Raw genomic sequence first — 72089 nt, 5'->3', positions numbered from 1 at the left:
CCTTGAGTGCCAAAGTTGTTTTTTTCTTAATGAAATCATAAGAAACAGTTGACCCTAAAATTCAGGACTCAAAATTCCACAAACTACTGTTTAATAACTTTCTAAGGTTCTACTAGAATTATTGGGAAGGTTCAGACAGCACTCTGGGATTTATATTATGAAGCCCCCAATTTAGCATCTACCCATAATTTGCCCTGTACCTTTCATTATTATTTTACGAAAGGCAATGTGGTACATTAAAAAGAATTCTGGAATATCATGCAGATATTAAACAATAAGAAGTTACATGCATATCTTTTGACCAAGAAGGACATCCATGATATGGAATTATCTACAGATAAAACGAAAAATTTTTAAAACCTAAATAAAATGGATGTAGATACATTTCCCAATATAAATAATAATATATAAATTGATATGATGCTTAATGACTCTTGCACATAAGCAAAACAAAAACCCAGGTGAATTCTACCAAATTTTCAAGAACACCCTTAATTCCTTCCCATCTTGTACACTTGTTTCCAGAGTACAGAAAAAGAGCAAAAGCTGCCCAGTTAGTTCATTTTGTAAATCTCTTATACCCTTGTTTCCAAAATTAGAGGAGACTGATTCAAGAAAAGTTCAAGTTCATTTCATTTATGAATGTAGTTGTAAAATTCATCGATAAAATACTAGTTAACTAAATCCAATAGTGCATTAAGAAAATACATCATGATGATCAAGTAGGGCTTTTCCCAGGATTGCAAGGATGGTTCAGCATTAGAAAATCTATCCCAAAAGATGTCCTGGGGTGAGGCCACTGGGAGCCCACTTCCTTACTGTTCTTTCTTGACTGATAAGGAGCAGTAGTGTGCAGAATGATGACCCTGACGTTTTATCATTTTAAAAAACACAGATCACATCTAGATTCTACCAGGGAAAGACAGTACAATCAGTCATTTAAAAAAATGTACTCCAAGGCTTAAAATCTTCAGGTTAATAGAGGGTTCCAGTGTAACCTAAGAACTATCAAGGATAAGTTAGGAGATGGAAGTTCTAGCTTTGCCACTATCTGTGTGACCTTGGACAACTTAATTGACCTTTCTGACCCCATAAAATAAGGGGGTTGGAGGTATGATCCTGGACATCCTTCTGGCGTGTGTCTGAACCAGTCCTTCCTGATACCAACTTCTTTCCTAACCCGGAGGCAGATTCTTATAAACCCTGTGGCAGGAAGCCTACACTCAAGGCCATCGTTGGGTTCTTTCACACTTGTTGACCCATCATTGTCATGTCCTCGTCTCTGAAGGAAACCATTAAACTTTCCATGGGGCTGGGAGCTGCCCGTGGGGCTCCTCCCACCAGCTCCCCACCCGCCCCGCATGGAACTTACCTGTGCAGTTTCTCTGCTGCACCAACATCTGTTTGAGCTCGCTGAACTCTCCAGAGCCTTCTGTGGACTCCTCCAATGTATTTTCCTGCTCCTGCATGTCCAGGTCAGGCTGTTCTCCACAGGGGTCGCCCGGCTCCGAGTCCTGAAAGCCATGTTCTTCCACTTGCCCCATCAGAGGTTCAGGTGCCTCCAAACTTTCTGAGCCCTCGTCATTGGTCTGCACCTCGATCTTAATCACGATCCCGTCGTGTGCTGGGAGAGGTGAGGAGAGGTGGGGGGGGGGAGGAAAAAGAATCCAGAACACTTTCATTCCACCTGCCCAGGTTTCCACAGTCCTAGAACCCAAATTTCAAAAACTCCTATTTTAGAGACCCTGAAGAAATATGACTTTGAGGTAGCAGAAAGGAGAAATATAAAATTTTCTGGATATTTTATAGCCTTGAAGACCAATAAAAACTGTAGTAAAGTTAAAATAGATGGAGAGTTTGTTTTCCATGATACCCTCCCTTCCCCCTTTTTAAAATATTTGGCAACTTCAGGGTTGTTAATGGACCCTAATTTCTTTTCCCAGGTTAGACCTTGCCCAAATCAACAGATACAGTTTCTTGCTCTTGCTCTCTTTCTCTTACAATCAAGGTGTATAAAGAAAAAGCTAATCATCTCTCACCAACTCACACCCTTTCAGCCCCACTCTAACAGACTTGAGATACCTATTTTTCCATGCCTTTGCCTTGTCCACATTTACAAACATTTATATATGTATAATAGGAACTTTTTTTGGTTTGTTTTTAGTTAAACACCACATTACACATGGTGCCCTGCAACTTGTTTTTTTACTTGCCTACAGGTCTGTAAATTAATTTCAAATGTATCATTACACACAGAAATAATTTTACATAAATGAGATTATAACATACGTTTTTGTTTCTTAGTGGGTTTTTTTCCTTTTTATTTGCCTTCCCCTTGTTTCCCATTTCATCATTTTGCCCTTCCCCAGTAACTCTTGTAATTAACCTATTATTTTTATGCAATCATGTACAACATCATATATACATTTATTTAAAAATTGTTTGCTCATTATTGGTTTTAAAAAATAAAATCACAGTATACAAACTCCTCTATATCTTCCCTTCCTCAAACATCTTGTAGAAATCCCTTCAAATAAATTTCTCTAGCACTAATGCATTCTTTTTCAAAGCTGCACATATTCCATGGTAAAAATATTAATGTAATTTATTCAATCATTTCCTTTTGAAGAACATTCACTTTTTGTTCCCAGTCTTTTGTTATGGTGAACAATACTGCAATAACCATTTGTTTATTTATATCTCTACAAAATAGTGATTTATTTCATTGTGTATCCATATCTTTTGTCTCTTTTCCAATTAGGTTGTTTCTTATCAATTTGTAAGAATTCTTTGATTCCTATATTATAGAAAACCTGTTTTCTTTTATCAGCACTGCAAATATCTTTTTCCAAATCTGTCATTTGTCTGTTGATTTTGTGTAGTACCTTTTACCATACAACTTTTTACAAGTTTTTACACTGTCAAATGTGTCCATCTTTTATGCTTCTGGGTTTCCTGTGTTACTTAAGAAGGTATCCTGTGGTCCTAGATGGCACATCTGCTCTCCTAGATTTTATCCCAAATATTTTATTTTATTGTTTATATTTAGGTCTTTAATCCATCAGAAATTTATTTGTATTTTATATATGGTGTAAGGTAGGGGTTCAACTTTATTTTCTTCCATATTTCAACTTTCTTTCTTCTACATAGTTGTGCCAGCATAAATCCCCTTACAGTTTGAAAAATCACTGTTAGGCAAGGAAATTATAAATGTGAAATGTTATAAGCATTCATTCATTCAATATTTATTCAACAGATATTTATTGAGTGCCAACTCATAAGTGCCATGCAGTGTACTAATGGATTGGGATACATCAGTGAGCAAACAGACATTCTTGCCCTCATACATCTTACATTCTAGCAGGATGAGAAAAGCAATAAACAATAAATATAATAAATAAATTATACTGTTATGTTAGAAAGTGGTAAATACTATGGCAAAAAAAAAAAAAAAAAGAAAAAAAAAAAAAGAAACCACTGAACAAAACAGACACAATCCTTGCCTTCATGAAACTTCCCCTTGCTCTTCTGCCATATCCACTTGTCATGCCTCCCTAAAGTGGAACACATCACTGAGAAAGTGGACCAACTAATGCAGTATGAGCGAAAACTAGGCTCTTGCTAATGCTTGGCAATCCTTTAATTCTTCTCTAATTAGCCAACTGAAATCTTCTGGAAGTAGATAGAATATAAAGTAGCTCTAATGCTTCTACATTGTATTCCCCACAGCCTTAAATGCAGACCTTTTCTACTTTTCCTAAGAACTGAGTCTCACACTCCCACTCTCACTCTCCAAAGATGTCTTTATCCCGTCTCTATTAAAAAAAAAAAAAGTCACCCCCATTAAAATCCTTGATTTCCTCCTGTTCTATCTTTTGCAAAACTACTATCTTTACCCTCCTTTTCTCTCCCATCTTAAGAAAAAGTGTCCTTCCTCTCTCCTCTTCTATTCTAAATCCTATGCTTATTTCCTTGACCCCACCCAGTTTTTCTCCCTGGAATTCTGCTCCATCAGTTGTCCCCCTAAACTCTTCTTTCTTAAATTATGCTCCCTCCAGAAACATGATTGTGACTCTTGCTACAGAAAAAATATCTTCCCTAATTTCACAAATTTCTTAAAATATTTTGCTTGCCCACTCCCAAAGATAATTTTTAAAAACTATGTAGCTTTTTGCACCTTTTTGAATAAATGTATAAAATGCATCGATAACTGCCAAATGTAATTTCTGGAGTATTGTAAATATTGATATTTTATAATAAAACTGTCCCACCACCCTTTTAATGTAGCCAATGGAATCTAAAAACCCAAGTAATTTTAAACCCAATTAGTCACTTAAAAATACACGAGCAAGTTCTTCTTTGACAGCTGAAATGTTTATATCACTCTTTTATCACCTTGAACTTCTATTTTCATTCCACTTTTCCCACAGAATTTTATCCTACTAGAAGATATTTTTATACTTGGAAGTCCTTTACTGATCACCTCATCTACCTCTCTGCTACAAAAATAAGTATGTAAATTGAAGTTTTAATTTTGCTTTTAATTTCTAATGAACAGGGTTCTAAATGTCAATTCTTTTCCTGACTGAAGTTGTCCTCAGTTATTATTACTATAAAACGATAATTATTCAAGAGAGAACACAAAAATCTTGTTGGAAATGTAACTCTTACAAGGATAGATAGAGATTTTTTCCCCCAATTAGTTCACTTATCAGAGAATGAGTATTCTTATTGCTAGAGTAAGAGTTCAGAATTAATTCTATTCCTCTATTTCATTTTTATAAACGCAAGCACTGGGAAATCTCATTTACATAAATATGTAGATGGTATAGGAGCTTTGCTATCGAACTGTCACTTGATGCTTTGAACTTCTGAATTATATGCCACAAAATCAGATGGTTAACATATCATCACAAATTGTTTTTAAAGATCTGTTAGCTGACAACTTGATTAGGTACTTATTCAATTTTGTTGAAAGCAAAATATTGCAAACTATCTAACTTGCAAAAGAATTTGTCATCCAGACTCGAGTGATACATTTCTGGATATGTGTCCCCAAATTCTGGATTGCTTCTTTGTTTGGTGACCCAGAGGGTTTTATACGTCAGAGAAATGTTCCACAGTAAGATAGGGTTTAGGTGGGAGCCTCCCACCCCCTTTTTTTGAGTAGTGAGAGATGTAGGAGAGGAACACCAGAATTTCAGAGACCGTATGTGTTGTGTACCATCAGCTGATGAGTGTTATGAGTAAGAATAGGTAGACTAAGGACTTGGATATTGAGCCCTTAAAACCATCCATGTTGAGTACCTCATAGAAAGTCTTTTTGTAACCTCAAGGGTATGGGTACCCCAGGTTGAAGACCACTGCCTTACATACCTACCCCAACTTCAAGACCTCACTCAAATGTCTCCTACTCCACAAGACATGTAACAATGCCCTCACACTCCTCTCTAAACCCCAAACACTTTTCTGCTCCTCCTTTAAGACAAGTAACTCTTTTTGCCTCAAAATGTGCAGTATTTACACACTTTCATGCACCCCCATTTGTCAGACAATGGGTAAGCCAGTTGTTTCCCACATCTTTGCCACCAGGAAGATCCTTCCACTGCAAACAACTTTTGAAATGTATTGACAACTAAACTGCATTTATTAAGCAGTCACTTGTTCTCCCATTTTAAAATAGTAATCAAAGCAGTGTGGGAATACAGTTTATGATCAACATGAGCATTTCAAATATATTACAAAAAGGAGTGCAGACAACTGGCTTACTGACTAGAAGAAAAAGAAGCAGCTACTTTCACATCTTACATAAAAATAAATTCATGATGAATCACAAAAATTTAGACATACAAAATGAAATCATACTAGAAAAAAAAAGCATGGTGCAAAAAGTTTTACAATTTTGAGTTGAAGAACAACAGGCTATTCATAGATTCTGGGACCTTAGATAATCCTTCTAGAGGCTGTCCAGTCAGTGATAACAAACATATTAAATGTACCCAACTCATATCAGCTCTAATTTTTGATGTACAATTTTTTGAAAGAATTTTTGCAGCTCTGCTTTGACATCATGTGGCCATAAGAAACTTATATAATTTGTGATTGGTTTTTAACCTCTGTAATCATATTTGTTCATAAGAACTCTTGTGAGATGGGAAAAACCTATTCTACAAATTGTTTTCAAATGAATTAAATGTTTGTAAGCACTAAATTTAATAATTAATGAAACTGACATAATGTCACATTTGTAGATGTTTATTTAAACATTTAATAACTTACACTTTGCAAATTTCTTTTTTTTTTAGAGCAAAGAATATTTTATTTCAGATTTCAAATATTTTCATAGGTTTTCGCAAAGCTGATCAGTCTTAGGCCTGTAATCACAGTGTTCACTGAATAAAATCATGCACGTATTTTTACACATGAAATATTTCTACCCAGACACCATAAAGTAGCTGATAAATTTGAATGCATTAAAACTTAAAATTGGTAGATTTGAACATATAAAAATTTAAAACTGCTATACCACCAAAAAACACCCCACTATTTACAAATGTAAATCACAAACTAGGAAAAATATTTGCATACATGTAACAGACAAGTGCTAATATCCTTAATATTTAAAATGCCTTTACAAATCAATAATCAAAAGATGAATAATCCAATAGAATAATGGACAAAAGATAATACGAGGAATTAAGAAGTGCCAATGATTAATAAAGGTATGAAAATATGCTCAAAATCAACATTAAAGAGATTAGAATGAAAATATAAAAATTTTTTTTGCCCATCAGTTTGGCAGATATTACAAGGATAAATAATACTTGGCATGGGTGGGGAAATAGGTATTCTGAGATATAGATGAAGGAATATAAATTGGCACAACTGTTTGAAGGACACGTGCCAATATCTTTTAAAATTTTTAATGGGTATATCCTTTCACCCAGCAAATCTACTTCTAGAATTCTAGTTTCTGACAAATGCACAAAGATTTATTTATAAGGATCTTTATTGAATCACTGAAACTTATAAACACCCTAAATGTACATCAGTGGGAGATAATTTAAATAAATCATGAAATTATTACCCAGGAAACTACATAGTCTGCTATTAAAAAGAACATTCACAGGTTCTGATGTAAAAAGATGTCAAAGATATAGTATGGAAAAAGGCACGTTGCCAGACAATATCCTTCTATATTGGGTTTTAATAATAAGAATGTATTTATGGATTGTTTAATTAAGACCATATGTATGTGTGTATATTATTCTATGCACAAAAAAAAGGAAGAAATAAACTTTTGACTCTTGAGAGAGAGTTACTGGGAACTTTTACTCTATTTTTTTTTTCTGAATTGTTTAGAAATACAAATGGCAAAAGACATATACATATGTTAATGAAACATTAAGAGTTTTATTGGAAAGTAAAAGCAGTGCTGCTGCATTAACTTTCTCTACTAGCTCAAAGCAAAGAAATGATGGCTGACATGAATTTTGCAACCTTCTCATAGGTACACTTTGTTAGACTTTTTAAAATGTTGGTATATTTATTTTTTTAATCTTTTAAAAAATAATAATACAGGCACATAGCCCTGAGGACTAAATAGTTCTTCAAGACCTGTTAAAAGCAGATTCTACTCCACCCCAAACCCCCATTCAGAACTCTAAGTAACATACTTAGATTGCTGCTCCTTGATTTTTCAACTGTAAGCATTATCTAACGACTGCTAACAGGTGGAGGAGATGAGGTCCATCTCCTCCACCTCCTTACCCACTTTTTCCAAGTCCCTGATCCTGCCAGTACAGTTTCATTGTAATTTTGATAGTATCAACATTGGGTGTTTACATTATTAGATTATATGAATATTACTCATAATTGAACAATGTAGTATACTATAAATACTTTTCTATGCCTATAAACCTTTTTGTTTCCCCTGGAGCTAAGAAGTTTCTCTTTTGCTTAGTTCACTATTAATTACCATTAATTCAACTCCAATGTTCCCCCTTCGATCACTGTGTAACTCTCCTCTCAAAACATTCAAACATATTGACTATGTCATCAATTTCATCTTCTTAATGAAAACTTCTCTGAAACCTTCTGATCTGCTCTGATATGACTGGTTGCCTTTGGTACACAGCTGTCTTCTAGGGATTCCTCTCCACCATCGCCCAGGGGTCCCTCCACCTATCGTGTTGGAGTTCCTAACCCCTGGGTCTCCCGTATTTCCTCTTTCTTGGTTTACTTTCTCATTTGGCAAAGCATCTCCTCTGGCTTGAGAAACAGTGTGTGGGAGACCATGAACACTTCAAAATGTCTCCATTTCACTCTCATATTTAATTAAAATAGTTTGGCTAGCTATCAAATTCTAGGTTGGAAAATGTCTTCCCTCAGAATTTTAAAGGCATTGTTCTACTATCTTCTAGTTTCCAATATTGTTTAAAAGTCTGAGGCCATTTGGATTCTTGTTCCTTTGTCTGAACCTTTTTTCCCTCCCTCTCTCTGGAAGCTTGCAGAATCATCTCTTTGTCCTCAGATGCTCTGAAATTTCTTGCTGAGGTGCCTAGGGTGTGTGTCTATTTTCACCAATCTCTTTCAACCTGGAAAACCATGTCTTCCAGTGCTGGGAATTTTTCTTGAATTATTTTGTTGAAAATTCCCTCTCCTCTGTTTTTGCCCATCTTTTTCTCTGATACTCCTATTATCTGGATGTTGGACTTCCATTCTTTTCCTATTCTTTCTCTATTTCTTTTTGTCTTTTTGCTTTATTTTCTGGGAGATGCGCTCAACTTTATCTTCCAATACTGCTACTTAGTTTTTAATTTGTATTAAGATATTTTTAATTTTCAAGAGTTCCTTTATATTTCTTTTAAAAATAGACATTATGCTTTTGTGTCATGGATGCACTCATTTCTTTAACCACTCTAGGGATTTTATATATATATTTTATATATTTATATTTTATAAATATATATTTTATAAATATATATTTATATATAAAATCCCTAAAGTGGTTATATATATATTAAAATATATATTAAAAATATAAATATTTTATAAATATATATTTATATACATTTATATATATATATAATCCCTAGAGTGGTTAAAGAAGTGAGTGCATATATATATGTATGTATGTATGTATGTATGTATGTATGTATTTATACTTACCCCCTCATATGATCTGCTTCCTCTAAATTTATTTTTCTGTCTGATTTGATCTCTGTACATTAAAGGCTTTTCCCAAATGTTTCGTGGTTCTTGGTTGTCCATTTTATTTAAAAGTGGAACACTCAAAAGACAAGTAAAGTTCTGTGCATTTGGATGGGACTTGCTAACTGGGGCCTCCAAGTGAGATGATTTGATTAGGTCATTTCATTAAGAAAACTCTTGGGCTAGTTTCCACAGTCTCAGATAAGTCTCTTCCAATATCCTGCCCTGAGGGTTTAAACAATCCTGGCTGCCAGCATTTTGGGAGTCAGGTTGGGGAAGAAGGCTGGAGATCTCAAGATTCAGTACATCAAGTTTCACTTACTCCCCGGTTTTCAGTATGGTACCCCACCCCATGGTGTCCCCTGTCCAGAACAGTCTTTTTCACCCTCTCCAGAGAATAAGCCTTCAGTCATCTGCCAGGGCAGGGTAGAAGCAGATGCCGACTGTAGGAGTTGAAGAAGATAATGGAAGGAGAGGTTAAATGCCTCTTTAAAAGATGTTCAACCAGTCTTCCATTTTTATCCACCAACTTTACCCATCTCTAGATATACCTGGTTCTGCTAATCCCTGAGCCTTCAGTGATGGCAGGAGTAACGGGTAAGGAATGCAAATTGGGTTTCTTCTCAGCTTTCCTAAATACCAATTTCAGATTCAGCTTTCTAAATCAGTAATCATCCATTCATCTGCTTTCAGGCTCCAAAATTTTGTTGTCTCCTTGTCCGTTCTTTTCAAAAATCCCTTCACTTTGGAGGAATGGGGATAAAAACTAAAGGACAAACGGGGTGGGATGGGGGGATGATTTGGGTGTTCTTTTTTCACTTTTATTTTTTATTCTTGTTCTGGTTCTTTCTGATGTAAGGAAAATGTTCAGAGATAGATTGTGGTGATGAACGCATAACTATGTTATCATACTGTGGACAGTGGATTGTATATCATGGATGATTGTATGGTGTGTGAATGTATTTCAATAAAAGTGAATTTAATAAAAAAAAAAAAAATCCCTTCACTTGAATGCACAACTACATGATGATACTGTGAGTCACTGATTGCATACTTTGGATGGATTATGTGGTATATGAATATATCAATAAAATTGCACTAAAAAAATCCCTTCACTGTTTTAGAAGGATTTGAAAGGTAGGAGTAAACACACGTTCAATCTGCCATCTTTAAATGGAAAGTCTTCATGCATTGTTTTTTTAAAAATATTTTTATTGAATAAGAAGTAATATATGCTCACTTTAGAAAATTTGAGAAAGCATAAGGAAATATGATTTTGGTATGTTTCCATCCAATTTTCTTCTATCTTTTGTTTACATCACTGACTTCATATTATATTTACATCTTCTACTTCTACATCATTAACCTCTCCTATCAACAGGATTGTTAACCATCAACATTTCCAAAAGGCTTTAGCAATCCCCATCCTAAACAAATAGGAAACCCCCATCCAGCCCCACCTTTCCACTACCAACCAACTCACAGCTAAGCATCTTGAAACAACTGTCAATATGTGCTGTCTCTACTTCCTTGCCCCCCACCCCCAATTCATTCCTCACCCTACTCTAATCAGGCTTTCTCTGTTTTGCCACCAAGATTTCTCTTGCTTCGTTACTGATAATTTCCAATTTGCAAATGCAATGGACACTTTTCAGTCTCTGTCTTCCTCAATCATATAGCAAAATTCAATATTTTTCACCACACTCCCTCTTTCTGGAAACATTCTTCTTTTGAAATACCCAATGATGCACTATCCTAATTTTTCTGATACCTTCTGGCCATCCTCTGTTCTTTCTTCTGATTCCTTCTTCTCTTTTTAGATTCTGCACAACAGTGGTTTTCAGTCTTGGTTGCATACGAGAATCACCTTGCAAGCTGGTGCCACCCAGACCAATATATTAAAAATCCCCAAATCTGGAGTGGTTGCTTAGTATGAGCAGAATGTTCAACTAGGATGAACTTAAATGTTTGGAAATGAACAAGAGGTGTCAGTAGCAAGATGTGAGAATAACTAACATTGCCGAATGGTGCGTGAATGAGGTGGAAAGGGGAAGCTCAGAGTCATATATGTCACCAGAAGGAAAGTTGGAGGTCAAAAGATGGGACTGTATAAAACTGAATCCTATGGTGGGCAATGTCCATGATTAACTGTACAAATATTAGAAAACTCTTCCATGAACCAGAACAAATGTATGACAGTACAACTAGAAGTTAATAATAGAGGGGCATATAGGGAAGAAATATATACCTATTGCAAACTATATACTACAGTTAGTAGTATTTCAACATTTTTTCATAAACAGTAACAATGTACTATACCAACACTACAAGTCAACAATTGAGGGGGGTTGGTTAGGGATATGGGAGGATTCGAGTTTCTTTTCTTTTTTTTTCTTTTTACATCTTTCACTTTATATCTTATCTGGAGTAATGAAAAGGTTCTAAAAATGGAACAAAAATTAAGTGCGGTAATGGATGCACAGCTGTATGAGGGTACCAGGGGCAACTGATTGTACACTTTGGATCTTTGGATAATTGGTATCTGAACAATCCCAATAAAAATTAAAAAAAAAAGTCCCCAAATCTGCTCTAAATATCATGGTGTGTGACCTGTACTCTCTTCTTTCTCCCTCTAGAGTCTCTCCCTGAGTAAGTAATCCAGGCTATGTAACCAACACCAAATGTCTGTTTCTAGCTCAGCCCCTGGTTTTGAACTCCAGACTCCTTTATTCAGCTGCTTCCTTGATATTTCCTCCTTGACATCTCCCAGGCCCTCAAATGTAAAGTGTTCAAATTGAATTCTTGATCATTTTTCCAAATCTGAACCTCATGTTGTCATCCATCTACCACCCTGTTACTCAAGCCAGAGACCTGGGAGCCATCCTTGGCACCTCACCTCCCTTTTCCCCACGTTCAGCCTCCCCCCTCTACTGAGTCCTTTCTATTCTACTGCAATAGTATATCTTACAAATACCCACTTCTCTCTCTAGGCTAAGCCAAGGTCTCCTGCCTAGACTATTAAAAGAGCTTCCAACTGGTCTCCTAGCTTCTAATCTTTCCTCCCTCCAGTAGTTCTCAGAGCAACCAGAATTCCTACTTGTTCCTTAATTTCCACCAGAAATTCCAGTTGCTCAAAGGGGCCTTTTCTAACTTTCCAATGTAAATGACATCTATCATGTTGTATGTCTCGTAGTCCTGGATCCTCTTCTTCATAGCTCTATCACAATTAGTAATTGCATTTTTACATATGTGGGGTGCTTTGGTTGTTAACTTAAGTTCTTTCTACTAGAGTGTATGTCTGAGGGCAAAGGATCTCTGGGGTACACAGTTCTTAACATAGTAACTGGTACAAAAAATATTTGATGAATTAAATAATAAATAACAAAACATAATATAAGCACTCTTCATAAATATTATTTTAATGACTATATAACAGTCTATCATATGTGATGAAATATATGTGTATATATCTTAACCAGTATTTTGGATTCTATAGAATCCCAGAAAGGAAATCATAAGGTCAAATGTATGACTATTTTATTTAAAACAAATTTTAAGAATAGAAAGCATCCAATTGTTCTCTAAAAAGACCAAAACTAGGTCCATTCTCAGCAGCAACATATAAGGTTAGGGATTTCAGCCATCCTTCTTGTTTGTTTTACTCTTTGCTAATTGGTTAGGTGAAAATGGTACCTGGTTTCTCCAGGCCTCCAGTCCCACCTTCACGGGCCCATGAATGGGAGCCCCTGCTCTGAGTATTTTAAAAGCAGGGTTGATATCAGAGTCATCTTTGTATCTCCTTGACATTAGGGATCCAAGAATCCCTATGATTTATAAATAGTTTGTTAGATGAATTTAACCAGTTCATAAAATTGTCATGTTTGGTGTATTTGGAACTGTGAAAATTCTCAATCTTCTAGACTTTTCCCTCTTGATACCACTTTTGGGTTTGGCCCAGCACTTGTTTAAAGGCTCTGATAATTGCAGTGTCAAAGAACAATCCTGCTATCTGTAGAGGTTTAGCCTTTGGTTTAGCACAGAGGTGCAAATTGAAGGCCAGCTCTGTGGAGCGGTGGTAGTTCCTTCCTTCTCTCTTGTCCTCCCTCCCATCCCAGGCTCCAAGGGTCTGGAGATGGCCAGAGGAACACATGGCACATTTCAGCCATATAAGGAAACCTCTGTGAGGCTGCCACTTCCCAACAGAAGCTCAAGCTCAGGCTGCATAAGTGCGTGTGCCAGAGCAAACCTAGCCTGGGGCAGAGTGGGCAGGGGTATTTGCTCTTTGATTCTGGCCCCATTCTGCGGGAGGCACATCTGTGAAGAGGGTGTGAACCAGGACACGGAGAAAGGGAACCACGCTCTCTGATCCCAGCACTTCTAAGAAAATGCCAGAAGAGCAGCACCTGAACCACAAAACCCCAACTGGGACATCAGGCTGTATTTTAGGATTTTTACCACAATTTATGTTTCTCGTATTCGCATTCTTTGCCTCTCATTCTTCTTTCTTATTTTTCTATCTCATATCTCTCTATTCCAAATACAACCTTATTTTTGGATGTGACCACTCAAATCTTTAAGATTTAGACTATTTTCCTCCAAACAAAACATCATTCTGACATGTGCCAACTTGCCCCCATTCTCCCAACCTCATCTCCTTTTAAATTCATCGTTTTTGTCTGTCAAGATGATCAGCCTCTCCCCTCAATTTAAATTTCTAGGTGAATTTCTAGCAAGATCTCTCTTAACAAACAAGCCAGCACTTATATTTTCACAGGAGTTCTGTCTCTCTCATAAGTCATCTTTACTCTTAATACATGTGGTTGGCATTACTTAATATATTTCTCAAACTCCTCCTTGGGGCCAATTTATAGATCCCCAAACCAACAGCATTACTTCAGAGTAAAATCTAGCTACTCTGAAGTAATTCCCCAGCTAGATTATCCTCCTTTTATAATAGACACAGTGACAGATGATGTTAGGCTATTTCCAAATGTTACAGTTGCCCACAAAGGACAAAGGTTTGCTTCCACTGAACATCTTCAAATGAAGTGATGCAAATCCAAAGGCAATTCCAAAACAGGGGTTCCAAAAACTCACTACACACCATGAAAGTACCAGCAGTGGAAGGGCTACACATATGGATACTGTGAAAGAGACCCCATGCATAATGACAATAGCTGGCTTTTACTGAGCCATCGTGACATGCCAGCCCCTTGGGTTAGTTATTAGTACTGATCCCATTTTAGAAAGATCAAGTAACTAAGATCATACCACTAGTAAGCAGAGAAGCTGGGATTCAAATTCAGGCAGCCTGATCTCAGAGCCTGCATCTTAGCTACAAGCCCCTGTAGTTGGTAATACCTGATGCCTACCTGCTGACTCTGTATGTCCACCTCATCTAGACACTGTCCTGCCTGGAGTCATGCATTTTAGGATCTGTCTCTTTATGTTCCACCAACCAGCTACACTACTAAGGGATGTGGCCCTTTTATGGGAAGGGCCAGCATGTGTGAGCACTAATACCCCGATTAGTTACTCCCTTTCTTTGAGTTTCTTATTTTATTCTCTGCAAAGAGCAAGGTGATGCTTGGTCACATCAAAAAATCCCTAAGACAATGAAACCAATGGCATTCTTATTTATCTAATAATGGGCTGCCGGCAATCGTGGAGGCCCCACGCAGGACTTCTTGCACATAGCTTGCTAACATATGTCTTCAGGGTCTACCTTGGCTTGTAAAGCCCCATGCTAGAGCTTCCTGAGGACTGAAATATCTAGAATCCAGAATCCACCCCCAGCCACTCACCAGCACTAGGATCTGTGGGCGTCTCACCCTCTTCAGAGTCTTCCTGTTCCTGCATGGTCGGCCTCTCCCCTCGCTCCATCTGCGACATAAGGTCTGGTTTGGAAATTGCATAGTCTGGGCAGAAGAAAGGAAAGGAAATACATTATGGGAGAAGGTCACTCTGGATGCTAAGGTGTCACTTATGTGAGTGTGAGACCAGGAGCAGGCTCCTCTACCAGGAAGACAGTGTTTGAAAAGAAATGGGCCAAGTTTCTAATCCTTTTTCTTAGGGCCCACTCTGCATGTGTATATGTGTGTGTGCGAGTGAGTGTGCATGTTGTGTGTGTGTGTTTGTATCAACCACATACCATGTCCTCCCATGTAGGGATCTACCTAGGTCCCTGTACCTGGGTACAGCCTACCTACCAATGAAAATTGGCCCATCTGTCATCTGTGGCTCGAGTTGTTCACAGGTGGCCGATGCCTGCTCAGGATTTTTATGACAAAGGCACAAAATATTTGAAATTTAATAAAGTAAAAATTACTCTTGATAGAAAACCTAGAAACCATAAAACAAAATCGGATAGATTTCATTACATAAAAAGTTTAAAGTTCTTTGGAAATAAAGTTAAAAGATAGCGAGACTTGAAAGAAATATTACATATATATATTTAATATCCATAATTATACATAAGGATCCCCTATAATTAAGAAAACAAACAAACAAAAAAAGAAAGCAAAGATATGAAGAGATAATTCAAAGGAGAAATACAAATGGTCAGTAAACATAAGAAAGGATGCACGAGTTCACTTATCATCAAAGAAATATAATTTAAAATCACGAGGAGTCGTTTTTCACCTATCCAAAGGAAGAGATTTAAAATAGAAGAACATCAGTGTAGACCTGGGTACAGAGAAATGGGCATTTTCACACACAGCTGTGTAAACATAAAGTGGTTCAGCCTTTTGGAGGGCAGAAGCTATAAAATTGTAAAGGTGTGTCCTTTTGACTCAGCAATTCCATTTCTTGGAATCTAGAATACTGAAATACTCAAGACAGTGCACAAATATACAGAGATGTGTATCGCAACACTCTGATAGTGAGAGAAGAGAATCAGCCTGCTGTTCAACTGTGGAAAGGTTAAATGCCTGATGGTTCATCTGAAATACTGTGCAGTCTGTAGAAGTAGGTCCACATGTCCTGATGTGGAAAGCTGTCTGTGACACACCATTTGGTAAAAAAAAGTGAATGATCCCATTTTTGCAAACCATGAACTGAATGTACATGAGTGCTTGCACCACGTTTATGTTTGCATACGCATTAAAAAAAAGATGCGAAAGAATAGAAGCCAAAGGTTCATGCATGATGGTTGCCTCTGGGGAATGGTATAGAGGGGTTATTTGTCATTATATAGTTCTAAATTGCTGAATATTCAGAGTAAGTATGTATTTTTAAAATTATTAACAAAGAAAAACCAAATTTTAAAAGAAGGAATGGAGTTATTCTATGGGGAGTTATATGTGTGTAAAATTAACACAATTCTAGCAGGAATCAAAGTTTCTATACAATAACATATTTAATGTCTTTTAACTTTTTTTGCATGTACCCAAAGAGTTCCCCATATAGAGAAATGGATACATATAAAACTAAGGTATATTTTTCCAGATTATCATCCTTAAATACTCTTTTAACAAAAGCAAGTTATAATGAAAAAAAAAAAAATTCCACAGACTTTGGGGTAAGTCAGATCTCAGTGAAACGGTGACTTCCTGGGAGTGAGACCTAAGGCAAGTACTTAACCCCCGTGGATCATTTCTCATCTGCACAGTGGGGACGAGAACCTGGGAAACATAAGTCCACAATAAATGACAGTGTTCAGTCAACTGGATAATGAAACAGGAGTGATAATACCTATCCTAGCTTCCTTATGGGAGAGTTGCAAGGATTAAATAATGTGATGCTTGTAAAGTACTTAGCATATGGCCTGGTACCTAGTAGGTACTTAGAACATCTGTTTTCTTCCATTCTTTTTCCTTTCCTTAATATAAAACAATTTGCTGGGAAAACTAAATTTAAAAAAAAATAGGGTCCACAGAGAAAATAATACAAAGGTGAGAAACAGTGATATCTAGGTCTGTCCTTTCCCCCCATCCCGGCGGCTTCTCCATAGAATGGTGTCTTGGTTTGCAAGCTGTTCTGATCTGTGCTGTACTGATGCATGTGGATACATGAGTGCATCTTTTTTGATGCTCTCTAAAGATAATGCCCTTGACAAGTGAAGCCTTCTCCTTACCCATGGAAACCAGAGACTCATAGTTGCCCCTCATCACGTTCTTGTAGAGCTCCTTCTGCCACTCGGACAGGTTTCCCCATTCCTGCTCCGAGAAATGGACAGCAACATCATCGAAGGTTACAGGAACCTGAAATCACACACACAAGCTCGGCTCTGATCACCTGGAAGCCAGACACAGGTCCCACAGCTGTCAAATTCCAAGGCAAAAAAATGGCTCAAGCATCTCTTCCTTACTTTTGGCATGGGCAATTCACCTAGGAACTCTCTAGAGATCCAGGTCACTGTCCTGGTTCCAGAGAATGACAGACTCACCTTGCCTGATCCTTTTCCTCTATAACAGTATATTCCTTGTTACTCTAAAGTGTGGACTGAGGATCAGCAGCAAAGGTACCACCAGGGGACTTCCTAGAAATGCAGAATCTTGTGCCCTTCTCTACACCTACTAAATCAATTTCTGCATTTAGTAGGCTCTCTGGGTGATTCATATGCACAATACAGTTTGAGAAGTGGCTGGCATAGAGAATACAGCCTAAGTCTTCTCCCCATATGAGGCCGTGAAAGGGGGCAGCAGCCCAGAAGAAAGAAATCCAGTCCACATTCAAGTTCCTTCAGAATCTTCTGCAAAATAATATTAAAACCTGTTTTCTAGTTTTTTTTAGGATACACCTGGAGGTCACAATTTTACTGTCATTAACACAATTTATAAGTCAAATGATAAAAACATTGAGCAGGACAAAGTCCTGTAACATTTCACCTGAGAACTCCTTTCACCCTGATAACAAATCATGAATTATAATTAACTCCTCGTTGATGATTCACTAATTAACACTCATCAGTAGCTGACTGTAAAGCCACTGAACAGTGCTTATCATCTGGCCTTGTCCATCATACAGACATCATGGAGCACACTGCTGAACACCTTTCTAAATTGACAATTAGTGATCACTGGGACATGTCTCTGATCCATTAACCTATGTTTTTATCAATAGAAGAAATACTTTGGGTTTGGTGTGTCCCATCTTTAGAACCAACCTAAGAATCATTATCTCTTTTCTTCTTTCTCAGTCATTTCTTTCCCTTTCTTTTACATTAAACTAAATTCCTAAAACAAACATTCCTATTCAGACCACTTCCTTGGGAATCCCAAGTTGGGACAGGTTTACCTTGGGGACTTCTCCATTGCTGCCTGGGGGCAGCCGCAGGATCCAGAAATTTCTGTTTTTCAGCAGGTTCTCCATGTTCTCCAGCCGCCTCTGCAGCAGCCCGTACTCCTGCAGAAGGGTCCCCAGCACAACCCATTTGCTCTCCAGATGGTTAGCGAACTCCACGGCCGTCTTCTCACAGTCAGCTATCTTTTTTTCATTTGTCCCAGTCCTGCCCTCCAGGGTTAGTAACCTCATAGCCTGGGCCTCCAACTTCCTCTCCACCGCCTGGACGGCAGCCCACACAGCCAAGCGGGTGATCTCTGCCGTCGGAAGTGATGCTTCCTTCTGGGCTGCAGAAGAGATCTGGAAGGGAGTGTCCTTTTGGGAGACTGGGCTCTGGAGCAGGGAGTCCATGTCAGACTCGGGAACTGTGGGAGAGAGAGTCAGAGGGTCTTTCTCAGGAACTTCAGGGGAATGCAGTGGGGCTTCTTGATGGTGGGTGGAGTGGGAGAGAAGTGAGACTTCTTGTTCAGCAGCAGTTGGGGGTGGATACTGGGTTTCTTCTTGGGAAACCAGGGGGCACTGGAGATGAGTCTCTTGCTCAGAAGCGGGGGGATACAGGAGTGAAGGTCCCTTCTGGAGGACATGCGGCATTCGGCCAGAAGTCTCTTGCTTGGGAGCACTGGGAGTTTGGGGTAGGAAGCCTTGCCGGGGAATGGTGGGAGACAAAGAAGGAATTTCTTTGGGGGGGAGAACACGGGATGTGAACAGAGTTTCTCGGGGCAGTCCGGCGGGGGCCTGGCGCAGGGTTTCTTCTTGAGGAACATTGGGGAATGACAGAGGTGATGAGCGTTGAGTCTCCATGTCCAGCTGCTGAACCTGTTTTCAGAGAAAGAAAGGAAAAAACAGATTGAAGACCATAGTTTCCAGCTGGCAAAGTAAATTCCAAAGATAAGTATTCACATTAAAAGGGTCTCAGTTTTGGTAGCAATAAGATATGTTCTGGGGACATGAATTGCTTCTTGAGACTGTAGCACTGATTTAGACATAAATTATGAAACTATTATGAACAACACATAAAAGATGGTTATACAGCCTTCTATTTTTGATAGCTATCTCCTTTTTCAGAGCATCAACTTCACAGGTATCATTATGAGTAGCCGTGTATCAGATGGAAAAGGGGACCAGATTTGGAATAGAACACTAGCCCTCAACCTTATCTACATCTCTTACTGCCTAGGTCACCTGGGTCAGTTATTCAACCTCTCAGTTCTCAGTATCCTCATCTAGAAAATGAGGATAATAATATCTGACATACCTACTACCTTTGAGCTGGTTGAGCGTTAAACAAGATACAACTTTGAAAACGGATAGAACAGCGTTTTGTAAATGCCAGGCCCTGTTATTATCATGAGACTCCCAGCAAGGTGGGAAGTGACCACCGGATAGGGGCAGTACTCTTAACTGTGGCCCTGACATCCAGCCCCCCACCCCTCCCTGTTTCTACCAGTACTATTAGGCATTCCTGGGGCACTTCCTATATGCTTTCCCTCCCTTTTGTCCAATAGTGAGGGTGTAATATTACCTTTTTAAGTTTCTCAAGACTCTTACTCTTTGATAAAAGTTGAAATGTTGACCTAATAAAATTTCTCAAAGAGTTAATACAGTGTATTTTGACTTTGAAACATTTTCTATGGACCCAGTCCCCACCGTAGTAGCTGAGTGGGCTTCTGGGCATTTTGGGCTTGCTTCTGCTCTAGGCAGAGACAGGAGAGACACCCAGACAGGCAAGGACGTGCTGATTCAGCCAAGCCTACAGGAGTCGAGGTCCCATTGGCTGGTGGTCCAGGCCCCTGCTGTAGGTGCAGTCTGGTGGTTTGGGTTCTTTCAGACAGTTCTTGAGGTAGGGAATGCAGAGGAAAAGAGGCAAGGACTGATGCAAAGCTCAGTTTGGCCAATTTGCTCCTTCTGTCAAGACTCATGGGGACTAGAACCAAAAGAAAGATTCAGATTCCTTTTGGGATTTCAATTATTCAAGCTCTCCCCGTTCCCCACCTTGCATATCCACAATGAGAGAATTCTTGTATCCTTGGGGAGAGGAAGCCAAAAATCTTCTATGAGTGACCAGTTATGTATTTACCTAACCAATAAATACCTTTACAGGAAGTGAATGGAATTTATCCTATAACAATTTTTGTCCATTTCTTCATAATCTTCCCTCACTGAATCTGCCAAATGGCCAGTTACTATATTCCATATACATGTGATCTTTAAAGTAATTGAAAATCCAAGTTTTGTCATTCAAAAATTAGCATATCCCTGGTGCCCAGCCCAACACATAGTATGTGCTCAATAAATGTCTGCTGAATGAATGAAAAATAAATTGTTGGGTTACAAGAGAAAGGTTATTAAGGTAAATAATGAAGTTTGTTTAGTCATCCATCAAAGATTCACCTAAACCTATTTATCCTCCATAGCTTGCTTTCTTTTATTTTTTCATTCATTCATTTATGAGTTGCTTAACTAAGCAACACACTTTTAAGTCAAGGCTTGAAGATCCAAGACCCTGTCTGAGCAAAAGGTTTTGGAGGTAGTATGATTCAATGGTTCCACTGCCATTGAATGGGAGAGCTAATTAGTTGGGTAATAGCTAACAAGTACTTGGCATTTATTATGTGCTAAGAATTGTGTAAAGCATTTTAAAGAGCTACCTCATTTAATCCTCACAAGAAGCCTATGAAGTAAGTACTACCAGTATAATCCACATTTAGTAGATGAGGACACTGAGGCTTGAAGAGGCTAAGGAAGGTGCCCAAGGATACACAATGATCTGGCCACATGGAGGTGCCTCCAGGCCTCATCTGTAGACTTATGCAGCTGGTCAGTATGAGCTCTGAATCCTTTTTACCTCTAAAATTTGGTGGAGGCTTGGAGAGTAAACAAAGACCTATGGGAGGTTCTGTCCTGGGGGGTGGAGTAAGAAGGAGTGGAAGCCCTTACATACATTACCATGGGTTGGGTTCATGGACCCCTTAGAAAACCTGATGAAAGTTATAGATTCTCCCCTTCAAAAAATACACATAGGTACATACACAAAATTTTGCAAACACTTTCAAGGGATTCATAGACCCCTAAATCTGAAAGCTTATCAACCACTAAGCTACCTTTCAACTCTTCACTCTCAACAGTGAAGGCAAGCCTGGAGGGCCCTCAAACACAGGGAAGGGAACAGCTTAATGCAACACAATAGACACATTATGACCCTACCTCAGAGGCGAATTAGGGTATTTGTCTACAACTAGTGGGAAGAAGGGAAAACTTGCCCCCTCCCCTCCCAGGGGCAAACTTAGTCACCCAGATAATAGAGGAGTTTAACCAAAACAAGGAGTCTGCCTTAAGGAAAAAAAGGAAAAAAAAAGCTCTGGTTTAGTTAATACAGCCCGCAAAGCAAGACATCTTCACCAACTAGTCTAATCAAGGCTCACAGGAAAAAAACTATTCGTTCTCTGTTATTTTACCTTCTCTCTCTTTTCCATTTCTGGATTTAGAGGGCTGTAGAGGGATGTGAGGCCAAGGAGCATGTCCCATCCCCCACCCCCTCCAAAAATAAAAAGTTCTTTGCTATAATTGCATCAGTCCCAGTAAACCTGTGATTTGATCTTACCTTAAGCATAAAGAAGTAGCCAAAGAGAGAGATGGTGCTGTAAATACAAGCACACATTCTCAAACTACTGGGGGGTGGGGGTTGGGAAGAGGGGGTCGGAAATCCTTCTGAGCCATATTTCACGGGCTTTTATTACCCCCATGTCTCATAAGTGGACAGGAACCCCAGGATTCATGCTATATTAGCAGACACATAACCATACATATCTGACTTAAAAAGAAAGCCTGGTCATTTTCCTGTATCACTCAGTGTGGTTCAACCAAGATTATACACCATTCAAGGATCCTGGAAACCTAAGCCCAGAGGTAGGAATTTTAAATCTCCATTTTATTTATTTTCCCCAGAGATTAAAAAAAAATTTTTTTTAAAGAGCTAGACGACTTTTCTGAAAGCCACATATCCCCATCCTTTCTGGATAGGAAACTGGCTCAAATGCAATGACTCGCATGCAGTAATCTTTCTCACCAGCATAGCTACTGCATCTCAAACTGCAGGTCAGCCGAGAGATTTTAAGGCTGACTTCTAAGAATGGCTTTTTGATCGAGAATATCAGCCTTCAAACCTTTAGTAGCTTGCTCCTCGGACCCCAACCGTCTGGACACCCAAAGTTTGGTGTCGGGAGGGTGAAGGCTGGCCCAGAATCCTCCAGATACAGAAGCTGGAAGATGAGCTTCCCCACAGCGGAGACGCTCAGCTGGGCACTGCCTGGCTTCCAATCCAACCTCAACTTCCCACCCGACGGACCCGTGCCCACCGTCCGCCCCAGCCTTAGGCCCCAGCCCAGACCCGTAACCATGGGAGGACGCTGTCTGAGCCCTCCCTCTCTCTCGGTCCAGGCCCGCAGCCTGGGAAGCAGGCATTTCCTAGGACGTGGACGCAGTGCCAAGGATGACTCGCTACGTGACCTTGGGGTAAGGCAGATAGCCTCCAGTTTTTAGGTGCCTCAGTTTCTTTGCTCTGCGAAATGGGGAGAGCCGCGTCAGCGCCAGGCTCAGGTCGGGGAAGGCTCCAAGGCGGCCGAGCTCTGCGGAGAATGTACCGGTTGCAACCCCGACGGACGCCAGGCTTCAGCTCGGCTCCGCAAAGAACGAGGCGCACCGACCCGGGCGCCCCACCTCGGGGCACGTGTGTATTACCCCGGATCCGGGTGCCGCCGCAGCCTCGGACAGACGGCGGCGGCATTCGCCGCCTGGCTCCTAATTCCTTAGATACCAACCCCCCACCCCCACCCCAGCCCAGTTCAGGGGCGCGCAAGCCCCATTAGCGTCCCTCCCCCCGCCACACACACATACCCCATCCCCAACGTCGCAGCATTCCTCCCTTACCGAGACCCCAGGCCGGGCCGCTGAGCCTGGGACACGCAGACCGTCCCCGGGGCCGCGAGTCCGGGTGTCGGTCCGCGTGCGGGCCGCCCTTACCGGAGCCGAAGCCGCCTCGGCCATGGCCCTGCGCTGTCCTGCCCGAGCCCCGGGGGAGTCGCTGCCGCCGCCGCCGAGCGCGGCCACACGCAGGGTCGGCGCCCGGCCCTCTCCGCAGGCGATGCCGCAAGGTCCGGCCCTTCCTGCCCCGCCGCTCGTTCTCGCGCGGGCCGTCGGGCTCCGGCCTGTACCGGGCGCGCTGGGTGGCAGGGACCGAGCTGCCGCGTCCCGGCGGCGGCGTCGGAGCAGCGCGCGCGGGCAGAGCAGGCGGCCCCGCTGGCCCGCGGCGCTCCCGGCGCGAGCTGGGCCCCCGGCCTTCAGCACCCGCCCCCGCCCCGCGCGCGGCCCCTCTGCGGCCGCCGCTGCGACCCCGGCTCCGGCCCCGGCCCCGGCAGCGAGCTGCGCTCCCGTCTCAGCGCCTCTTCAACAGGGGAGCTGCACAGCAGCTGCCATGTTGATACAAACTGCATCCTGGGAGGCATGTCCCTCTCAGGCCGTTTAAAGAGAAACACTCCGAGACTCGTCGGAGGCTACAGGAACCCAGACAGCTCCATCTACAGCTGGTAGGAGCGAACAGTGTCGAGCGAGCAGCAAGGGAGCGGAGCGGACACGCCCTGAGCTCCGGGCCCGCCCGTCGTGGAGCCTGTGCCCCACCGCTTAGGCCTCCCACCCGAAAGGGCCCTCTGGCCTCTCACCTGGGATCCTCGCCTTCCCGGACACCCTAGGGCGAGGTCGGGAGTCGGAAAAGCAGATGAGAAATAACAGCACGCGGCCAAAGCGATACGGTGGTGACTGGAGGCGGGTTGATTGGCTCCGACAGCCTTCCTCCCGCCGGATCCCCTTGCGTCTCTCAAATCCAGAACTCAGGGTCGTTCCCTTTCAAAACCTGCGCTCACAAAGGGATCTAAGAAATCCCGTCACACCGAAGAAAGCACAGAGTTCATGTGACCAGCTCCTTGCAATCTGGGTTCCAGGGAAGCGGGCCGTGGTTCCAAGGGTAGCCTGGGGATTGGGGTGCTTTTGTGAAACCCCTGGGTGTCGTTTTCAACAGTAAAAGACAGGGCTCCCAGAATCATAGAATGCTAGGACTGGCAGGGGCCGGACGGGTCATTTATGAGGAAATTGAGGCAGAATGGGGAGTGATTTGTTTACCGGAAGTTAGTGTCGGCCCTTGGTGCGAAGAGCTGTCTTAAAAGGAATGGTAGAGTTTAGAGGTGGCGAACTCCCTTCCCTGGATAGGCTCATGTAAACATGTATTTATTAAACTATGGCAAGAACTGGGAATATAATGAGAAAGAGGGAAAAAAAGAAAGCATAGGCAGGCCTCCTTGTTGCAAATCATGAAACCCAACTGGAACTAACTTAAGGGTTTTGTTTTGTTTTGTTTTGTTGTTTGTTTGTTTTAAAGGATATATTTGCTCAACTGACAGAACCCCAGGGAGGGCAGGGTTGGAGCTGGCCTTGGAAGGCAGGACTAAATATGCTGTCGACTCAGATGTCTCTTTAAGAATGGAAAGTTTTGGCCTGAGATAAGGCCAGTGCTACCCCCACACTTTTCCCTCCCTTTCCAGAGGTAACTTTCCAAATTGGGGGTAGAATTCTCACCTATGTCTTTGTGCATTTCCCACCATGCATGTATCCCTAAACAATGCATGCTAGTGTTTTGGGGTATTTTTAAATTTTACATGAATGTTATTCAGTCTATATTCTGTTACAACTTGCTTTTTTTATGAATCATGTTTTGAGATAGTCTTGTTTAAATAAGCACATTTAGTTCTTTCATTTTAATCACTATATAGTTTTTAACTGAATAAATAAACTCCAGTTTATTCATTGAATAAGTAAACTGCTGTCAGGGACTTCTGCATAGGTCTCATTGTATGCTGTGCTAGAGTTCCTTCTCTAGGAGAGACACTTAGATATGGAATTTTGGGTGATAAGAAGCACATTCATCTTTTCTAGACTTGCCAAATTTCTCACCAAAGAGACTGTGCCAGGTTACATTCCCACCAAGAATGCACGAGTTCCTGGTTTTCACATCCTTGCCAACCCTTAACAAACTTAGAACTTTTTGCCAACACCATGAGTACGAAATAAATGGTAGTTCATTATTATCTTAATTTGTATTTACATTGTATTTCCTGCTTGCTAAGGAAGTTGGGCGTCTTTTCATGTTTACTAGACATTTGGGTTTCTTCTATGAATTTCCTTTTCATATCGTTTGCCAGTGTTCTTGTTGTGAGGCCTTTTTCTTATTGGGTTATAGGTATTTTTAAAATATATTCTGGATACCAATTTCATGTTGGTTGTGCCTATGGCAAATATCTTCTAGTCTTTCTCTTGTCTTAACATTTTTCCTGGTAAGTGTTCACAAAAATTTGTATTTAAATGTAATCAAATTTAGTAGTCTTTTCTTTTTATAGTTTGTACTTTTTCTGGCTTTTTTGTTTGTTTTCGTCTCTAATGCAATGCCTTAAGGATATTCCTCAATATTTTATTTAAAACATTTTACAGTTTTGCCTTTTCACATTTAGATGTTTAATTCATCTAGAACTGATTTTTTCCCGCTTTTAAAAATATCTTCATTGTGATGTAATTCACATACCATAAAATTCATCCATTTAATGTATACAGTTCAATGGTTTTAATATATTCATATGGTTGTGCGCCCATCATCATGATCTAAGTTTAGGATATTTTCATCACTCTGAAAGGAAACCTTGAACCTCTTACTAGTCACTCCCCATTTTCCCCTAACCACCTCCCTCTCCCCACTTCTCCCAGCCCTAGGCAACCACTAATCTTTCTGTCCCTACAGATTTGCCTATTCTGGAAATTTCAAATAAATGGAATCATATAATATGCGGTCTTTTACAACTGTCTCCTTTCACTTAGCATTATATTTCCAAGTTTCCTCCATGTTGTAGCATGTATCAGTAGTACTTCATTCCTTTTTATTGCTGAATAACATTCCATTGCATGAATATACCACATTTTATTGATCCATTAGGTGATTACTTTTGGTTTGTTTCCATTTTTGGGCTATTATGAATAATATTATTATGAACATTCATGTACAAATTTTTGTGTGGATGTTTGTTTTCATTTCTCTTGGATGTATACTCAGGAGTGGAATTGTTGGGTCGAATGTTTAACATTTTGAGAAACTGCCAAACTGTTTTCCAAAGCAATTGCACCATTTTACAGTCTCACAGTGTATGAGGGCTCCAGTTTCTTCACATTCTCCCTGACACTTGTTATTATCTGTTTTTTTTTTTTTTAATTATAGCCATCCTATGGGTATGAAGTGCTATTTCATTATGGTTTTGATTTGCATTTCCCTGATGACTAATGATGTTGAGCATTTTTTCATGAGCTTATTGGCCATAAAATTGATTTTTGGGTATGGTGTGAAGGAAAGGTCTAATTTTATCTATCCATCTAGATAGCTAATTGACTGAGACCACTTTTTGAAGAGTTCATGCTTATTTGTTGTGCCATTTCTATCGTTGTTATTGTGTGTGTGTGTGTTTCTAGGCTCTCCTTTGTGATCTAATGGAATCTCTGCACCAGAGCCACACTAATTTGAGATATTCTAGCTTCATGGAATTTGATATTGGTAGGGTGAACAGTCCCTTCTTTTCAAAAATTATCTTGGCTATTCTGGAAACTTTACTGACCCATATGAGCTTTAGAATCAGCTTGTCATATTCCTTGGAGAGCCCCATTGAGCTTTTTGCTGGAATTGCTTTGACTTCACAGATTTATTTCTGAGAAAATGCTTTTTTAATGATTTTGCATCTTCCTGTTCATTAATTTGATATATTTCTCCATTTATTTGGGTCATATTTTAAATATTTTAATGAAGTTTTATTTTTTTTCTATGAAGCTGTTAATATCTTTGGTTAGATTTATTCTTAGGTATTTTATGTTTTTATCACTATTGTAAATAGTATCTTTTAAAAATAATTTATTTGAATTCTTTACTGTGGGCATTGAAGAACATCTTTTACTTTTGCATATTATCTACTTACTGAATTCTCTTATTAGTTCTAAGTATTTGACTATAGATTCACTTGAATTTTCCAAGTAAATAATCATATTTGTGAATAATGACTTCTTTTTCAATGTTCATTCCTTTATTTCTTTTTCTTATTTTATTTCTCTTCCTAGGATCTCCAGTATAATATTGAATAGATATTATGAGCCCACGCATTATTTTCTTATTCCTAACTTTAAAGGAAATACTTCAAACGTTTTGCCATTAAGTAAGTTGTTTGACTTGGCTTTAGAAAATTAAGGAAATTTTGAAAAATTAAGGAAACTGTCTATTCCTAGTTTGCTGAGTTGTATTTTTAAAATCATGGATGGTTACTGGATTTTATCAAGGGCTTTTTCTTTCTATTTTGAGATAATCAAATAATTTTTCTCTTTTAAGCTACTAATCTAGTATTTAGGTTATGAATTGAGTTTGGTTGCTGGCAACAGAAACTCAAATATACTGGCTTTAAAAAATAGAGATTTATACTTTAATGTCAAAGAAGTCACAAGGAAGACAGTTCAGGGATTTTTAGTATGGTGAGTTAACAAAATTATCACAGACCTAGGCTTCTTCCTTCTTTCCGTTCCACATTCTTAGTGTGTAGTTTTCATTGTCAAGGACACAATATGGTTCTTGGATTTCCAGTCATCATATCCATATTTTGGGCAGAAAAAAAAGGGGGTGGAGGGGTGGGGGGGAAGACAAGAGGCAAAACCCATCAATTTTCCTCCTATTCAGGAGCTTTCCAGGAATACCTGGACGATGTCTAATTAGGTCACTTTGGCTAAAACTTGGTCATATGGCCATATTTTACTGTAAGGGAGGCTGGAAAATACAGTCAATTACCCAGTCACGTTGCCACCTCAAATAAAACTAGGATTTTGTTACTAAGCAAGAATGGAGAACAGAAAACACAGTTGGCAAATCCTATTAATACAATTTCTTCCGTTAAATCATCCTTGTATTCCTGGGATAAATTGCACTTGGTCATGAAATAGCTTTAAAAAATAAGACAGGATTCAGTTTGCTAGTATTTTGGATTTTTGTGTCTCTGTTCCTACTTGATATTGACCCATAGTTTTAATTTTTCACAGTGTCCTTGTCTGATTTTGCTGGTTTTGGTTCAGAGTTATATTAGCCTCATAAATTAAGTTAGGTAGTTGGCTTCTTTGTCTATTCACTGGAATAGTTTGTATCAAATTCTTGGTACTTTGGTAGAATTTCACTGTAAACTTTCTGGCTTTTGTTTTCATTATTGTTGTTTAGTTTAGTTTTAGCAAGTCTGTTGAAAGGCAGTATGATTGAATGTCTTTAAAGGGTGTACATCTTTTCAGGTTTTCTATTTCCTCCTTAATATAGTTTGCTAATTAATAATTTTCTAAAACATTGTCTACTTAATAATCCAAGATTTAAAAATCCATTGGCACAAAGGTGTTCATAGGGATTTCTAAAGTGACCTTTAAAGCCTCTACATTGTGTCCCTCTTTTCTTTCTTAAAGTTGCCTCCCTAACTCATCTCTCTTCTTTTCCTCAATTGAGCCTGCCAGTGGTCTGTTCCACAGGCAGCTTTGGTTTTCTTCATTTGGTTTTCGTTGTTGTCTATTCAATTAAATTCTTTTCTTATTCATATTCTTTTCTTCCTTCTTCTTTCTCTGGTGTTCTTCATCTAACTTGTCTTGAATGAGACAATTAGGACTTTTTCCCTTCCTAATATGTGTATTCTAATGGTACAAACGTCTGCAAACCCCAAGTTTTTATATATAAAGTTTTCATTTTGTTTCATTCTAAATTTTTTCTAATATCCATTGTAAATTCTTCCTTGGGCTACAAATTATTTAGATGAGTGTTTTAAAATTTCAAAACATATGGGAAATATATATTGGGAGAACCTGTTTAAGCATACAATGTGTTTCATAGAGAAAATGCTTCGTAGGTTTATTGAGAACTATATGACTAGGCCAGGCACAGAACCAGTGATTTTGTAACCAGTTTTTATTTTTTGTTTTCATTTTGTTTCTTTCTTTCTCAACCCCAAATCGTTAGGAGAGTTTACTCCAATTTCTTTTTCTTCTCTAGCTGTGCTGGTTTGGATGTATTATGTCCCCCCAAATGCCATTATCTTTGATGCAGTCTTGTATGTGCAGGAAATATATTGGTGTTGATTGAGTTGGAGACTTTTGATTGGATGTTTCCATGGAGATGTGATCACTCAGTCGAGGGCGAGATCTTTCATTGGATAATTTCCTTGGAGGTGTGGCCCTGCCCCATTCATCATGGGCCTTGATTAGTTTCCTGGAGCACCACATAAGCTCAGACAGGATGAGTGAGCTTTCTGCAGTCAAGAGGGACACTTTGAAGAATGCACAGAAGCTGAGAGAGTAGCTGCAGATGAAAGACAGTTTGAAGACAGCCGTTGAAAGCAGATTCTTGCTCCGGAGAAGCTAAGAGAGGACAAATGCCCCAAGAGCTACTAAGAGTGATGTTTTTGAGGAACTGCAGCCTAGAGAGGAACATCCTGGGAGAAAGCCATTTTGAAACCAGAACTTTGGAGCAGACGCCAGCCACAAGCCTTCCCAGCTAACAGAGGTTTTCTGGACACCATTGGTCATCCTCCAGTGAAGGTACCCAATTGTTGATGACTTACCTTGGACACTTTATGGCCTTAAGACTGTAACTTTATAAACAAATAAACCCCCTTTATACAAACTGATCCATTTCTGGTGTTTTGCTTTCTGGCAGCATTAGCAAACTAGAACACTAGCTAACTTCCACAAAAGTAAATTTTTTAATAACAGGTTTATTGAGATGTACTACACATACCATACAATCCACCTCAATGGTGTTTTAGTATATTCACAGAGTTTTGCATCCATCACCACAAACAATTTTAGAAGTTTCCATCTTCCCAAAAAGAAACCGTCTGCCTATTAGCAGTCACTTCCCATTCCTCCCCATATTGGGCTCACCCCTTTTCCCCCAGCTGCCCAGTCCTTGGCAACAACTATTCTACTTTCTCTCTCTGCAGATTTGCCTATTTTGGATATTTCAAATAAATAGAATCATATGATATGTGGCCTTTTATGCCTGGCTTCTTTTGCTTAGAATAATGTTTTCAGGGTTCTTCCATGTTTACCAGGTATCAGTACTTCATTCCTTTTTATTGCTGAATAACATTCCATGGTAGGTATATACCACATTTTGTTTATCCACTCATCAGCTGATGGACAATTGGTTTTGTTTGTTTTCACTTTTTGGCTATTATGAAAATGAATGTCCATGTACATTGTTATGAACATTCATGTATAAGTTTTTGCGTGGACACGTTTTCACACAGGTGTGGAATTTTAGGTTCATATGGTAACTCCATATTTAAACTTTTGTGGAACTTCCAGACTGTTTTCCAAGGAGACTGCACCATTTTACAATCTCACCAGCAGTGTAGGAGGGTTCCAATTTCACCACATCCTCATCAATACTTGTTATCTTCTCTCTTGTTTGTTATAGCCATTCTTTGGGTGTGACATAGTATTTTTTTGTGGTTTTGATTTGCATTTCCTTGATGGCTAATGATGTCGAGCATATTTTCATGTGCTTATTTATTTGTATATCTTTGGAGAAATGTGTATCCAGAGGCTTTGCCCATTTCAAAGTTGAGTTTTCTTTTTATTATTGAGTTGTGAGAATCCTTAATACAGCCCAAATACAACTACCTTGTCAGATGTATAATTCACAAATATTTTCTACTTTTCTGTGGGTTGTCTTTTCACTTTTTTGTTGGTGCCTTTTGAAGCACAAAAGTTTAAATTTTTATGAAATTCAATTTATCTTTTTTTTTCTTTTGTTGTTTATGCTTTTGGTGTCATATCTAAGAAGGTGTTGCATAATCCATGATCACAAAGACTTACACCAATGTTTTCTTCTAAGAGTTTTGTAGTATTAGCTCTTATAATAGGTCTATCATACATTTTGAGTTAATTTTTGTATATGATGTGGGATAGGCATCAAACTTCATTCTTTTGCATGTGGATATCTGGTGTGCCAGCACCATTTGTTGAAAAGATTGTTTTTCCCCATTGAATTGTCTTGGGACCCCAAAAAATCAATGGGCCATAAATGTGAAGGTTTATTTCTGGACACTTGATTCTATCTATGTATCTCTCCTTATGCTGGTTCCACACTATTCGATTATTCTATCTTCATAGTAAGTTTTGGAATTGGCAAGTATGAATCCTCCAAACTTCTTCTTCTTCAACATTGTTTTGACTCTTCAGGGTCCCTTAACTTTCCATATGAACTAGGATCAATTTGGTAATTTCTGCAGAGAAGCCTGTTGGGATACTGATGGGGCCCAGAATTCAATTAATCAGGTAATAGCCCACTGAGAATCACCTGGTGTGCTGGTTTGAAGGCCATGTTCTTTTAATCCATTTTTGTGTGTATAGACCTATTGTGTGGGACCTTTTCATTAGGTTGTTTCAATTGAGATATGACCCACCTAATTCAAGGTGGGTCTTAATCCTTCACTGGAGTCTTTTATGAGAGGATAAAGGACAGAAAAAAAGCCAGAGAAAAATACAGAGAGAGAAACACTCAGAGAAGCTTAGAGAAAAGCCCCTGGAGTTGCTGAGAGAGCCACTGAAGCCAGGAGCTGAACGTAACAAAACCCAGGAGAGAAGGACCAGCAGACGTAAGCCATGTGCCTTGCTATGTGACAAAGGAACCCTGGATGCCATTAGCCTTTCTTCAGAGAAGGTATCATTCTTTTGGTGCCTTAATTGGGACATTTTCACAGCCTTAGAACTGTAAATTGTAAGTTAATAAACCTCCATTGTAAAAGTCAATCCATTTCTGGTATATTAAGTTCTGGCAGCTTTAGCAAGCCTAACTACCCAGATTAATTAACCTATGATCATTCTTTAGATGTTATCATGGATTTACTGTGTTTTTAGATTAATGTAAATTGGAAATTCAGTATTAGTAATTTTGGATTTTCTTGTTTCAAAAATAAAATAAGACTTCAATCAACAGAACAATTTATTAACTGGTTTGAATCTATTTATCTTCCTTTGTCTTCCAGAATATGTAAAAATAGAAAAGTTAACTGTGTTTTCCATTTCATATGTTTAATATGAATTTGTTTCTATAATTGTATATACTCCAATGTAATTTTCCCCTCAAGATTACCAAATGTATATTCAATGTATTAATATTAAATAAATATTCTGTGATCGTTGAATTTTTGTTTTGAACTTATAATAGGAATTGTTCAAAAGAAAACATGTAACATAATATTAAAATGGGAGCAAGAAGTGTTCTGTATCTTCTTAGATAAATTGTTATCCTCTTTTAGAAACATTTTGTATATCATTTATTATTTATTTTTAATTTTATTGCATTGTGATTTTTAAAAATGTTCTGAATGAAATTGATTATTTGGAATTTGTTGTGAATTTCTTTGTGGCCAACTTTTGAAAACATTTCCATGTATACTTAAAAAGAATGTAAATTTTTCTAATTGTTTGAATAAAACTAGTTAAATATTCTGTTTAAATTTTCTATATCCTTACTAGTTTTTGTTGGTTTGTTTTATTAATTACAGAGAGAAGAATATAGAAAACCTCCATTGGCATTTCTAATTTTTTTCTTGGAATTCTGTCATTTTTGCCTTACATTTTGAGACCATGTTGTTTGGTATATTGTGTCTTATTTTATTTTTTCCCAAATGTAGTGACCTTTTCTAGCCTATTAATGCTTTTTTTTTTTTTTTTGTCAAATAGTACTAATACTCCAGCTTTCTTTTGGTTAGTCTTTGCAGATATGTCTTTTTTTCCCAATTCTTTACTAGTTGGTCTTTACTAGTTCAATTCTGAACTATTTTGTGTCCTTAACTCTTGGCTATATCTCTTGTAAACATCATGTGACAGAATGGGATTTTGCTCATGTCTGGGAATTGAGGCTAAGACCCAGAGCTGAGGATAAGCTACCCCACATTTTAATTTCAGGTGGCCGGTAGGAGTTGGGACAGTCACTTATCCACAGGACCTCAGAAAGCCAACCACTGACATCCCCCATCCCCCAACCTCTGCATAAAAAGAGGACAAGAGAAGCAATTTCTTGACCATTCTTTCCCTTCACCACTATGTGCGAGTTCTTGGTCTCCGTTTGTGGAACCCACTGGAGGAAAGAAGAGGAGGGCACTTGATATGTATCCTTTGAAGTCTGTGGGCATCATGGATCAAGAAAACAAATTTTAATCTAGAGGTTCTGAAGGAGCAATCAGAGTAGGGCTTAAAAGCATCGTAGGAAAAAGGTGGAGCTATTCTCACCCCATTCCCGTTGCCTTCAACACTTGATCATGTAGAACAGGACCCTAGCAGTTTCCTTGCTTTTTGTGAAAAGGAGCAGGGAGGTCAGTGAGGAGAGGGGAAGGGACTCTGAGGCTGCCCATTTGGCCATGTGCCAAGCAATGGGATGCTGACCCCCGAGAAAGAGTTAGGGGCAAAAATTGCTAGCTGACTCCACTGAGAGTGACTCAGCGTGATAGGGGGTCGGGATGATGCTGACCCCCACCCCCAAGAATACCTCACATACCACCTACCTGGAAACCACTATACCAGCAGATGCCCGCTGTCACAGGTGGAACCAAGCTGAACCAGCATTCCACATCAATATACATGAGCAGATTCTCCTTTTCCTCCTTTTTGATCTCTCAATGCCTTGACAAAAGTGAGGCATTATTAAGGCCTAGGCTTAGTCTGAGTGAACAAAGGCAGGGAAACCAAAAAGAGAAAAAAAGGAGGAAGGGTTTAAAGAGTAGACCATATACTCTGTCTACCCTGAGACAGTTTTAGCCTGAATTGGAGTTGAGGGGACACAAGTTCTGAATGAAGTTTGACATTGAACGAGAATTTTCTGATATCAAAAAGTGATGAATCATTTTGGAATTTAGACAAGATGTCATTACAGTACCAAATACCCAGTAAGGAAAAAGGGTTTGATAAAACACCATTACAGGGCAGTCACTGGAGACAGGAAAACTAATTTATGTTTATGCCCCAATGAATTAGCATTCCTCACTAAAACTTTAAAGCATCTAGATAGATTTTTTTGGTTTACAATCTGATAATTTGTCTTTCAACTGGAGAGCTTATTTTCTTTACGTTTATAGTGAATGTAGATATATTAGGATTTTTCTACCATCTTATTTTGTAATCTTTACCATAACTTTTCTTTGTTTCTTTCACCCACTTTCTGCTTTTTATTAGATTAATTTTTTCTTTATTCACATTTTCTCCCTCTGCTAGGAACCATTCTACTTCTATTCTTTTAGTGTTATCATGAACATTTTAAACATGTATGTGTCTGACTTACAAAGTCTAAATGTAATTCTCTTTCTGCTCTTCTCTTGAAATTACAAAGACTATAGAATATGTTCACTTAAATAATGCTCCATTCTTCTTATATATTATTGTTGTCTAGTATTTTAGTTACACTTTGTTTTCTATCACCTGAATTTCTTTATTAGTTTTATAAAGTCAGTGCATGTTTAGATTTGCCTACATGCTTACCAATTTTCTTTTTTTTTTTTTTTGTCACTGTTCTCTCTTCTTAATTCTTCTCCTTCCTACTGGGTTCAAGTTTCTTCTTCCCAAAAGATAGTACTCAACAATTTTTTTTTCAGTGAGGGTCTATGAATGACACATTCTCAGTTATTATTTGTCTGAAAGCGTCTTTGGTTTTGCTCTTGTATGATAGCTTATCAGCAGATAGAGTCTAGATTGACAGTTTTTTCCCCTATCACTTTGTAGGTGTTAGTCCATTGTCTTCTGATCTCTAGTTTTATCACAGAGTTTATTTGTTAATTTAATGATTTTTCCTTTGATAGCAATCTACCTTTTTCTTTCATTGCTTTTAAGATTTCCTTTGTCTTTGGTGTTCTATAGTTGCACCACAGTATTTTTAGGTGTGGATTTACTTTTATGTACCCTACTCGGGACTTAACGCCTCTCGAGTTTGAGGATTTGTGTCTTTCATCAATTCTTGAAAATTGCCAGCCATTCTTTTTATATATATATTTATCTATCCAATTTCCTAATTATCTTTTTCTAGACTAGAACATTCTAATCACTTAGATGTGTTTTAAGTCTTCCTAGCCTATCATCTTAACATATATTTTTCCAACTATCATTTTATCTCTGTGTCCTTCCTTCTGGATACTCCTTATCTAGCTTTCATTTAACTAATTCTTTTCAACTGTCACTATTTCTTCTGTTTAACCAGTCCATTGAGTTTTTCTTTTCGATACAAAGACTATAGTTTATTTCTAGAAATTCTATTGGTTTCTTTTTCAAAGATTCCTTTCTCTTCAATAGTATCTCAATTTTTCTTACGGTTTGATGATTTCTGTTTACCATGCTTTTCCTATGCTGCTGCTTCTACTTTCTGCTCTTTTGAAAATTTATATTTTTACTCATTATAAAGATACCCATGTTATATTCTCCTTTTGAATTATCTTTACATGAATTTAATTTCTTGGGTTTTTAATCTTTCTTTTGTTATAGTCTCACCAGTGATGGACTGTTTCTTTGTGGGTTTTGCCATTTGTGATTATGAGTATATATTGAGCAAGGCTTGTGGTTTGGATTGTGGGAGGATTCCTCCTATTTTTGAGTTTGCTTCAGCTAGGAACCTCAAGTTCTATCATTGGCCTAATTCCAATTACCCTCATGGGTAATGTAAATTTGTATCCCGAACCTGCATGTGGTAATAGCTGTGGTTTTGAATTCTCAAGGAAGACATCTTCCCCACCCATCAGTCAGATTCCAGCAGCTTGAAACAGATAAGTTTTTTGTCAGCTGTAGAAACCGTGGAGGTAGGCCACTCAGATATCCATTCAAGGACTTACTGTTCAGTTGCAAGGAAAGCAGTTAACTGACAGCCTCCGGTTGTTTACATGTTTAGGATAGGCTTCAGTTTTCGAGCTAAGGCAGTGCTCTTCTTTGGCAGCCCCAGTCATTGATTGAGCAGAAAGGGTCCTAGGGCCTGACCATATCTGCCCAGCACAGGACCCTTTTAATGGGCAATATTTCCTCTGGAGTTCTCTGATGGCTTAGCTGAAACTTCAGCGATCTGCATCATGTTTTGCCCCTGCTGTCCAATCCTGCCTCTTCCCTACTGTCCTTTCACAGGTGCTGGATTTGAAAGCATGCGCTGAGACTTTACCTGAGAAATTCTGCTTCTTCCTGTTTCTATCTTGCACAGGCATTATCCTACAACAAACCTCTTAGACCCCAAACTTTGTCTCAGCATCTACTTCCCAGAAGACCCAACACACACGTCATCTTTTGGTGTTGGGATGCATTTTTTTTCTGGACCATTTCCTGAAGATGAGGCCTTCAAGGACCAAGTTTTATGGGTGGTGTCAGTTCCAACTTTATATCTTCACGGGCCCAAGACCTCATCTCCTTCATGCATTAAAAGCTAAGTGCCAAGATTACCCAAACGTATATCGCTGTTCCTCTTATTCCCACTCCAGTAGGTACAACAGCTACTCACTTGTTTATAACTTGAGTACATTGCTTTCTCTTCATTTCTGGCACACTAGGATTTCTCTTTATCCTTTGTATCTTAGTTATATATTTTAAATTATGTTTATTATATACTGTCCAGTATTTTCAGATGTTTATATTGTGTGTTCAGGTTATAAAATCCACAATATTTGCATTTGTTACTTTTTTTAAAAAAACATTTTTTAAAAAAGGAAATTTTTGAACTATATATATTTCATGTCTAACCTGTACTTTTAGTGTTTTAAAATAATCTTGTATAAATTGTACAACACTCAGGGTTAAAAGAAACATGACAATTGCACCATAATCATGAACTTCATTTTATAGCTGTCAGGGAAGAAAGCCATCATTATGGTTTATAAGTTTATTACTTTCTTTTGATACAGACAACTTATATACACATTTTCAGGAACACATTATATACAAAGTAAGGGAGGGCCTAACAAGGTGACAGAGGAGCCTGAGAAAGGGCCAGTGGCAAACACAGGAGAGTCATTAATTCCACCTGCAGAGATCAGGGAACTCTGGGTGACACTTTGAGCCAAGACCTGAAGAAACAGGAGTCAGACGTGCACTATGCAGACTGGGGGTGAGGAGGGATGTGAGCAGTGGAAACAAAGACATGAAAGAGCATGGTGCTCAGGGAAGGGCAAGTGGATCAGTTTATCTAAAGGGAAAGATGCAAGAAGAGGAAGGGGAGATGAGAACAAGGAAGGAGCTATCTAAGGATGTGCCTGGCTAAAGTATGGATTTTAACTGGCAGATGATGAGGAGTCACTGGAGGACTTTGAACCAGGAAGTGATAGTGAACAGAATTCCCAAGTAGAAAGATAACCCTGAGAGATGGATTGGGGCATGGTGGGGGTGGGAGTTACAGACTTGAGTTCCAAGAAATCTTCTGACAAGCCTTCAATAATATGGGAGAATGCCCGATAATTGTGAGACAAGGAGAGATAGGTGACATAGCCTTAAAAGAGGAAGGGTATTTCCCCAAGGATGGAGAAACAAAAGAGTAGTTATAAGTGGACAGAACAACTTCAAAGATCTTAATGCTGTTAAAATGGTTGAGGTGCAGCTTGACCTACCTTGTCTTCAGCCCATCTGAGAAAACGATGATGATGCAGCATTGCTAGTTAAGGATGGAGAGTCGGGACAGAGGGGGGCCATCCACCTTCAGAATGGGGATAAGAAAACAAAGTAGTAAAAAGATGAAAGTCAAAAAAGATATCAAAAGGAGGCAGGCAGAAGATGGGTACCTTTTGATAGGTGGCAGAGATGAAGGAATGGCTGGGAAGAATGAGCCTCAAATGTTCTAATTTTGAAACAGTTATTTCCATGCCAAAGCCCCAGGGAGCATTCAGCCTAGCCTCAGAGAGGCAATGAGGAATGCGTTGAGATTTGGTAAGCGTGGCAGGCTGAATACTGGCTCTCTGCAGACATCCATATTCTAATTCCTGGAACCTGTGAATATGATACCCTACATGGCAAAAGGGACTTTGCAGATGTGATTAAGAATCCTGAGAAGGAGAGGTTAACCTGGATAATCTGGGTGGGTCCAGTGCCATTGCAAGGGTCTCTGTAAAATGGAGGCAAGAGGATTAAAGACAGAAAAAGATGATGACAGAAGCAGAGGCTAGGGTGATTCCCTTTGAAGATGGAGGACGGGACCAGGAGACAAGGAGTGCAGCCCAGCTGACCCCTTGATTTTGGCCCCATAAGAGTCATTTGGACTTCTGACCTCCAGAACTGTAAGATAATAAATTTGATTTAAGCCACTAAGTTTGTGGTAATTTGTAACAGCAGCAAACAACACTGGAAGGGACTACCAGGGATTTAGCTTGAGCTAGATGTTTCAGAGCAGTGGCAGAACTAGGGTTCCCGGGAAGTTAGTAGAGCAGTGACGGGTCTTTCTCATTCCATAGTGTTTGTCTGGTCTCCCTAACTACTGATTGGGCATCTCCTTCTAGATGTCTCACAGTGAACTTGACAACTCCTGCACAAACCTGGTTCTCCAATGTTTTATTTCTTGAAGAACAGCACCCAAGCCAGAAAAGCAGGGGTCATCTTTAGTCAACTGTGGTCTGGGGTTCTGGCCATGATATACCAAAGTCCTGCATGCAGAGCCTGTGGATAAGAGCGTGAGGATGCATAAGAGAGGACTGAGGGAGATGGTGGAGTGGCACCGTGAGTTGGGCAGACACCAAAGGAATTCCCAATTGACTTCCAAATACTGGAGACATGCCTAGTGAGACAGATGGACAAGCTCAGAAGAAAGTCAGGGTGGGAGAGGGGAGTGAAGCATTGTCAGCCTCAGCCGCCACCACACTGGGCCTGTTGAGATCTCACTCCTGTTCCTTCTCGTTGTCCCACTCCCATGCCCTAGGCAGCAAAAATTAATGGAAATTTTATTTTACATTTTTCGCCAAAAGACTATGACCCAAAAGACTGCAAACATGATATAAGAAGTTAACAACTGTTAATTCTGGTTGGTGGGAATATGGATATCTGCCTGGCATGTAATAGGTGTCACATATATTTGTTGAATGATTATTCCCTGTATAATTTTGTATTTTAAAAATTTCTCAAAATCATTTGAAAATAAAATTAAACAAAATTGAACACACAGCCAGCACGCAACTCTTCATTTGCCCTCTAGAAGCTTCATAAGAGGCAGTGACCATGTTTGCCCTGTTCCCAGCTGGCGCTCAGGAAATAGTCGTGGAGTGGGTGCCCTGACTCTCCAAGCTCTGTGGCCTGTGATGGTGCTTTTCCATTTGAGACTTGATGTTTTGATTTCTTTTTAAAGAATGAGAAAACAGATTATCAAATCGAGTTGTGTGAAGCCTCTAAGATTCCTGAGTGGCCTGCAGGGTTAGCTGTGCCTCCTCCCATTCCCATCCCAGGATTTCGGCTTCCTGGACCAGCAAGGGAGCTAAGAACTGCTTTCCTCCACTTTGGTATGGTCACCTGCTTTCCTTGGCCATTTACCTGTCAGGTTTTATCTATGGGCTGGACACTATTACCCAAAGTAATTCTACAGGCCTCTAAAGTCTTGTCACCACTCTTCTGGGGCTGTTGAGCTCATGCTCCCCCTTTCACCCACCACAAACGATTATGGTGCAGTGGGGTTAAGTACTGCATTAGAAGTATGTGCAGAGAGTTCTGGGAAGGCATCCTTGTCAGATGGGCTTTCCTGGGCAGAAGCTCTTTGAGAGCAGTTTCCTGCCTGAAGGGGGTGGTAGTGGTGGATGAGGCTACAGGGCAGTTTGCACAATGAGCCGTCCAATGGGCAGGGAGTTGTTTGGAAAGCAGAGGACATGAGCAGATTTATGTTTTGCAAAGATAACTCTACCAGCTGTGAGAAAGTGAGACTGGAGAGAGACTTATTTAGAGGACTGCATACTCCAGGCTGAAAAAGTGCTGGGGCCCTTAAAGGCATAGCAAGCACCTCATCTGCCTTTTTCCAAAACACATCTCTCTATTCCCATCCCTTCTTTCCTTTAAATCCAGGGCTAAGGCACATTCCTGGGTTCCTACTCAGTTGCAGGTCCCTTGGCTCTTGTCCATGTCCTGATACTTGTCCCCTTCTGGGTTGATGTTTGATTGACACGGTGCTCTTTCCTAGGACCACAGGACTTCAAAGTTGCAGAACTGGAAGGACCTTTAAGATCTCCGAATACAATCCCCTTGATATATACATTAATAATTTGGACGAGAAGTTGTGACTTGCTCCAGGTCACACAGCTAGCAAGTAGTAGGCCACTCATTCCCAGTTCTCTTCCACTATGCTCATGCAACATCTGATGGACTCTGCTGCAAGATCAGGTATGATTACAACTACAGACATCGTCAATCCCTTCATCACCTCCTTCCTTAGCCAACGGATGCAAGAAAACATGGAACATCCATTTTTCTTTGAAACTTTGCAATTTTTCTCCCAGACCTTCCTATCTTCAGGTCTACTCTACCAAATTATATAAAACTAAATTACATAAATCATGCTTATGTTCTGAAACAAAGTGACTTGAGGTGTGTTTTCGTTTTCCCTTCCAAATGTCAGTTCATGCCCATGGAATCAAACTTCTCCAGGATCCTTCCATTCCTAGTTCTCAGGACAGTCACCTCTCTGGGATCCAAGGCAACCAGGTGCAGAAGGATGGCTGATGAGACAGCTCCCTTGGGGGCATGTTCGGAGGCATCAGCACCAAAGACACAGCTCTAAGAATGGAACCCACCAAACTGCCTTGATGCTGGTTAGGTTTTATTTTAACAGAATGTTTTCTGTTTATTTGTTTTTCAAAATATCAGTTATATCAATATTAGAAGTGTAAACAGGTACAAAATATACAGTACATAGAAACAATTTTCTTAACTAGTCTATCGCCTAATAAAAGTACGCATGAGGGAGCTGAATGAAAGCCATGGTCTCTCCCTCCTGCAGGGGAAACAAGTTACCCATCTTGGGTAGGAGAACCAGTGGCTGCTTCGACAAAACAAGAATGGATATTCACATGGCAGAGACAGCACTGTGGCAGAATCAAGAAGGCTGGATCCATTTCTAATTCCACCTTTAAGATATCAGTCATGAGAAATGAGCAAGCCACTTCTTCTCAAACTCTGCCTCCAAGTATCCCTAACATTGGAGTGACATATATACCAAGGTGGCTGGTACTCAGCTAAAGCAGCTGGGGCAAGCAGAAGTTTCTTTGAGGTGTGATGATTTTACTCATGCAGGTGTGGGTCAAATCTTTTAAAATAGCAAAAATTAAAACCTTTTCTCCCCCAAACTGATGTTCCAGGAGGATGGACTTGTGGCTTTTTGCACCTCTTGACACACCACTCAGTAAGAAGCTGAGATGTGTCCTCTTTGAGCAATTTTTCTCCTCATCTCTAAAAAAAATGATACCCATCCTGCCTGCTTCACAAAGTCACGTTAATGATCAAATGAGATGTGATGTGAAAGCATTTTAAAAACGAAAAGACTGTCACTACACAAAAGGAAAAGGAAACAGAAGCATCTTGCTGGAGTGGAAAGCAGCCCTACGTGGAAGCTCGCAGGCCAGGTTTTATTGCTGGCTCTGCCAGTTAACTAGGTGTGCGAGGGTTTGATTCCCCACACCTCCGTTTCTTCACCTCTCCAAACCTAACATTATGCTTTCAGACACCTCTCCTTTAGGAGGCCCAGGAGTTAAGATAACAGGGGCAACATCACCAAGTTCCCTTTCGATAGGTGCTACAGATGGCCCGAGAAACACAAACAGGGCCAGTAGTTTTCGGGGGGCCTTTTCAGGTGGAGAGGCAAGCTGGGGAATGTTTAATGGAATGCTCCTCGATAAGTCTTTCTCCCTGCTGAGATGAGGCTGGGGTTCCACAGCACCCATTTGTACTCACTTCCCAGGGACTCAGGGGTTCAGCCCCTGACCAGCCAGCCCCTGGGCAGAGCAGAGTCTCAGCTGCCAACAGTATTGTGTGCCAAGCCCACCCCTTCGCCAGGAGTCAGGGGGCCCAGGGGAGCCACCAGGTCCTTTCTCCCCTCCTCTCCCCAGGTAGCCAACTTTCCAACACACTCACTACCCAGACTTGGCAAGGACACAGTCGACATGAACACACGCTTTGAAAACCAAAAGTATGCTACAAAATTTAAATTGGTGCTACCACTATTTTCCAGCTTTTTCCTCAAGAATTTAAAAAAAAAGATTTCATAATTAAATTACTTAAAATTCTATGATGCTCAATTTCACAATCAGAGAATTCTACTTTGTTTATAGGTAGAAGCTGTATTGTTTGATAGTTTCTTTTTCCAGTGATCAGTTCAGCAACTTTTAAGTTTGGTTCTCCCACAGTCTCTATTTCTGCCTCTAGGCTCTTACTACCACCCTGACGTCTGGAAATGGTACTTTAAAATTTTGTGAGCCTGCAGCAGTCACGAGGACTCCTTGTGCTGAGGTGGGAAACAGCTCAGCCCGTCTCTAGGGGGCGGGGGTCCCTCACAGGCTACTGCCGTCAGTGGGTCCCAGGACACTTAGGCCACAAGTCCAGTCAGTCACAAGGTCTGTTGAGGCCAAGGGTCCTTTAGGGCCAGGGCCCTTAAAGGGGTCTGGGGGGCCGGTGGGGAGGGGCAGAAGTGGCTGGCTTCGGGCCGGCCCCTTGGCACCCGCTGCGTGGTTGCGCTGGTGTTTCCGCAGGTGGTCCTTGCGGATGAAGCTCTTGCCACAGATGGTGCAGGTAAAGGGCCGCACGCCCGTGTGGGTTCGGTAGTGGTCGATGAGCTTGGAGCGCTCCGTGAAGCGCTTCTCGCACTCGGTGCAGGGGAAGGGCCGCTCGCCCGTGTGGAGCATGCGGTGCCGGATGAGGTGTGCGGGCCGGGTGAAGCAGCGCCCACACTCTCCGCACCGCAGGGCGCTCGCGTCCCTCGCGCTGCCCCCCGCCGCGGCGGCTCCTGTGGCTCCTGCCGCTGGGGCGGCCGCCCCGTCGGGCAGCCCGCAGCTGCGCTGGTGAGCGGTCAGGCTGACCTGCAGCTGGAAGCTCTTACCGCACGTGGCGCACGTGAAGGGGCGGCCCCCGGGGGGCGCTGCTGGGTGCTTCTTAAGCCCTGGCTTGTGGCCAAAGCCTTTTGTCCGGCCAGGGTATTTACAGGGCTCAGTGAAAGGTCTCGGGGCCTGGTTGGGGTCCAGGACAGCCTCTCCATTGTCGGGAGAGGAGTATGAGAGCCCCTCAGGCCCAGTCCTCGGGTTCAGACCCACAGAAGGCTTACACCTGAAATTCCAGCCCCACCGGACTCCGCCAAAGAGCCAGTCGGCTTGGGGGGTTTCTTCCTGGGCCACTGCAGGGCTGAGCTCACTGATGTCCCTCTCAGGCCGGCCCGGCTCTCTCAGCCCCAGCACAGGGTCCTGGCTGGGGAAGGAACTGCCCTGGCTTTCCCAGGCTCCTTCTTGGACAGGACTCGGGAAAAACCTTGTGGCTTGGCCTGGTCCAAATAGGGTTCCGTGAGCCTCTAGGTCAGTAGGATGCACTGGTGTGGCCACCACCTCCTCCTCCTGGACTTCTGTTTTTATCACAATTTTTACATCTGCTGAGAAAGCCAGAAAGACCAGGTATCATTCTTCCCCCTTACCTGATTAGAGAGCCAAGCATCTGATACTTTCGTTTGGATATTCTGCAGCTACTGAGCCCTACCAACCCCACCCTTAGCCCTGGTCTCCAAGTCTCAGGGCCACTGTTGAGCTGAAGCAGCTCGCTCTGTGAGGACATCTGTGCTCTAGAACCGTCACCATGGGGAAAGCAACAGGCAGATCTGTTCACTGGGCTCCATGTTCACTTTGCTTGTTAAGGCAAATCATGAATTTATCCTAAGAAAAGAATTCTGTGTCCATGGAGCAGAAGCAGGCTTGGGATTTGGATGGATCTGAGAGCACATCATGGCTCTGCCACTTACCAGTTATGGGATTTCAGGCAGACCTCTTAACCGATATTTCACTGGGGAATACCCCATTTCATAGGGTTGTGTGAGGATTAAACCAGATCACATGTCAAAAAGCACTTAGACATGCTTGGCATGCAGTAGACATTCAACAAATGTAGCCAGCTAGGCCATGATAAAAATACTACTGAATAAGTAAAAGTGTTTGATTTTATATAAATGTACTTCAGTTTCATATCCTCAAGTTTTACATAAGGGATCTAGGCCTTTAGCACATTTTTTTGTGTGTGCACTAAATATGGCAAAGATTATTGCTTAAGTAAATGATATCTGGTCTTCCAAAGAGAAGTACAGTAAATAGAAAACTAATACATAAATTTGGCAACTGTTTTTTCCATTTCTGGCCTTCAGACATCTATCTTTGGGAGTAACAACTCTCTCAGAAGTCGTTTTTGTATTGTTTTGTTTTCCCAAGCCATACAGGAGCCACTGGTTGCTTGTGTCTGTGGAGGAGGTCTAGCCTACTGAGTTATCAACTATCCAAACAGATTAGTTAAAACCACATGAAAAAAGAACAGACATTCTTGAGAACGACTGTTCAAGCATAAGAATTTGGAAGGAGATAAAGAACAGAAAGTACAGAGTTATAACATCATGGACACTTGAATGCTTATTGGCTGACCAGGTCAAGGGTAGTACCCCAACAAAAATGAGGGCGTCTGGGATGAGGCCTCGTCTTCCTTTCCCCACAGCCCCTGTACCTTCAGTGGAGGCTGCTGTGCTGAGCTTCAGGGTCCCATCTGAGCATGCTGAAGAAGGATGGTGGGGAGGGAGATCTGCCTGCCAGGAACTGGGTGGGATAGTGGTTGAAAAGTTGGAATGGACACCTGCAGTGAAAACAGAGCAGAGCCTGGGGGTTAGGGAAGAGAAGGGGGGCAGAAGAAAACCTTGGGAGAAGAAGAGGAGGCTAAACCCTAAGATGCCCCATCTGGGACTTATCTGAATGACCATAATGACCCAACCTGTCCTGAACTGTTTCTTTTGTCCCTTTCTGTGAAGCGCCAGGAAGCTCAGACTTCACTAACTTATTTCACACAGCCCCTCATTAACAAGAGGTGATTTAAATGTGATTTAAATGCTCAGTGCTGGGGGGAAGAAGAATAAAAGGAGTGAGGCTGATGAAAGGGGAATTACTGGATCCAGAGGGGTCCTCAAGATATTTGGTACAGCCACCTCCCCTGCCTTAAGGAGGGAAAACTTCTAAACTAGTCAGGCTAGACATCTGGGGAGCCTGCAAGCCCCATAATACTTTCAAGAATTCTTTCCCCCACGCCCTGCCCTTAGTCCCGACTGCCACTCACCGGGGGTAGCATCCGTAGAGATGTCTCCTGCTCCTGAGTCCAGCTGACTGAGGCCCCAGGGCTCTTCCCCGATGTCTGGCTGTCCGGCTGCCCATGCCTCCACCCCCAGAGACTGCTGCTCTTGGAGCTGAAGTTCACTCTCCTGCTTGATCTGCATTAAGAGGTCAGGTGCAGGAACTGGAGCCCCTGAGCCTGGGAAAGGGAGAGTATGAGAGCAAATGGCTTGTTGGCCCCGAGGTTATGCATACAGCTTGGACACACCCACAGCCAAGGAAGTGGACTCAGGGGCCTTACAGGGGTTGAAGAGTAAAATTCTGAAGGAAAGAGAAGACAACAGCAAACTGGGGACTCCTGCGCCTTATGGGCAAAGGATGAGGGCACATGGTACTGGGTACATGGCAGGGTAAGAACACAAACCATCAGGGCTAGACTTCTGATCAGTGGGGGAAGATTGAGCTAACACAGGGAAGTCCCTGCTCCCACTTTCTTTCTTTTTTAAAAATTCAGTTTTATTGAGATATATCCACATATTATACAATCATCCATGGTGTACAGTCAACTGTTCACAGTACCTTCATATAGCTGTGCATTCATCATCCCAACCTATTTTTTGAACATTTTCCTTATACCAGAAAAAGTAAAAATAAGAATAAAAAATAAAAGTAAAAAAGAACACCCAAACCATTACCCCCCACCCTATTTTTCATTGTTCATTTAGTTTTTATCCCCATTTTTCTACTCATCCATCCACACTAAAGGGAGTGTGGTCCACAAGGCTTTCACAATCACACTGTTACCACTTGTAAGGCACATTGTTATACAATCGTCTTCAAGAGTCAAGGCTACTGGGTTGCAGTTTGATAGTTTCAGGTATTTACTTCTAGCTGTTTCAATACATTGAAACTTAAAAAGGGTTATCTATATAGTGTGTAAGAATGTCCACCAGAGTGACCTCTCAACTCCATCTGGAATCTCTCAGCCACTGAAACTTTATTTTGTTCCATTTTGCATCCCCCTTTTGGTCAAGAAGATGTTCTCAATCCCACAATGTTGGGTTGAGATTTATCCTCTGGAGTCATATCCTGTGCTGCCAGGGAGATTTACACCCCTGGGAGTGAGATCCCACATGGTGGGAGGGCAGTGAGTTCACCTACTGAGTTGAGTTAGCTAGAGAGAGAGGGCCACATTTGCCTGCACTTTCAACACAGAAATACTACATAAAATTTAACTCCCCTCTGTCACCCCCGCCAATCCCAAATATATTTAAGTGAGCTCAAAAGAAATATTCCAGATACTGTGTAAGTATCAAAGAGAAAATGCAAAGTCAAATCAAGAGTTACAGCTGAAGTCAAGTGACCCCCAGGGCTGCTGGAATAGGGCACAGGACTTGGGGGCTGGGGTTTTAATGTCCACATGAGGCAGAGCAGAACTTAGCTTTCTACATAGCCACAACAACAAAGGATTTGTTCTGTCTGTGAGATGTGGACTAGGATAACTCTACCTAGTAGCCTGAGGAAACTATAAGGAAGCTGCCCGCTTAGCCAGAGCCATGAGTGGGAAAGTCACCCATAAGAATTCAGAATCCCACATCCACAGTGAATTCATACTACCCACATCACGCAGAAACTCTAAGTTGAGAACTATGAAAACCTATGCGCTCCAGCACATGCAAATGCAAAACTGTCCCATAGGTACACCTCCACAACACAGGTCACAAGCAACTCCCACTAAAAAACTAAATTCACAAACCAGAAGAGGAACCAAAGGGCCACAGTCAGCAATACAACACAGGGTAGAACTCACTCTCAAGCTGCTACAGAAAAAAGGATCAGCTCAATGATATAGAAAAAAAAAACATGTCTAAAATATTCAAAGTACTAAAGGAAGGGGCAGAATCTCTAAGACCAGAATTGGAAATTATTTTTTAAAAGGCAGATTTGAAAAAGTACTAAATTGATATTCTTGAAATGACAAAAGTAGTCATGGAAAAGAAAAACTCAATGGCTGACTTAGACTGAACAAAGTTTAAGAGAAAGTTAGTGACTTAGAAGATAGATGCAGGGAAATAATCCAGAATATAGCACTGGGAGATAAGAAATGAAAAATATGAAGAGAAGTTAAGAGACATGAGGAAGGAATGAGAAGTTACAAGATATGCTGGTAGAAATTCCAAATTAGGAAAATAGAGCAGAGGGTAAATGGCAATAGACAAAGAAAGCATGGCTGAGAATTTTCCAAAATCAAAGGAATTACAAGCCCATGGTTTGAAGGTACACATCAATTCCCAAGTAGGAAACAAATAAATAAACAAACAAAAAACCTGGATAACATTCATGTGAAATGGAAAAACAGCAAATCCTGAGAGAAAATTAAAAATGTAGCAAAAGAGAAAAGAATAACACTCACACTGAAAGCTGATTTTCATCAGCAACTATGATATCAGAAGATAGTGGAATATTTTAAGAATGCTGAGGGAAAATACCTACCAATTCACTTTACAAGCCTAGTTTAATTTATTATTATTATTTTTTTATTTTTTATTGAGATTGTTCACATACCATACAAGTATCCAAAGATCCAAAGTGTACAATCAATTGCCCATGGTACCATCATACAGCTGTGCATCCATCACAATTAATTTTTTTTTCAAATTTTAGAATATTTTCATTACTCCAGAAAAGAAATAAAGACAAAAAAAGGAAATTCCAATCCCTCCAAACCCCTAACCACTATGAACCATTATTGATTCATAGTTTTGGTATAGTACATTTGTTACTTGATGAAAGAATGCTAAAATACTACTAACTGTAGTATATAGTTTGCAATAGGTATATAATTTTTCCCTCTATTATTACCTTCTAGTTATAGTGTCATACATTTGTTCTAGTTCATTAGAGGGATTTCTAATATTTGTACACTTAATCACAGACATTGTCCACCACAGGATTCACTGTTTTATACATTCCCATCTTTTATCCTTCAACTTTCCATCTGGTGACATATGTGACTCTGAGCATACCCTTTCCACCACCTTCCCACACCATTCAGCACTGTTAGTTATTCTCAAAATATGCTACCATCACCTCCGTCCATTTCCAAACGTTTAAGTTCACCCTAGCTGAACGTTCTGTCATAATAAGCAACCGCTCCCCATTCTTTAGCCTTGTTCTATATCCTGGTAACTTACATTTCATGTGTATGAGTTTACATATTATAATCAGTTCATATCAGTGAGACCCTGCAATATTTGCCCTTATGTGTCTGTCTTATTTCACTCAATATAGTGCCCTCAAGGTTTTATCATCAACCCCTTTTTTTAAGACGGTTTTGTTCATATACCATACATTCCACCCTAAGTGAACAATCGTTGGTTCCCTGTATAGTCATGTATTTATGTATTCAGCACCATCACCACTATCTATATAAGGATATCTCCATTTCTTCTACAAAGAAGAAGGAAGAGTCAAAGAAGGCAGAGAGACAAAAGAAAAAGAAGAGAGAGAGAGAGAGAGAGAGAAATGATAGAAAGCAACAAAAGGAAAGATAGCATTAAACTAAAGAAGAATAAAAAGTCAGACAACATCACCAATGCCAGGAGTCCCATACCCTTCCCCTATGTCTCCCCCCACACCATGCATTTAGCTTTGGTATATTGCCTTTGTTATATTAAAGGAAGCATAATACAATGTTTCTGTTAATTCTAGCCTCTAGTTTGCATTGATTGTATTTTCCTCCCAATCCCACCCTATTTTTAACACCTTGCAATGTTGACAATCATTTGTTTTACCTCATGTAAAAACATATTCATACCTTTTATTACAATTGTTGAGCACCCTAGGTTTTACTGCGTTATACAGTCCCAGTCTTTATGTTTCTTCTTTCCTTCCTGTGTCCCACTGCTCCTAATCTTCCTCTTTCAACCATACTCATAGTCATCTTTGTTCAGTGTACTTACATTGCTACACTACTATCTCCCAAAACTGTTTTCCAAACCTCTCATTCCTGTCTTTTCCTTTCTGCCTGCAATGCTTCCTTTAGTGTTTCCTGTAGAGCAGGTATCTTGTTCATAAACTGTGTCATTGTCTGTTTGTCAGAAAATATTTTAAGCTCTCCCTCATATTTGAAGGACAGTTTTGACGGATGTGGGATTCTTGGTTCGTGGTTCTTCTCTTTCAGCATCTTAAATATATTGCTCCACTTCCTTCTTGCCTCCATGGTTTCTACTGAGAAATCTGCACAGTCTTATCAAGCTTCCTTTGTATGTTATGGATCGCTTTCTCATGCTGCTTTCAGGATTCTCTGTTTATCTTCGACATTTGATAATCTGATGATTAAGTGCCTTGGCATAGGCCTATTCAGATCTATTCAGTTTGGGGTATGCTGTACTTCTTGGATCCATAATTTTATGTCTTTCGTAAGAGATGGGAAATTTTCACTGATTATTTCCTCTATTATTGCTTCTGCCCTTTTCCCTTCTCTTCTCCTTCTGGGACACCAACGACACATACATTCCTGCATTTCCTTTTGTCCTTAAGTTCCCGGAGACATTGCTCGTATTTTTCCATTCTTTTCTCTATCTGTTCTTTTGTGTGTAGGCTTTCAGGTGCTTTGTTCTCCAGTTCCTGAGTGTTTTCTTCTGCCTCTTGAGATCTGCTGTTGTATGTTTCCATTGTGTCTTTCATCTCCTGTGTTGTGCCTTTCATTTCCATAGATTCTGCCAGTTGGTTTTTCGAACTTTCAATTTCTACCTTATGTACGCCCAGTGTTTTCATTATATGCCTCATTTCTTTTGCCATATCTTCCCTAAACCTTTTGAAATGATTTAGTGTTAGTTGTTTAAATTCCTGTATCTCAGTTGAACTGTAAGTTTGTTCCTTTGACTGAGCCATAACTTTGGTTTTCTTAGTGTAGGTTGTAGTTTTCTGTTGTCTAGGCATCTGATTTCCTTGGTTACCCTAATCACATTTTCCCAGACCAGAACGGTCTCAGGTCTCAGAAAGAGTCAGTGGTATCACGTCTCCTTGAGGGTGTGTTTTAGAAAATTGGTACACCCTGTGAGGCCTCAAGTCACTGGGCTTTTCTGCCCAGCAGGTGGCGCTTGTCATACAAGGCTAGTTTAATTTTGATAGCAAAAACTAGAGGACAATATATGAAAAATTTATGAAATTATCTCATTTATGTACAGATATGCAAAGATTCTAAATGAAGTATACAATTTAAATCAATCTATGTATTTTTAAAAAAAAAACAGAAAAAAAAGACAATACATTATGAAAAAGTTGGGTTTGTCCTAAGAAGTCAAGGATAAGTTAACATTAGTATTACAATTCACAAAATTAACAGGCTAATGGAGAAAATGATATAATCATCTCAATAGATGTAGAAGTATTCAGTTCTTCTCTTTTTAGAATACAGCTGGCTGGTGTGCACAAAAACTCGTTGTAGCTCTGAGCATTTAAAAATGCTGGGTAAACAGGGGCAACAGCCTCTTCAAGAATATCAATCAGATGCATCCTCCTTCCCCAAAATGTCAACACCCCTTTTTAATATGAACAAATTAGGGTGGTCACTGCCCAGATATCCCTGAAGACTGAGACAGTGATCAAATGAGAGGAAGGAGTAGCAACAGACAAGATAGGATTTAACAAAGGATTATGAAATATCTAAATGGTAGAACTGTAACCTATAATATTCTTTGAAATCTGCTCTATAAGTACTTATTAAATCATACTTTGAAAGTTATCACTTTTATTTAAATATTTATATAAAATAAAAATGTTTAAATAAAATGCTGGGTAAAGTATAAATAAAAGTAAAAAAATAATTTACTTTAAAGCATAGATGACCTGGGAATAAAGTAAGGAAAACAATCCCAAGTCCAGAAACTATAAGAAAGCCCAATTCTACAATGGCAAATGTGCCTTAGCTCCTGCTCCCTAAGAGCCTGGGTTTTCATGGAATGTGCACATTTGGGGTAGAGGAATGTGAAAAGCCTAGGGCTCAAGAAGGGTGGGAGGCTGGCTTGCAGCTCCCTTCCCTCTACCACACATATAAATCTGGGACCCCAAAGGGCAACATACCCAGTGGTAAACTTAAAACAAAACAAAAATGAAAACCTGCCCTGGAGAAAGAGACTTGCCTATCTTGGCCTTGGCTCCAAGCTGAGGGGGGAAGAGGAATCTCCCCATGGGAGTTAACATACCACAGGCCAGCACCCAGGGGTGCTTGGTGCCAGGCTTCACACCAGCAATGTGTGTGAAAACCTCCAGGCCAAGATTCTAGCTTGAAGTGGCTCCAAGCCTGCACTGGCACCAGATGACCAGCAGAGGCAGACAAATATATTCTCAGGAAGAGGGAATTTTAAACTCAGCTTGCAAATAATGAATGAGCTCACAATTAAACATCACCACCTCATAAGAAAACCAGCCATCTCAAACAAAGTCAGTAGAAATCAGAAACTGCAAACCATGACCTGCAAAGACTTTGGACACTGGAATATCTTATACAGAACATAAAGTTTAATGTAGTTAGAGAAATAAAGAGGGGAAATGAAAGTATGATAAATAAACTAGAGACTATCAAAACTTCCCAGTCAGATTTTGAAAAAGAAACAAACATAACTTTAGAATTGCAAGATAAAACAATTGAAATAAAAAATCCAATCTATTGGTTAAAACAGCAGAATGGAAACAATTGAATAGAGAACAGTGAACTAAATAGAAAACAGAGCAGAAGAAATTATTCACAACTCAGCACAGACAGAGATGAAAAATATAAAGAGAGGTTCAGACATATGAAGGCTAATGTGATGAAGTTACAGAAGAAAAGAATAGAGAGAATGGTGGCGAGGCAATATTACAAAGAGATAACATGAATTTCCCCAAATTGGTGAAAAATATCAATGATTAAAGTGGGATAAAGAAAAAGAAATCCACACCCAGACATATTGTAGTAAAACTGCAGATCACCAAAGACAGAGATCTAAAAGAAGGCAGAAAGAAAAAGCAGATTACCCACAAATGAATAATGATTAGACAAATCATTATTTTTCAATTACAACAAAAGAAGCCAGAAAAAAAGGGCAAATTATCTTCAGTGGGCTAAGAGAAAATAACAATCAACCTGGAATTATGTCTTTCAAATATAGAGATGGAATAAAGACATTTTCAGTGACACATAAACTCATACACAAACGCACACAAACTGAGAGTTCATTACTAACAGACTCAAAAAAGAACTTCTAAAGGCTGTGTTTTAGGGGGAAAAAAGTTCTAAGTTCACCTATAAAAGAAAAGAAATAGAATGTATAACTTCCAATTAAATTAAAAACAAAAATACTTTGGGTTGCGGAAGAACAAAACCTAAATCAATAATTCCAAAAGCCATGAAGAAGTGTGTGTGAGCAGGAGGAGAAGAAATAAAGAAAAGGCAGGACTAAGGACTAATATCACAATTGAAGAAGGTAGAAAGGAGTCCAAATAAACTAGTCATTATAATCAATGTAAATGGTCTAGACCAGTGCTGTCCAACAGAAATACAATAAGAGCCACATATCTAATTTTTAAATCATGTAGTAGCCACCTTAAAAAGAAAAAGAAACAAGCACAATTAATTTTAATAATATATTTAACCCAATATATCCAAAATGTTATCATTTCAATGTGTAATAAATATAAAATTAATATTATTTTTTCATACCACATCTTTCATATACACACCTTTGTTTTGTACAGTCTCTGAAATCTGGTACATATTTATACTTAACAGCACATTTTAGGAGCTCAATAGCCACATGTGACTAGTGGCTACAATATTGGACATATAAAGGCAAAGATTATCAGACTACAAACAAAAAACCCAGCTATATGCTATTTATGAGATACACCTAAAACAAAAGGAGGCAGAAAGCAACATAAAAGAATAAAAGATATGCTAGAAGCCAGAATTAACAATTTTTTAAAAAACTGAGGTAGCTGTACCATATCAGATGAAATAAGACATAAAAAACAAAAATAAAAAAGGGTCACTATGCAACGGTAAATCAAACAGGAGGATAAGATAATCCTAAATTTTAAAACTAATAACATAGCTTAAAAATATGTAAAGTAAGACAGGCAGAATTCAAGGAGAAATGGACAAGTCCATAATCATGGTAATTTTGACATAGTTGTCTCAGTAATTAATAAATCTATCTGACTAAAGATTAAAAAATTTGAACACCACTTTTAACAAATGAACAAATGGACATATGCAGAATCCAAGGACAAAGAAAACATCATGCTTTTCAAGTCACATACATATTAAGGAAAACTGAACACTTTCTAGGCCATAAAACAAAACAAACATCAATAAATTTTGAAATCTTAGGATTTTACAAACTGTATGTGCTGGTTTGGATATATTATGTCCCCCCAAAGCCCTATTCTTTAATCCAATCTTGTCGGGGGCAGATTTATTAATCTTTCTGATTAGGGTGTGACCTCTTGATTGAATGTTTCCATGGAGGTTTGACCCCACCCATTCAGCATGGGTCTTGATTAGTTTACTGGAGTCCTTTAAAAAGAGCCACACAGGCCCAGACGCTTGCTGACCCTGATGCTTCGAGTTGCAGACAAAGGATGTTTAGCAATGCTAAGCTAAGAGATGCTAGCCTAGAGTTTGCTCCAGAGAAGCTAAGAGAGATAAGCCCAGAGACATTTTGGAAAAAGTCATTTTGAAACCAGAACCCCAGAGCAGGTGCCAGCCAAGTGCCTTCCCAGCTAAAAGGTTTTCCAAATGGCACTGGCCGTTCTTCAGTGAAAGTATCATCTTGTTGATGCCTTAGTTTGGACACTTTTGTGGCCTTAGGACTGTAAATTTATAACCAGATAAACCCCCTTTATAAAAGCCAATCCATTTCTGGTATTTTGCATAATGGCAGCATTAGCAAACCAGAACACTCTATTTTCTAACTATAACACAATAAAGTTAGAGATCAATAACAGATGCCCCCAAACTCCCCATACTTACTAAAATTTAAAAATATATATATTTTCTTTCTAAATAATCTGAGGGTCAAAGGAAAAATCACAAGGAAAATTAGAACATATTTGAAACCCAATGTTAATGAAAATATATTTGTCAAAATGTGTGGGGCTGTGGCAACCATGGAAGTTAGAGGAAATTTTATAGCCATATATGTTTACATTTTAAAAAAAGGGCAAAAATTAACAGGTTAGGAGTCAAGGCAAGTATTGTAGCTGAATTTGGTTGAAAGGGGTTGTTTAAAGTCATGTATGTCACTGATTAACACTACAAATATATATAAGTTCTTGCATGAACTACTACAAAGGTACAACACTTATACAAAGAGTTAATAACAGAATGGTATATGGGGGAAAATTACCTATGGCAAGATATGGACAACAGTTAACAGTAATGCCGTAATATTCTTTCATCAACAGTAACAGGTGTACCACACCAATACCAGAGGTCAATAATGGGGGGTGAGGGTGGCGCTTAAGGGATATGGGTTGTTTTGGATTTTCTTTTTGTGTTTGTTATTTTTCTCTTTGGAGCAATGAAAATGGTCTAACATTGAGTGTGATGATGAATGCATAAGTAAGTGATGATACTGTGAGACAATGTATATTTTGGATGCAATATATGGTATGTGACTATATCTCAATAAAACCTGCAAAAAAAAAAAAGAAGGCAAGATGTTAGAATATAAGTAACATCAATAAAATCCATAGAAAAGCAGAAGAAAGGAAACAAAGATAAGAGTATAAATTAATAAAGGAAAAAAACAAAGGCAATTAGGGGAGACAAAAGTTGGTCCTTTGAAGAGAATTTTAAACCAACATACCTCTAGCAAGATTATCAAGGGAAAAAGAGACAGCACAAATAATAACATTAAGCATGAAAAAAGGGATAAAATTATAGATGCACTAGAGATTAAAGAGAGAAAGAGAACACCAAGAACATTATTCCAAGGAATTTGAAAGCTCTCAGGAAATGGACAAATACTTAGAAAAACTGTAACTTGCCAAAACTGACTAAAGAAGGAATAGAAAACTTGAATAGTCTAATAAAAATATAGAAGAAATTATAGCAGTAGTTGAAAATCTCCCCACAAAGAAAACATAAGGCCTACATGGCTACTGGTGTTTCTTACTAAACAAGGAATGACAATTCCAATGTTATACAAACTCTTTGAGCAAATAAAAAGAGAGGAAATACACCATAGCTTATATCTTTAATACCAAAACCAGACAAAGACAGTCTGAGAAAGGAAAAATACAGGCTCATGAAAAAAGATGCAAAAATCCTAAACAAATTATTAAGTACTAAATCCAGCAATGCATACAAAGGATCATGACTGCAAGATTCATTCAACATTTGAACATACTTTAATGTAATTTACCATAATAACAGGTTAAATGAGAAAAACCATATATTCTTCTCAATAAATACCAAAAAAGCATTCTATAAAAATTCAACAGCTATTCCTCTTAAAAAACAACTAGTCAATCAGAAATACAGGGAACTTCTTTAATCTTGTAAAGGGTATTTATAAACAGAACCATTAGCAAATATTATACTCAGTGTGAAAAGTTAAAAAGCATTCTCTTTAAAATCATGAACCTCTAGGATACCTGTAATCATCTTCTATTTCAGGATTTTCTGGGAGTTCCCAGCTAGCACAATAAAACAAGGGAAAAAATAAACCATAAAAATTTAAAGGAAACAAGAATTCTTATTACTTAAGAGATGATATTATCTTTCCAGAAAATCTGAGGATCACTAGACATTAGTCAGAAGAGTTATTAGCACTAATGATAATGTTAGCAAGGTTCCTGGGTAGAAATATCAATAAATAAAAGATGACTGTATATTTATATCTTATGGGGGTTTTGAGGGAACCTACCAATTACCCATTTTTTTCCCTGTTACGGATCTTTAAAGAGAAGTAAAATGAAAGAGGCAGGTGGGGCTAGTTTTATTGCTGACAATGGAGGGTGTCACTTTTATCTGTAAGGCAAGAGGGATTCTTACTACAGATCTGTGATCAGGAGGTTACCCGCTGGACCAAGGAGGGGAGAACCTGTCCCTAGCAGAGCAGCAAAGACCCCCTGTCCCCTGGAGGCAGCCAGCTGCCCAAAGGAGGAAGAAATGGGCAGGACTGTGCTTGTCCAACACTCGCTCCCAAACTCTCCCATGAGAGCTGGGGTGAGTAAAACTGCAGAGGAAGACTAGAAGGTTTACATAATCTGAGCTTCCATCACATGGAAAAAGCATCAGAGAGGGGGTATTCCCTTCCCCCAGTAAATATCAGCAACAAACAGAAAATGCAAGTTAAAAAAGGATACCTCTTACAATACTAATTAAAAAAAAATTTTTTTTAAACCCACAACAACCTAGGAATATATCTAACAAAATATGTGCAAGACCTTTTTTAGAGAAAGTTTTAAAATTTCACTGAGACATTACAGATGAGTTAAATGGAGAGACTTAAGATATTCATGATAACATGACTTGTGACAGTTCTCTCCAAAATGATTAATAGATTGAATGCAATTCAAACCAAAATCCTAAAAGGATTTTTCATGGAAATTGATAAGGCAATTCTAAAATCTACCTGTAAAAGCAAAGGAAAAGGACCAAGTGCCAGTGAAAAAGAATCAGGGTCCCTATCTCACATCACCACAGAAATCCTTTCCAGAAGGATTAAGAACTTGAACATGAAAAGCAAAACTTTAAAACTTTTACTAGAAGATATGAGATAGTATATTATGACCTGGAGGTAGGGAAAAATGTCTTAACTGTTTAAGACATAAAAAGGACAAACCATAAAGGAAAAGATTAGTAAATCCAAGTACAATAAAATTAAAAGCATCTCTTCTTTAAAATATGCCATAAATGCAGAAGATAGCAGCAACACATATAACTGACAAAAAGACTTATATCCAGACTGTATAAAGAACTCTTCACAGTTCAATAGGTAAAAGGAAAATGTCTTAAAAGAAAAATGGTCAAAAGCGACGAATAGGCATTTTATTATGGAACGAATGGCCCATAGATATAGGATTTAATGCTCAATCTTGTTCACTAGGAAAACACAAGTTTTAAACCATAAATTTTAAACCATTTCACTTCCACCAGATTATCAGCAATTAAAATATAAGACACTGCAAAGGCTAGTGAGGATGAGGTGCAGTGGTAACTCCAGTCCCTGCTGGTGGGATGCCAACTGGTACCACTTTAGAGAATACTCTGAAATTATGTGGAAAAGTTGAACATACATCTTTCCTATGACCCAGCATTCTACTCCCACATCTATACCTAGAGAAACCTTTACACATCATAAGAATTTTCATAAGATCATTGTTCTAAGAGCAAAAAAAATTAGAAACAACACAGATACCTATCAATAGTAGAAAGAATAAATACCATTGTGTTATAGTCATAAAATAGAAAACTATGCAGTGGTGACTGTGAAAATGAATGATCTACAGCTATATACATCAACATGGATGACTCTCAAAATCATAATATCAAATGAAAAAAGCAAGTTAAATAAGACTATATACGGTATGAGTCCATCATAAAAAGTTCAAAAGCCAGTAAGACGAAATAGTTATTTAAGAATATACCCTTAGGAGGTAAAAATGTAAAGAAAAGGGAGGGCCTCATTTCTTCTGTTTCTGAATTTTGTGTTTATCTGTAGAGGGAAGGGAGGAGGATACAATCAGGGAGGGACTATTAATAGGGTCTTAAACGATTCTGGTTGTGATCTCTCTCTTACGCTGGGGTACTGGGAAAATGTGTGTTTATCATCATTCTCTAAACTTTACATGAATGCTATATATACTTTGTTATGCATTATAAACAATAAAAATGTTTTTTTAAAAAAACAAAACATAATACTAAGTAAAGAAAAAACATTTGATACAATATAACACTTATTCACATAAAAACTTCTGGCTAGCCAGAAATATAAGAAAACAGCCTTAAACTAATAAAGACTATCTTCAGATGCCTAAGGCAAAAATCATACTTAATGCTGAAAATTTAGAAGCATCCCCCACAGACAAATATTGCCAGCCCTCACTGCTACTATAAGCAATGTCCTAACCAAAGAACTAAACAAGAAAAATGAAGTTACAAAAAGGAAGAGATAACTTTGTGTTATTTGTGGAAGGTATAACTTTCTACATAGAAAACCCATGAGAAGTTAAACAGACAAATCATTAGAATTAATAAGAAGAGTTTGGCGAAAAATTTTTTTTACTTATACAAAAGTCAATAGCATACCTATACTTTTTAAAGCTCATGACTTAAAAAAATTCCATTCACAATTGAAACAATATTATGAGAAAATTGTAAACTTTATTCAAGCACATACAAGAAGCCGTCCATAAATAAGCCTTTCCATGGACAGAGAAGCTTGATGTCATAATGTGGGCAATTCTCTAGAAATTAAATTATAAAGTAAATGCAATTCCAGAGTTTCACCAGGATTTTTAAGAACTTGAAAAAAAGATTCTGAAATTTATATGGTCCAAGAGTAGTCAAGAAAATTTTTGAAGAACAAGTAGAGAAGATTTGGTCTATTAGATATCAAGGCTTATTATGAAGTGAAACAGCATAATGTTGGTGCAGAGATAGACAAGACCAATGAAATATTAAAAAGAGCCCAAAATAGCCTCATGCACATATGGAAACACGGTTCATGACAGAATTGTCATTACAAATCAGTGGAAAAAAGACTGAATAGTCAGCAAACTTTGTTGGAAAATCAGACATCCATATAGAAAAAAAAAATTAAATCTTTCCTTTCAACATATACAAATATAAATTCTAGATGGGATTAAAAACTTAAATGTGAAAAGCAAAACTTTAAAAATTCTGTTAAGAAAATATAGGAGAACATCTTTCTGGCTTTTAGTGAGGTAGAGAAGGATATTTTATAACAGAAAAAGCACAGATCATAAAGTGAGAGACTGATATATTTGACTCTATCAAAATTTAGAACGTCTATACAAAACTCACAAAACTAAAAGACCTGCCACAGACAAGGAGAAGATATTTGTAATGCAAATAACAGACTGAGGAATCATATCTAGATCAAATACAAAGCACTCCCGAATCAATAAGAAAATGAAAACAGCTCAATGTAGCAATTCACAGGAGAAGAAACCAATAAACATGATAAGAATACAAATAAAACCTGATATCACTTCACCACTGTCAGACTAGCAAAAATTAATTCTGAAATGTGGGCAAAGATGGAAGAAAACAGGAACTTCATAATTGCTGGTGAAGTATAAACTAGTATAACCAGCCATAGGGAAGGAATCTGTTAATGGTCGAGTTGAGGACAAGCATGCCCTCTGATTGCAGCAATTACAGCTCTGGGTATAGATCCCAGAGGGTGGCAGCACATATGCTTAAGGCGACATATTCAAGAAAGTTCACTGCAGTATTGCTTCTGATAGTGAAAAATTAGAAACTCAAGTGTAAACCAATACAGTAATGGATAATAAATTATAATATAGTTGCATATGGAATACTAAGTATCTGTTAAAATGAATGACCTTTATATGTATCAACGTGGATGGATGTGAAATACAGAATGTTGAATGATAAATATGACATTCATGTAATATTTCAAAACACACAAAACTATATTTATGTATTATTTATAGCTACATACATACGTAGTTAAAGTTTTAAAATGTAGATGGGAAGGATTAACTTCAACTTCAGGATAACTGGTTACTCTAGGAAGGAATGGGACTGGGAGACCTAAAAAGGAACTTAAATTGTAGCAGAAATACATTATTTCACACACACACACACACACACACACACACACACACACACACACACTATATATATATATCTACATATATATTCCTGTATACGTACATATATATATGAATATGTTTTAAATTATGAAATATAGCATATATTCAACAAATATTTATTGAATTCCTACTCTATGCTAGGCAGTATTCTAGATGTTGGGAATGATTACATGAACAAAACAGATAAAAATTCTTGTCCTTTTGAAATTTATATTCTAATGGGAAAAACAGACCATCTATAAATATGAAAGATACATAATAGATGGTGATATCTGATACGGAAAAAAAACAAAGCAGGAAAGAAAGACTGGAAATACTGGGAGAAGAGAGGGTTGCAATTTTTAGTGGGGTGATTAGGGAAAGTAATATCTGAGAAAAGACCTGAGGAGGTAATGGAATGAGCCGTGAGAACATCTGAAGAGTGTTCCAGCAGTGGGTACTGCAAGTGCAAATGATATGAGACAGGGGCGTGCCTGGAATGGTCAAGGAACAGCAAGGAGAATGGTAGAGCTGGAGCAGAGAGTGAAAGAAAAGCAGGAGGAGACAAGGTCAGAGAGCCAGACTGTGTAGGGCCCTCGAGCCTTTGGCTTTTTCTCTGAGTCAGATGGAAAGTCATTAGAGATTTTGAACAAAAGAATGATAGGACTTATCCTTTCAAAGGATCAGTCTGGCTGCTGTGTTAAGAATAGACTGGCAGAAGCAGCGAGCCTAGTTAGAAGACTACTGCAATAATTAACCAAGAGACAAGGAATGAGGGTGGCGGGGTAGAGGAAACAAGGCATGTATGGATTCTGGATAAATTTGAAGGTAGTGCCAGCAGAATTTTCTGATGGATTGGATGTGGATTGTGAACAAAAGGGTCAGGGATGACCCCTAGGTTTTGGGGCTGCAACTGGTAGAAAGAATGGAACTGCCACTGAATGAGGTAGGGGAGAATGTGGGAGGAACAGGTTTTGAAAGGAGGATTAAGAGTGAAGTTTTGGACATGTTAGGTATGAGATGGCTATTAGCCACCTAAGTGGAGATATGGACCAGGCAGCTGGGTATACAGAATTCAGGGTAGAGGTCTGGTTGGAGACGTACGTTTGGGAGTTTTCAGACCAGAGATGATATGTTAAACCATAAAACCCACTGGGATGATGGAGTGGGTATAGATGGAGAAGAGAAGAGGTGTGAGGACTGCAGGTACTTCCAACACTTAAAAGTCAGAAAGATGAACAGGAACCAGCAAAGAAGCTTAGGAAGGAATGGTGAGTGAGACAGGAGGAAAACCAAACAAGTAAGCTGCCCTGTAAGTCAAAAGAGTGAATCTAGGATGAGTGAGTGATCAATGCTGGCTAATGCTACAAATAAGTCAAGAAAGATGACATACTTTTTAGCAATATGGAGGTCAGTAGTGACCTTGACAAGAGCAGTTTTGGTGGAAAGGGTTCAAGAGAGAATGGGAAGAGAGGAATTGGAGACAGCAAGTATAGACAACCTTTCCAAGGAGTTTTGCCATAAAAGAGAACAGAGAAATGGGGGAGTAGCTAGAATAGGGTCAAGGGAGAATTATTTGTTTTCAGATGGGAGAAATTAGAGCATGTCTAGATATTGATGGTTAGAGTGGGGAAAACTGAAGATAAGGTGAAGGCAGGTGAGAATTGCCGGACCCATGTCCTACAGAAGGTGGCATGGGGTGGCGTCTAGTACCAAGTGGAACAGTGGGTGTTGGATTGGAGGATCAGTAGTATATCCAGAGTAACTGGAGCGAACACAGAGAATATGGGCATAGATGCCGGAAGATGGATAGACAGGGTAGTCAGTGCTTGTAGGAACATTGCATTTTTTTTCCCAATTAAAAAATTATTTTTCAACATAAAAATCATTCTTAGCTCACAGGCTGGACAAAAACAAATGGCTCACAGGCCATAATTTGCCAAACTCTGGGCTAGTGAATCAGTTCAGGAAATGTATTATGACTGCCATGCAACACTAAATGTCCATTTGAAGTTACTGATTACAAATTTAAAGTGAGACCAGTGTGGGATTGTGGGATATTCTCTAGCCACAGGCAGCTGCCTGCATGCAAGTGTAGAACTGGTAGATTGATTTAGCCAAGATTATGTTCTTTTCAGGTGAATACAATGAATAAAAGAAGGGTGAGGGTATTGAAGGCATATGCAAGAGAGGGCCAGAGAACATAAGCTAAGTAAAGAGGAAAACAAGTTGGGACAGTGAGAAAGTAGCAGAATCAATGGACTGCAGGTCCTGAAGGACTGAAGGACTGTTGGAGTCAAGCTACTAGAAAGAGGGAACTAGGACAGGGGTGCAGCTACTATCATCAAGAAAGTCAAGGGAATGACCATGGGAGTGGCTGGCTATGGTGGGATGAAGATGTTGAAGGAACCGAGAGGCCAGGTTATTCAAAGGACCGTCTATATGGATACTGTTAAGACAGAAATAGTGGTGAGGAATAAGGGGGAGGGCAAGTGACCCAGAGGTATGCAGAAGACAGTAAGACCAATAGCCTGAAGGTATGAGATTCAAAGTGTATGTGGGGGGTGGTTTAGAGGGGTGGGGTGGGGGTGGGGGGCTGGTGTTGACACAGCAGCCCAGGCCCAGGTGTAAGGGATGTGGGAACAAGACAGCAAACATTTAAGAAGGCTGCAGGGGAAGCAGGGATTTCAAGGGACAACCAAGTGTCAACAGGAGCAAGAATGGAAGGGGAACATTCAGGGAAGAGCCTTAAGATATAGGGGATCTTGCCAATGATTCTGAGTTCCACAAGGCACAGTGGAAGAACTTTTATGAGTTGAGAAGAGGGAGATGAGGTCTGAAAAGCGGATGGACGAAGCCAAATGGGTATGAGGGATGAGTGGGGAGCCCTGGCTTCTTGGGTTGACAAGGACAGGGATAAAGGTCATAGTGAGAGAATTACTGCTGATGGTCTCCAGACAGAGAATGGTATGGAGTGTGTGGGTGTTGAAGGGGGAGAGTGGGGTGGGAATCTTGCCAGGAACCAGCATATTTCTGGGCCCCTACTCTCTAGAAAGCCAGGGAAGCCACCAAATACATACTATAAATATAATAAAACAAAGCCACCATGGCTGCACCAACCCAGATTAAAGAGCAAAACATTACAAGAGAGCTGAGGCCCTTGTGCCCCTCCCCAGTGTTATCACCTTCTTCCATCCAGGCAGGACCATGTTCTTAGCTTTCTATCCTCTACCTCAAAGCACTGTCAAAATACATCTGTTGAACTAAACGGATGAATGCTTTACTGAATACTGATAATGTTCTATACATGGTTCTGTCCCTGTAAAGTGAGAATCTAATTGAGATAAAACAAAAAATATGTAATTAAATACTAAACACAATAAAATGTTTAGGTGTTTTAGGTTTTCAGTTGAAAGGGAAATCCAGCTGGAACAGTCAAGGAGATTTTGTGGAGGAAGTAGGGGTTGCATCTGGCAGAGATGAAATGTCCCTGGGCAAATGACAGATTGTCATTTATCTTGCAACCAGCAAGCTCTTCACTTCAATCCAACAGTTTGGCTTTTCTCATGTGTCCACCTGTCCTTTCTGTAACTTTCAAAGGTGCTGACAGGCAGCAGTAAAACCTGAAACACCAGGTATCCAGATTCCTCTTAAATGAATATGGTTCTAACTATATTGAAACCCATGTTGCTAAAAAATGAGTTTACGTTCTGTAACTTCGAATGGATTTGAATGACATTTGGTTCTTGGACGGAGGCGAGGTTGACTCTGTAAGGCTATGAATGAATTACAATTGGTCTTAATACACATCCATCTGTCCCATCAGCATCCTCCTTTCTCATCCTCTAATTCTGTGCAATTGGCTCTGTCTCCTTCCTAAAAGACCAGGCTTGTTGCCTGTTTCCATGCTGGAAAGTATTAGTTTCTAGAGTGTTAGCTTAACAGGTCACAGAATATAGTTTAACTGTAAAAACTTTTAGCTTTAAAACATACAAATTTTATGTTTCTCCTTGGTTCTCTCTGGAAAGAAGATGGCACACTCCCAGGTCATTTACTTTTCTGTTTCCATCTGATCACCTGGTATCTCCTTGGCCTTCTCCCAACCACTCACCTGGACTTGGGTCCACAGGAACATCTGGAACCTTGGGGCCAGTGCGACGCCAGTTGCATGGTTCCTTCCCTTGTTCAATCTGGGAGAGGACCTCAGGCTTGGAGATGGCATAATCTGAGGGAAAACAGAAGGGTTAGCTTCTGCCAAATTCAGTTCAGAGCTGGGGATAGGCAGCTTGGGAGGTTGGCCCAGAAACCAAATTTCTTGATTGTTTTAGAGTAGTGGTTCTCAAGTGGAGATGATTTTACCCACCAGGGGACACTTGGAAAAGTCTTGAGATGGTTTTGATTGTTATAACTGGGGGGAGGAGGGGTGGAGTGCTACCAGCATCTAATGAGTATAGAGGTCAGGGATGCTACTGTTAAACATCCTACAATGCACATGATAGCCCAAAAACAAAGAATTATCTGGTCAATAGTGCTGAGGTGGAGAAACTGTGGAACACAGTCTCCACATTAAGAAGCAATACATTTCTGCAAACTAAAATATCACATTATGTGTGTACCTGCCTCCTTTCTCACTAAACATGCATTATTGCCTTCAGAGCTGGGGTTACATTCAGAAACCACCATAAGAGGAAATAAGCACAGGAAGAAACAGAATATAGGCTCTTATTGGGCAGTGTCAACTGAAGAGAGCAGTAGTAGCCCCAGGGTGAGGGGAGAAGCAAAGCCTTGGGGCATAAAGAAAACATCTGCAGCAAGAAGCATGGTCTGCCCATATTCTCCACTGACTCTTGAGGAAGGTCACCGTAAAGCCCACTTGGAGATGGCTAAAACAAAGAAACCTTCTAAAATGTGGGGTCAATTATACACTGGATATAAAAGCCGTTAGCATCCTCTCGACTCCAACTCTCAGCACTAAGAACAGAAACTTCCACGCTCTGGGCTTACCACCCTTTCTCAATCTGGCATTCTCTGTCTCAACCACTTGGGGGAAGGGAGCTTCTCTCTTGGTCATCCAGGGCTCAACCTTAGGAGAAGATGAAGATACCTTCTTACATGGTCAAAGTTTTTAGTGATTTACATATCCCTGAGATTAAAAGTAAAACAGCATGAAGAAAGAGGTATGAGGACTGCCAAACCAGAGAAATGAGAATCAGGCCTTACCCAGAGAGACCAGGGTCTCATAGTTGCCCCTCATCACGTGCTTGTAGAGCTCCTTCTGCCACTCGTCCAGTTTGCCCCACTCCTGCTCAGAGAAATACACGGCCACATCATCAAAGGTCACGGGCACCTGGAACCACAAGTGTCACACACGCTCACACACATACTTACAGGCACGGCCTCACTGGTGCCCCCACCCCAGGATGCCCAAGGGGTTACCTTGGGGACCTCCCCCTTGCTGCCCGGGGGCAGCCGCAGGATCCAGAAGTTCCTGTTTCGCAGCAGGTTCTCCATGTTCTCCAGCCGCCTCTGCAGCAGCCCGTACTCCTGCAGCAGGGTCCCCAGCACGGCCCACTTGCCCTCCAGCTGGTTCCCAAACTCCAAGGTCGTCTTCTCACAGTCCGCCAGCTTCTTCTCCGCCATGCCAGTTCGACCTTCTAGGGAAAGCAAGCGAGCAGCCTGCGACTCAATTTTCCTCTCCATGGCCTGAATTGTAGCAGCCATTGTCCATGGAGAAATCTTTCAGAGAGAGAGAGAGAAGACCAGCATCATTCATTCCATCCACTATGTTCTTTGATCCTACCTCCCCCAGCATGGGGGAACTGGGCTGGGAGGGGAGAGACAATTTATGTGGAAAGTGGGGATAGCCTGTACCACATGCCACACGTCAAGTCAGCGATTAACTGCTTCGGGCATCTTAGAGATTACCTAAGACTGGGTGGGTGCCTTTCCTCTAGGCTTCTGCAGCACACTGTCCCAACCCATAGCACTGCACTGACCCCCTCTACAGTGTACATTTCCTGCATCCACCTCTGAACTGTGAGATCTTTGAAGGCAGTACTGCATCTTTTCACAGAATAGTTCTTGGTCCATAGTAGATACTCAGTACAATTTTGCAAATAAACAGTGACTTAGCACTGCTGGAGTTCTAGAGGAGAAATAGTAAACTGCAGATTTACTAGAGCCTAGCTAGTACCTCCCATCATAATCACACAGTAACTGTCTACTGATGATGACATAGCAAAAAACAGCCGGTTCACTGAACAGCACAAACAAGCAGTGTTGCTCAATTTTTTTAAAAGCATCTCATGTACCCTTTTAATAAACATAAAAAATGTAATGGCCAATACTCCTCCCAGGAGAATCTGATTTTGTCACCTTCCCAACTGCTTCACCGCCCAACCAAAAAAAAAAAAAAAAATCACCATTACGGCAAATCTCCAGAAGCCAAGAGTTAGATGCTTTCTGATATTACATGAGCCCCCTAAGCCCCCTGAGATTCTCACTTTTTCTCTTACTACTGCAACCCTCCCATGGTAAACATGGTCTCAGACATTTTTGTAGCTGCTTCTAGATCAATGATACACCTTATAGTCTGGTTAGGAAGGTAAGACGTATGCTATTATATTAGACTTTTCTATGTACAGAAACCATCATCGACAGGATGGGTGATTACTGACAAAATTCTGGAAATTATTCCTAAACAAACGATTGGTGACTATTTACAAAATAAAGAAATGACTACTGGGAACCAGCATACATTCATTTGGGGAATGTCATTGGGAGCTAGAACATGGACAACAAAATGACAGAAAATGATGACAGTCAGAGGGTGAACATAGGCAGAAAAAACTGTCAAGAATGGTGCATGCCTAAGAGATTGTGTTTGGAGGGAGGCTGGACCAGATGACCTTTGATCTGAAGAAGGTAGGACATTGGCTGGGTCTCAAAGCATGTGAAGGATCTGGATAAGCAGAGAGCTGTTTTAAGGGAGAAAATTGGATCTGAGTGAGAATCTTATTTCAAGGAGTAGGTGGTACTGCCCAAAGGGCTCCCTATACTAAACAGGGCTGGGCAATTTGGGCAGGCTGACTCGGCTCTGGCCCCATGGGTGGCCTTTCCTCTCACTCTTCTCTTTGCATACTCTGCCATATAAACCCCAGCTCCCAGAGTTCACTTCAGAAATTTCCTTTCATTTCCTCACCTGTTCTCCACCCACTGAAAACTTACTTAATCCTCAAATTGAATCTGACTGGGCATTATTACAATCTTTGTGTTGCATGAATAAACTTCTACTTTGTGAAGAAAATGCCAGTCTTTAATATATGAACAGGGCACAACAGTTTCCTTACTTTTTTAATGGAGGAGGGGGGCACTCTGTAAGGTCTTTATACTACTTGGTGGGTGGTGGTGACTGTGCTCTGCTCAAGTCCAGCCCCATTTGCTAAGCGGTGGATGGAATATATGAGTTTGTCCTTAGGTACCTACCAGGGAAGCTGAAACTCTTTACTTGGGAGGAGCTAGCAGTGAGTAAGAGAACTCGAAATCCTTCAAAGGCTCCTCACCCACATGATGAAGTCCACAATTTCCCCAGGCATTCAAATTTTTTCCAACTCTCTGCTGCTTCATCTCCCATTATCTCCCTATGAAAATCATCTTCTCTGAGCATGATTTTGTCCCTTGAACACAACCTGCACTGTTCCTTCTCTCTGTGCCTTTGCCCAAGCCATCTCCCCTCCTCTCTGAAAAGCTCTGCCTTCTAGCTCAGCCTGTTGAAATCCTAGCCTCCCCTAAAAGCCCAGCTCAAATCACAGAATAGAATATCAGACCTGGAAGGGATGGGAAGGATTCTGAGCCTACTCTCTTCCCACTCCCACAGTAAGTTTCTATCCCTATGCAAGTACTTGCCCTTTTCTGTTTTGCACTATTACCAGTTTCCCCCACCACACAATGGGTCCTTGAACACACACAATGACTGTCTTTTCACACACTTTGTAGCTGTGATCCTGGGCAAGTTCTTTAACTTCTCCAGGCCTCAGGTTTTCTTTTGTATGACAGAGATAATAGCACCCACCCCATAGGTTTGTTGTGAATACAAAATAATGCCTAAACAGGGCTTAGTGAAGCGTCTGGTTCTACAAATGGGAGCAATTATCTTCCTCACGAAAACGGAGTCTACTGGGCACACAGTGGGTACTCAATGTATGCGGAATTGAAGCTGGACACCTCCCAGGTGAAACCGGGCCGCTGGAGGGAGCTGGGGGATAGGAAACACATGGGAAGAGCGGTAGGCAGAGAAAGGAGATGGGGGGGGGGGGGGCGGAGATGAAGGGGGCCGCGGATGGGGTGGGGGCAGGAAACCACAAGGGGCTTGAGAAACTTGGCGTGGGGCGGCCTCTGGTGCAGGGGCGGTCGGTTCGGCCCCCGCCTCGGACTCTTCCCGAAATAAGAGACCTGGGCCGGCGGGGGCCTTAGGCCCCGGAGGACCCACGTCCCCCTCGCCCGGAACCCCAGGCCCGACGGCCCAGCCCGGGCCCCGGAGACCCTCCCTAGGGCCTAGGGCGCAGTGTGCTGCGCCCAGGCCGCTCGAGGCCCGGACTCCGCAAGTCCGTCGGCTCGCGGGCCGCCCTTACCGGAGCCGCAGCCGCCTCGGCCATGGCCCTGAGCTGTCCGGCCCGGGCCCGGAGGAAGTCGCCGCCGCCGCCGCCGCCCGCCGCCGTGCGCGGCCACACGCAGGGCCTGGCCGCCTGGCCCTCTCCGTAGGCGGTGCCGCGGGTTCGGCGGCCTCCTCCTCCGCCGCCGCCGGCGCTCGCCCGGGCTCCTCGACTAGGCCCGCCCTGCTCGTTCGTTTCGCCCACAGACCCGCCGCGGACGCCGTCAGCGCCCGGCCGGTCCACACTGCATCCTGGGAGCCCGGCTCCCGCGGCCCCGGAGGAGGGAAGGCCCGTGAGGCTTCCTGGAGGCAGCGCGGCACGCACAGCCCCACCTGCAGCCCGGAGAGGCGAACGGCAGGCGCGGCTCCCAGGGCTCCGCCCCGCCCCGCCCTGCCGGCCGAGCGCTGCAGGCCCACCGACAGACGACGGATGGACCCGCGGACGGACGCACACGCCCGCCTGAGTCACCGCTCGCACGCCCCGCGAGCGCGGCCCCAGCCGAGTCACCTTGCAGGCGGCGCGCTTCTCTCGGCAGTGCCGCCGCCTGCGCTCGCGGCGCCTCGCGAGCTGCTCGGGCTTTTGACCTAAGCGCAGAGGTCCGGCGCGAGCGCCCATTTCATCCACGGTATCCAGCGGTGAATTACTTGGTTACCGAAAATAAATTCCCCGTTTAGGGTACTAGCCCGGGCTGGGCATCCCGCTAAATCTGGAGGCACGCCCCAGCCTCCGGGAGCGCAAACTTGCGAGTGCTGGGGGCATCGTGGGGAGGTGTGCAACCTCCTGGGTGATTATGGCAAAGGGGGCAGCGCTCACCCTGCTAGGGTAGATAACCCAGGAGCCGCGATCAGGGCTACCGGTAGACACACGCGCGCTTTCTAATTGCACCTGACATGGTCACTTCTGCTTTAGGTCTTGGGCCAGGTGATTTTATTTTATTTTATTTTTTGGCACAGCTGTAGCTCATGTCTATCTTAGATTTGAAATGGAATAAATTCTTCCAACAGCAGAAATATAGTTCGGTAAAACCCGGGAGGCAGCCACTTCGAGTTTTCTATAATGTGTTTATTACTCATAATAATTTATATATTAATGGAATGAAAAAACGGAACACAAAGCCATCAGTTTAAGTTATTTTGGTGAAGAACTTGATATGGAAAGTTGTTCATATATTAAGAGGAGGAGCCTGTCCAGAATGAACCCATTTTTGTTTTAAAATGCACATATATGTTTAGACAAGTTTGGAAGCATATACATCAACATATTCTAAGTAATTTTCTTTAAGGTGAGAACACAGGCCATTTTTCTGCATTTTCTAACATTTTTAAATTCATGTTTTTATTTGGTAATAACAAGAATGGCATTTTTAAACCAAGAGGATAGAAAAAATACTGTAAATTGAAAAATTCTATGAGGTGAACTGGAGTCGCATGATTGAAGCAGCGTTTGAATGGGGCGCCCCCACGTGGTTACAACGGTGCATTTCCTCTCAGAATTTCCTCTGCGTGGATCTCCAGCAAATGAGGAACCTGCGCCCACGCGGTCCTAACTTGTACTGGGTTTGCCAGGTTGAGCAGACCGGGACCTCATCTTTTCCTTTACTTTCTCTTCTTCATCAGCCTAGGCTGAACGTGCAGCAAGGCAGTCATTCCGATGCATTCTTCTTTGTGTATAAAAATGGAAATTTCCAAGGAGTTGTCACGGGGAAGACCTTACTCATTGTGTTTCAGGAGGTCTGCTCCCTGCGCCTGACTTTCTCCCCGGGATGCCAGCCCCAGCCGTTTTCTGACGCTTCCAAGTTTTCAGGGATTGTCCCTTAAATGTGGGGAGGGGAGGTTATGGATTTCCTGTTTGGAGCCCTCAGCATCATTTGCCTTTGGGAGAAAATCTCTGAAAGAGTAAAGTCACTTCTTTCACCTCGTGGACTATAGGAGAATGCTCCGGAACTGCCCCTGAGGCACGTTTCCTACTTTTTCCCCCACTAGCTCTTCTTCCACATGATCCCCTCCATCCCACCCAGAATAACACCTACCCTCTGCCAGGGGTAGATCCATATTTTGTGGACCTGAAACGTGTACAATTTGAAGGGATATTATGTAGGACACCCCCACCCCCACCTCCACACAAATAAATTGCAATCAGAAAAGTAGGTACAGAACTGGTGCAAGTAAGGTGACTGAAAGTGTAAGCTTTGTCAGCTTCATAGTGAAGTCCTGGATTAAAAAACAAAAACAAACAACAACAACAACAAAAAAAAAAAAAAAAAAAAAAAACAGAAAAAGAAACATCAGAACATACCCAAGCTTTCTCTAGGCTGAGACATGCACACTGAGGGTATTATAGGAAGAACCCGGAGGCAGGAGACCCGAAAGTTCTGCCTTTAACTTCTTGAGGTCCTTGGGCATATCAAACAACTTCTCAGCGATTTCGGTGCCTTGAATGTAAACACAGATTGAACTAGATAATTCTGTAAATTTTCCTAGATTCTGTCCCTCATGTCACCACTAACTTGCTTTGACATTGGACCCAGTTGAAGACTACTGATTCCACTCTCACTGTGGCCTGTTGATTTTGCTGCAGGATGGTTTGTTTATTCTCATGACTACCTTGTTGGTCACTCCCTTTTATGTTGCCCAGAAGAGCTTCTCCAAGCTTACCTTATGGAAGGGGGTTTACTCCTGGGTTCAGGGGAAGAGAGATG

General features: G+C 40.5%; 2 protein-coding genes across 6 annotated transcripts in view; both read right to left on the bottom strand.

Moving 5' to 3' along the window:
* The window catches only part of ZNF777 (zinc finger protein 777), a 31795-nt gene extending 8105 nt beyond the window's left edge, over positions 1 to 23690 (bottom strand). Inside the window, exons 1-5 of one of the 2 annotated variants that reach the window (XM_037835892.1) lie at positions 23425 to 23690; positions 18454 to 19314; positions 17291 to 17417; positions 15018 to 15131; positions 1373 to 1624 (exon numbers count right to left, since the gene is read on the bottom strand). In XM_037835892.1, coding sequence (XP_037691820.1) covers positions 1373 to 1624; positions 15018 to 15131; positions 17291 to 17417; positions 18454 to 19314; positions 23425 to 23541 — 1471 coding nt within the window. In that variant the 5' untranslated portion in view covers positions 23542 to 23690. The remainder of the gene's footprint in view (positions 1 to 1372; positions 1625 to 15017; positions 15132 to 17290; positions 17418 to 18453; positions 19315 to 23424) is intronic. The other variant, XM_037835893.1, reaches the window with a different exon arrangement.
* Positions 23691 to 37462: 13772 nt separating this feature from the next.
* On the bottom strand, positions 37463 to 69721 carry ZNF746 (zinc finger protein 746). 4 transcript variants are annotated; one of them, XM_037835889.1, is made up of 7 exons: positions 69371 to 69721; positions 66177 to 66476; positions 65961 to 66087; positions 64852 to 64965; positions 45910 to 46101; positions 45310 to 45435; positions 37463 to 44197 (listed from the first exon to the last, which is right to left on the bottom strand). In XM_037835889.1, the coding sequence occupies exons 1-7, from the start codon at positions 69392 to 69394 to the stop codon at positions 43116 to 43118; spliced, it is 1965 nt and encodes a 654-aa protein (XP_037691817.1). In that variant the 5' UTR covers positions 69395 to 69721; the 3' UTR covers positions 37463 to 43115. The 4 variants fall into 4 exon arrangements, with proteins under 4 accessions (XP_037691817.1, XP_037691816.1, XP_037691819.1 ...); XM_037835888.1 differs by having other exon boundaries at positions 37463 to 44200; positions 69371 to 69720; XM_037835891.1 differs by having other exon boundaries at positions 65961 to 66042; positions 69371 to 69720.
* Between the last annotated feature and the right edge of the window lie 2368 nt (positions 69722 to 72089).

This window comes from Choloepus didactylus, chromosome 5 (genome assembly GCF_015220235.1).
Source record: "Choloepus didactylus isolate mChoDid1 chromosome 5, mChoDid1.pri, whole genome shotgun sequence".
NCBI lineage: Eukaryota > Metazoa > Chordata > Mammalia > Pilosa > Megalonychidae > Choloepus > Choloepus didactylus.
Note: the sequence above shows the minus strand (reverse complement) of the source record. Positions and strands in the feature narration are given on the sequence as shown.

What these genes read in the sequence shown, in the direction of transcription:
- ZNF746 (XM_037835888.1), bottom strand. Translation starts at nt 69,394, where the DNA reads ATGGCCGAGGCGGCTGCGGCTCCG. An exon ending in CCGAGGCGGCTGCGGCTCCG is followed by an intron (nt 66,477 to 69,370) that starts GTAAGGGCGGCC and finishes TCTCTCTGAAAG; the next exon opens with ATTTCTCCATGGACAATGGC. An exon ending in CACAGCAGCCTCCACTGAAG is followed by an intron (nt 44,201 to 45,309) that starts GTACAGGGGCTG and finishes TGGCTTTCTCAG; the next exon opens with CAGATGTAAAAATTGTGATA.